At 38.0% G+C, this 72,089-nt stretch overlaps 1 protein-coding gene, 3 long non-coding RNA genes and 1 other non-coding gene across 7 annotated transcripts; 2 read left to right on the forward strand and 3 right to left on the reverse strand.

The window, feature by feature from the left end:
- Nucleotides 1–8,757: 8,757 nt before the first annotated feature.
- LOC113995651 lies at nucleotides 8,758–11,979 on the reverse strand. 2 transcript variants are annotated; one of them, XR_005565004.1, is made up of 3 exons: nucleotides 11,893–11,979; nucleotides 11,287–11,428; nucleotides 8,758–8,832 (listed from the first exon to the last, which is right to left on the reverse strand). It is a non-coding gene; the product is annotated as an uncharacterized LOC113995651 (long non-coding RNA). The 2 variants fall into 2 exon arrangements; XR_005565003.1 differs by lacking the exon at nucleotides 8,758–8,832 and having other exon boundaries at nucleotides 11,270–11,428.
- Nucleotides 11,980–13,634: 1,655 nt separating this feature from the next.
- USP46 (ubiquitin specific peptidase 46) lies at nucleotides 13,635–50,043 on the reverse strand. 2 transcript variants are annotated; one of them, XM_027735940.2, is made up of 10 exons: nucleotides 49,572–50,043; nucleotides 48,506–48,627; nucleotides 34,729–34,809; nucleotides 33,696–33,909; nucleotides 31,938–32,167; nucleotides 28,387–28,463; nucleotides 22,456–22,539; nucleotides 21,957–22,154; nucleotides 21,048–21,126; nucleotides 13,635–20,087 (listed from the first exon to the last, which is right to left on the reverse strand). In XM_027735940.2, the coding sequence occupies exons 2-10, from the start codon at nucleotides 48,584–48,586 to the stop codon at nucleotides 19,986–19,988; spliced, it is 1,146 nt and encodes a 381-aa protein (XP_027591741.1). In that variant the 5' UTR covers nucleotides 48,587–48,627; nucleotides 49,572–50,043; the 3' UTR covers nucleotides 13,635–19,985. The 2 variants fall into 2 exon arrangements, with proteins under 2 accessions (XP_027591741.1, XP_027591742.1); XM_027735941.2 differs by lacking the exon at nucleotides 48,506–48,627 and having other exon boundaries at nucleotides 49,572–50,042.
- A 3,381-nt stretch (nucleotides 50,044–53,424) lies between these two features.
- Nucleotides 53,425–55,525, reverse strand: LOC113995657. Its single transcript, XR_003543487.2, has 3 exons — nucleotides 55,342–55,525; nucleotides 54,178–54,238; nucleotides 53,425–53,607 (listed from the first exon to the last, which is right to left on the reverse strand). It is a non-coding gene; the product is annotated as an uncharacterized LOC113995657 (long non-coding RNA).
- Nucleotides 55,526–55,869: 344 nt separating this feature from the next.
- LOC113995629 lies at nucleotides 55,870–58,333 on the forward strand. The gene is made up of 4 exons (XR_003543479.2): nucleotides 55,870–56,165; nucleotides 57,009–57,120; nucleotides 57,538–57,618; nucleotides 58,046–58,333. It is a non-coding gene; the product is annotated as an uncharacterized LOC113995629 (long non-coding RNA).
- Nucleotides 57,293–57,411, forward strand: LOC113995673. Its single transcript, XR_003543490.1, has one exon. It is a non-coding gene; the product is annotated as a small nucleolar RNA SNORA26 (small nucleolar RNA).
- Nucleotides 58,334–72,089: the final 13,756 nt, after the last annotated feature.

The raw sequence follows: 72,089 nt of genomic DNA on the forward strand, positions 1-72,089 counted from the left end.
AATCAGTTTGAACACCTGACTTTGAAGCTACAGCGAGCCAGATTCTGCATCTGTTATATGAAATGATCCATCAGCTTTGACTTTGTTTAGACAAGGCACTGCTGAAAGTACCTTTTAACATAGGCAAAGGTAGTGGAAATGATCTACCTCTTCAAACGCATCAGCATGGCTCAGCTTCCCAAAGATATTTCAGTACCTAGTTGCCACTGACACAGCCTCTGAGATAGATGTTATATCAGTCATTTCCCTGAAATGAGACTTGGCAATTTTCTTACAGCTCTTAGTTAAAAAAAAAAAAAAAAAAGAAAAAGGGTTTGGGGAAGATATTTATCAAAATGAGTGAGATTGAACTGGCCCAAGCCAGGTGTATTTGCTCCTGTGGACAGCATAGCATTTGAGGCCATTAGGATCACAGTAGTGTTAATATTTCCTACTTTTAAGACTTTTGAATTGTATTTTAACATAACTGAAATTTTTTAAAATTGGTGTATTGTGCATGATGTTGGAAAATATAGTCTGAAATTTTAATGAAGAATAATTTGTGCTCAAGATAGAAACTAAGTAGAAATCAATGAAATAAGGTGTAATAATGTGCTGAGAAAAAGAGGAGAATGATTTGTAACATTTATTTTAAGCAGAGTTGATGGAATACAGTAAAGATGACAGTGGTATGTCTGGGTGGTTTATTCCTTAGTGGGGGCAGAATGGCAAAGGCAATAAAATCTGAGACTGGTGCAACTCTGGGCCTCCCACAGAGAACCACAGTCCTGCTTTTGAGGAACGAGCAGAAATAAAATCCTGTGAAGCACTATGGCAACCATCACCAGGGAGACCATCACAGATCTCAAACATGTTTATCCAGAAGAATTACAAGTCACGGAGAGATGATAAACTTGGAAATGGCATTTTGGAAGTAAAAACACTGTTACCTGGTAATTGCAGTGGTACGGAAATGTGACACTTTGAGTTCTTAATAAAACAAAACAGTTTTTAAGAGATACTGCAGTATCTCCTAGAAACAGCTAAAGAGTTGTGTTTGCAAAGTGTCTGTACAGAAGAGAACTGGTCCTTTTGCAAGAAGGGAAACCAGACCAAAAACTTCATCAGAGTAGGATTCAGTGGAGATCTTTAAATAAAACAGAAAAAAGAAATTAAATTAATAATAAAAAAATATTTAATTTTTTATAAACACCAACACATACCGATATCCACAGTTAAACTTGTTTGAGGGTGAAGTAAATTCCACTGGGTGTAGCATGGTCCTCATGAATGGTCCTCCGATGAGCTTTGCTCAAATTTGGCAAAGGTGGAAAGCCTGAATAATTCTATGCTCTGTTTTGTTTTAAAGACTGAAGTGGGAATTGTTGCATTCTGTTCCTGGTTATAACACTGATCTATCATACTGGGCAATTCATTTACTTGTTTCAAGTTTTTATCTTTTAAAGGAAGATAAAAGCTTGCTAGACTATTATGATGAGCTACTCACCGTTTATGCGTGTGAAGTGTTGGTTCACAAAATGCTGTATGATGCAATTTGTTGACATTCTTCACAATTGACATTTTTTTCATGTGTCTTGCAAGCTTTTTGCTTCCAGATATGCTGTCCATGGGTCATCCTGTTCCTCCATGAGTTTTTCTGCTTCATGTAGTTCTCGTTGACACTGTTCATTCACATCTTCTGCAGAGGTACATAAAAAGGCAGTGTTATGCATTACTACTGCTGAATTCATGATTGATCCTGTAAGAACAATAACTAATAATAGCAGTCTGTGTTAACGTGTTTCCGAACAAGTGTTTCTTGCTGTCAGGCCTGGTTTGAATGTAAAGTTGAACAGATTTTACTGGTAGTTAGGTGGTTCCTGACTTCTGTTCCATCTCTCTGCGTGTATAAATGTCCACAAATCTTTGCAGATGATTCAGTTAATAAAAAATAATAATAATAAAATAAATAAATAAATAATAAAAAATAATCCAGTTTCCCACAAGTCTCTCTATAGCAGGAACCTCAGCTGATACTACATGGCTCCCTCATGGAGGGTGCTGATGGCCAGGAGCAATACTGGGTTGCCCGGACAGGGCATCTACACGTCTATTTTTACCCTGTGCCATCTGAGACAAAAAATGAGCAGGAGTGCAGTTTGTATCACTGATGATCAGGCAAGTATAAAGCATCTTAAATCAGAGAATTATTTCTGATGTTTGAGATTTGAAAGAAATTAGTAATGTTTTTGTAGCAGGAGCCCAACCCTGATTTTGAATAACAGAAAACTGTTTCTGAATAAAATGAAGGACAAAAGGAAAAGACAAAGAAAACTTACCACAGACACATTCCTTCTTAATCTCAAAAACACTGTCATCTCTGTATTTCCTTATGCACTTTTTGACTCTGATACCGTTAGTGGAATGTTTGCCTCCTAAAATGACATCAGACTATTTCTCAAGGCTCACGTCTTGGTTTATGGCTTAAGAAAGGAGCACTTTGTTCTGCACTGTTCTTTAATATTATTCTTCACTATTATTGACAGAAATATGTTACTGTCACTCTCATGCTGACATAAATTCCATCATCATTTCAGTGGATGTCTTACCCAGAATAAATTGATCAATGTGCATTATATAAAAACACTTCAAGATGAAATGGTTCAAGTCAGTCAAATAAACAAGAAATCCAGTGATTACATTACAGCTGATATCTTTAGCTTTATCAGTATTGCATCTTTATCTTATTTTAAAGGCAATTAATATTTTTGCAGCCTGGATTTTCTTACTGCTAAGCACTGCATAAGTCCTTTATGACTGAATTTGCTTTGAGCAGGGAGCTGTATGATTTTTTTAAAATATAAATTATTTTCCCGAGTTTCAAGGGTGGAAGAATTGTTACTTGATCTGATGCATGCGGTAGCCACTGTGTGGGTCACAAAAGTACCCTGCACGGCACCCACACTCTGATTCCCACAGGGGGAATTGTTTCCCTTCCACTTGGTCAGTGTTCTGCCCACACTTTTCAAACCGAAGGCCAGATCCTTATGAAACAATTTTTCTGGGTGATGAGCCATTTTTGTGTTTTTTCCCCTGGCTTATGAAGACTAAGGAAGATAGCAAAGCCTCTCCTAACGATTCAATTTAATAGTTAAAAAAGCTTATTTCTAGATGGATGTGGTCATAGTTTTCCCTTTATAAGTGCATACACTAACTACAACTCAACTATACTGCCATATGAATCAGAAGTGTCTATATAGAAAGCCTGCTGATGTGGGAGTTTCAAGCATCTTTAGTGAAGTGAAGCTGTGACTCTACCCTAAGTGCATTTTGGAAGTCAATCTCATGTTCTGTTACAAATAGAAGAAACAACTATCTGCACTAGGAACATGGCACAGATACTCTTTTTGTCATCTAATCATGAAGACAGGGGTAAGATGGAATGTTATTTCACTTTTTATGAGTTCCTGTGAGGAAACCACAGAGCTACAGCTTTCGGCTTGGTTGCAAAAGTGTAATTTAGATACTTGGATCTTTCTCTTCTTGATAATTATATAATCCATTTGTATAGCAAAATATATAGGAAGAGGATAAATAAATTTTCCATGGTATTATGTATCAAAAATTCAAAGGGTAACAAAGGTTTTCATGCAGCGGCTACCCCATGCCCCCAAGGCTACACATCTGAAATCAGAACCACTTGGTTGAGAAAAAACTTGGTCAAACAACAGTTAAGGAGGGAGGTTGGTTTCCATATGGTGAGAATCAGTAAATTTTCACAGCTTTCAGTAGAGCTACACAGCCTGTTTCAGCAGGGAACTTGGCCCTCAGATGCCTACATGGCTTTTTGTCAAAGATGACTCTGCTCTTGGAGATGCACGCCAGAGACAGCAAGCTATTGGGAAGCGCCAGAGCAAAAGAGACAAGGATAAAAAAGCTGGACTCAACACATGCCGGTGCTGGGGAAAAATCTCAGGTCTTCCAGTGCCTTCTTCCTTACTCTGAGAACTAGACAGCACTGATGAAATGCCTCAATGGAAACTTTCCTTAGCAATTTTCAAATACGAATTTGTGAGTGTACTCTGTGTCAGACACTTCTGAATTTAGGGGGTTACAGTGGAATATAAGGGGTATAAATTAGCTTATCTTTTAAAATAGACTTCCAACAGTGCAATCTGTACAGTCTTTTAGCTATATGATTATTTCATCTCGTTAGCTGATTTATTTCCTCTATGAGTCTGTCAGCTAAGATACAATGGGACTGGGCTCTCTAATTTAGTGGCTTTCATTAGATTATGAAGTTTGAACTTGAATGAATAAGGAATTATGAGCAATTTAGTTCATAAAGATCAGCAATAATCATAGGCTGAATTTGAAGTTATGGAGGAGACCATGAAGAGCAAGAAATACTATTAACTTTAAACTGCTGTTAAAATTCTCATAGGATCTATGGTTATAAAAGAAATATAGAATCTGAATATTCTGATTTTTTTAACAATAAATGCTTTTTAACCAATCTGAACATTCTCACACTTAGATATATTAGCTATACTGAAACATTACATAAAGTAACTTTTGGCTACAACCTTAAATTTAGTGTTATTTCCACTGAAATAAACTGAAGTCAGGAGTGGCCATACCATGCAAGATGCATAAGACAAAACGAGCATCTATACCGTTTTCCCATCTCCAGCACTGACCAGGTCCCCATCCCAGATTTATTAATGCAGCTTTAAATTGAATTCAAAGGTAAGATTTCCCTGTGGATTTCAGAAGAAGCAGAAACAAGCCATATAGCTGGAAATTACATATTCTTTGCCTGTTTTCAAGCCAAAAAAATAGAACAGAATATTTTGAATACCCACAAAATAGTTGAAGCATGTTGCATTAATCTAAGTTAATACAAAAAAATAGCCTAAAGTTAAAGAATTAGAATAAAGATATTCTCATTTTTGCTTGTAAAATAATTTACACTTATTACCATAACATCTGTCTTTCCACTGCTGTGCTTAATGGGAGTCACTTTGGTGCTGTAAGTGATCTCAACTAGTGGAGCCCCAGCCTTTCCTCAGGACCAGGTGACTTACTGCTCTTTATTATGATAAGAGCAGATAGTTCACCAGTGAAACAATCAACCTGGGTAAATATCTCAGTGTTGTAGGGGCCAGTGGGCAGGGGAAGAAGGACAAATGATCTGGGGTGCAGATGGGAGTGAGGGGAGCCCTGCGCAGCCTAGGGAGACATAACAACTGGGAGCTCTGGATTTTATTGCCCACGTGTCACTGGAGTGCTGTGTTACTCCAGCCAAGGACTTCACCTGGATGAACACCTGTAAAGGCTTTTGGTTTCTTGCAAAAGAGGATTCTCATGGGTTTCCAGAGGTGACCTCAAGGGTGCTAAGCAGAGGGTGAAAGACTCAAGTTTCCTCAAACTACTTTTGAAGACCATAGGCTTCCTACCGTTTACAGACTTGATCCCTCTCCTGTTCCAAAAGGCATAGCAGCACTTAAAAAAAAAAGTTAATTAAGACATAATTACTATATATATTACATCATATTATGAAATATGTGGGTTTATATCTTATGTACACAGTAAACAAAAAAGTTTTGCTTCTTAATGTGTTGCAATAGCGAATCATACAAAGGATCTTTGTAGGAGAGATTTCAGGTAGTATAAATGCAAATGGTTTATGTGAAAAGAATCATAAAATAATTAAAGTATAGATACAGTTTTCGATTTAACTTCTGTTTGCTGTGATACTGGAAACTGGAAATTTACTTCTACAGAGACAAAATACATACTGATGAGAGACTCAGGTAGCAAAGAATTATTGAGGTGGGACTCTTTTATCAAAAGAAAGGTAGTATGAGAATATTTTTGAATATTTTTTAAGGTTTAGTAAGTGCCTGTTCTAAATCCTTTTTGCTCCCAACACTAAAGAGAGCCCTCCATCAAACAGCTTGAAAGCAGTTTTTATTCAAACTCTTTGTTTAAAAGTTGGTCTTATGCAAGTCTGTAGATTACAGCCAGGTACTAAAAGGAAGGAGAAAAAAACCCCTGACCTTCAAACCCTGCTATTTCATAATGAGCCACTCTCCTGGAGCTGATATTTCGTCTAGAAACCTGACTATTTTTCATTTTTTTCAGACTCGAGTTGTTTGGAAATTGTCCTGGAAAGCACAGGCAAAATTGTCAGAGAGCTTATAACATCAGGAAATTCATCCTGGGCCTGCCAAGGTCCAACATCCCTACACTACATTTTGAAGTGCAGTAGCATGGACCTAGTTACAAGCATTATATGTGTACTTTCAATTAACAGGTTACTGGCTACACTAGCCAGTTTTCCAACACGACACGATAAAAACTGCTCACATTCACTTCAGTGAATGCCCCAAATCACATGGAATTGTAGCATGCGAAAGGCAGGATTTCTTTCCCATCTGTTCATGGGTATCAAATATTGCATGAATGTAGATGATGACAATTCATGCCAGTTGAGGGTTTCTTGAACAAGGTGCTCTGCTTTGAGCTCATCTTTTGTCAGACCATGTTAATCAGTGCCTTTAGTCTGTTTCACCCACTGGCAGTTTGAATTTTTTGAGGCACAGGGGGGTTGCTTTTTCTGCCTGTTTATTAAATTCCTATTATGGAAGGATGGCAGGTAGGATTTGGGAGAAAGAAAAGCAGTAGTTTTTCACAGAAGGAGGAAACACAGTTCCAGTGTGAATGAGATCAGTGTAAAAAGGCATCTGCTGCTAAGGAAATGAACTATATTAGAGAAATAAGATCCCAGTTTTCCCCTACTGCATTTTCTGTATGTGAATCAAGATCTGTGTTACAGTTCAGAGGAAATAGCAACAGGAGAAGTGTCCAAACAATTGGGCACACATGGTATTAAGAATAATATTTTTTAAAAGTAGCAGTAGGATGGCATTTGGTGCTCTCATTAGCATTGCAGGACACCATGGAGCGTAAGGATGCCCATGCCCTGAGGCTCATGCCTGAGGCAGTCATCCATCACTTCTCCCATCACTCTCTCAGATGGTTTTCCAATCTGAGAGCACAATGTTCTTTGTGTGTGAAATTGTGTATTAACTGAGAAGCAAGTAAAAGGGGATGTTTTAACTGTTTAGAAAAAATCCTTGCCACTTACAAGTTCCTGTGTTACACACTTGCATTAGTTATCTAATCTGCTGTATCATCCAGCAGGAGGCTGGGCACAAGCTATCCAGCCTTCACCACTTGTAAATGAATTAGGACCACATGACTCGTAAACCCATAGCAGTCCTAATATGGGGTTACTTAGATACCATGTGCTGCTTCCAAAAACAAATATTACTTGTGCTTTTACATCAAACTCATAAAACTTGGAATTGGTTTTAGGTCTGGATTTGACCTTTCCCAAAGTCTGAGAATGCTGAGATGATTATTGGAAAACTGTGAAGAGAAAGAGTAAAGGCAAAACTTGATAAATGTCCGCGAAGGAAAGCTCTAAGAAGCACAAAACATTTTCATTTCTCATAGCTGATGTGACCAAAACTAAAGGGCAGCGCCCTTCTGGTATAATGTCCTTGACTGCTCTGATTTGTTCTGTGAAGTCTCTCTCCTTTAAGCAGAAAACCCACCTAGAGACACAGTTTTGCTTAGTTTGCTCAAAGGAGCTGAGAAGGTTCAGTAGAGTCCTTTCCTGACTATGTGCGTGCTGGTTGTGGGGAGGAAGCAAAAGCAAACTACTCTGCTGTAGCTGGACAGCATTGTAAAATTAACATTCATCTAAACGCAAATTTTCTTCTACCTAAGATCTTACCAGCTTTTGGAAGAGAATAACTCTTTTCTTTGTTTGGCGACCACTTAAAAGGGATGGATAAAAATGGACAGTGGAAATGAGCAGCAGCTCTTTAAACAACCAGTCTGTCACAGTGACAGCTGAGGATGGTTCACTTCTGCATATTGCATATTGTTTGTTCCAGACTCAAAATGTGGGTTATTTGGAAACCTGATCCATATGAGCTCCAAATACCCATGTGGGTGAGAAATTGCCCTTTATAAAAAGAACATAGCATTTCTTATTCCTCTTCATGGATATTAACCATTTCCTTTCCAGAATATTGCCATGATTTAGTTGGTTTCTCTGCTTTGCAGAAATGAAAAACAAGATTAAAATGAAGAGTACAAAACCCAAGACTAAAATAATTTAAGGACAGAGTTCTGGAAAAAAATGTTTCCATTAAAGTGTTTGGCTTTTTGCTATTTAAATTTATAAAAGCATTGAGGGGTTCTTTCTTTGTTTGGTTTCGTTTGTTTGGGTTTTTTTGGGTGGCTGGTTTTTTTGGTATTATCATTGTTAGGTCAGGTTTTTTTATGATCTCATAGTGATTGTAAAATCCCTCCAAGGGCCAAAGATAAGTAATAATAAGTAATAATAATAATAAAATAATATAATATAATAATAATATCTGTAAAAACCAGCAAAAATAATCTGAGTAAACTTGCAAAGAAAGTTTCTTTCCCTTGGCAACTTTCCTTTCTTTGTAAGGAAATGATCTTCTTTAATGGGTCATTTGTTTCATAAACTGTGTGCGATAGCGTTTTCCCCTTTTCCTTTGAAATCTCTGGATATAGTCATGGTGAGAGACAGTTAGCTGAAAGAAACATGCAGCAACTCCCTTGTTAGATCACTCTGGGCCTGATCTTTGCACACGGACTTTGATTGGGGTTATAATGGGATATGTTACTTGGAAATAAAATTCAGTAATACTGACCTTTCAGGACAAACTCGGAGCATATTTGTATCACTGAATTAATTCCTACCACCTCTGAACAGTTGTTTGATGTCTTTGCAGAGATTTTTTCCTGTGAAATAACAGTCAGCTAGTCTTACTGCCTGCAAATCTGCCCCCTTGAAGGGAGAGCTGCAGTTATTAACAGATGACTGCCTGAAAATATAGTGAAAAAAAAATACAGTGTGACAGCCTAATTCTTGTGCATGTAAGAGTAATTTAGGTTGCAGACTCTACTTCACTAACCTAAGCTCCATAGTTCTCTGAGATACATAAATATTGACATACTCATTTTCTAGTTGGGAAATAGAGGAAGAGAGAGGTTACATTATTTGCCCCATGTAAAACAACGATGGATGAGAATGGAAAGCACAGACTTTCCTGTTCAATCTATAACCCTTACTGCTTTTCTGAACATCCTCTCCCAAAGGATGAGTCCTGTTAATGTGCCTTATAGTACTGGATATGAAATTGTTGCAAAATTCACTGAACCTGGTGGACTGATATTGCAATCCCAGAGAGGTAGAGAGGCTAAGTACTCTTCCGTTCAGTGAGAGATAGAATGGTAGATGATACTGTCCAAAATCACAGGAGTAATATGAAGAATAAAAAAGTCCATACATAATGGCTTATCGGAAAAACTAAACAAAACAAACCCACAAAATGCCAGGGGACAAAATGCCACTGGAGGAGGACCTACATATTGGGGTTTTCTTCATTAAGAAATGGTATCATGAATTCAGCTTTAACACAGTTTCAAGATAAAAAATATTTTGCCCAGGAGATACAACTCATTTTCATATTACGGTGACTTTGAGTAAAATACCTTTGTATAAATAAAGTTTAGTTGTATATAGAGCATGATGAATGAAGTGGTTTGTTTTCAGTTCAGTATCTGGAGGTGATCTGGGGATTTGCTGCACAAGAGTGAGAGCAAGAGATTCACTATATTAAGGAAACACATTAAATTCTCCAGGTACATTTCTTTTACAAGTGTCATGACAACTAAACAGACCTACTAAACAGTGAGCCTTTATTCACTGCTGTTACCACACCAAACACTGGCTATTCACAGTCCGTGCTCTGCAGTACCCTTTATTTTATAATAAACTGATTGTCTTTCCTCATCCTCTGTAACTATATTTGGGAACATTAAATGAGTAGGAATGCGTAACATTGCCATAAAGTAAAGCTTTTAGATTTCATGTACCATCTTCTCTAAGCCATGGCAAAAATACAATTTAATATACATATTGAATACTACTCTGAAGCATGTTAATGCAAAAGTTTAGTTAGTTCAATGTTGGTTGAAACCACATGACCGGATAGTAATGCGCTATGGCCAGAAATATCCCCATAAATATAAATAGTAGAATTAGCAACCTGAGCTCGAGCATTTAAAAATGTTGTAGTTGTAAAGGTTGGGGGAAGAATTTGGGTTTTATGTTGTCCTCAAGGCCATATTCTGAGGGGCAACAGAATGCCATGATGATGTCTTAGCCAACACTGTCTGAACTACTCATCTTGCAGAATTAAAACAGTCAGTGACCTCACCTCAAAATACTTTCATTCATTGGAAAATGTAAATGGAAATATCCAGAATCAAGAAAGAGAAATAAACCATATAAATTACATCATCCTTGCTTTGCCCAATATTTACCTATATAATATTTACCTAACATTTTTTAATTATTACTAGGGTGCAAAAAAAGTCTAATCCACTTCTTGGAAATGGATTAGTAACCTCAGTAACCTCAGCTGCCCCAGTGCATTCCAGGCAAGATGCGCTGTTTCAGAAACAACAAGGGATTGGGTTGCACTGGAACAATGTGCGACAAGATCTGCGCTTTGAACTGCATCCAAGAGTGAATAGGTCATCAAGGTAGCTGCTGAGGAGTTGGTGAAAATGTTCCTACCAGTTCAACTAGCTGAGGGGAGGCCAGATTCAGCTCAAGTTGAAGTTAGCTATAATACACAGGGATTTTGGTACACATTACCCAATTTCTACCATTTTCACCAAATTAAGAGTTGGAAAGGTATTACATTATCTAGTAAACTACCTTGAGGATGAAAAATGCTTCATAAATGACAGCGAGAATTATATGATTAATTACTAAATAAAATTTAATATTTTATTTGTGTTTCCGAACCCTGTTTTCAAAGAGCATGGATAACCACACTTGTTGTTCTTCTCCAGGGCTCACATATAACCATGTCTTACATCTCTGCACACCAGAATTTTATGAGGGTGCTGTAAGAACCTTTGTTCCAGATTCTGCTGCTACTAATCCCACTGTAAAGCTGAAAACCTGCCTAGAGCTTCTTTACAGCTACACTGAAATGACTGATGGTAAAATTTGCTCCCTAAGCATTTGTGATGTCTAGTTTGCAACATTGGGTGATATCTGTATCTTCTGTATCTTTGCTGATATGGAACATGACTAGAATATTTTCTCTCATATGTGTGTCAAATGAAATCCAAAGGATATTTCACTCTGTCTTATTCCAAATTTCATTCAGCACTGACCTCTTTATTTTACTCTTGCAGTGCTTTGGCAAAAAGTGTCAATCAGTCTCTATTTCTTGAATTCTGCTTGAGCCTGATAGGTCTCTCCATGCATCCTGGGACAAACGGTAAACTTCATGTTGTTGTCTCCTCTGCTGTTTCTCTATTCACAGTGAGATTAAATGCACTGTTAGCATTTAAGTAACATGAACTGCAGTTCAGATGAAACATTTGTGACTGGTTTAACTGAATTGATATTGTTCACTTTGATAATGACCAGTCTTCACAGTGGTGAATGCCACCAGTGGGCTCCTTCCCTTGCAAGCCCATCCATCACACCCAAACTCTAACCATAACTCAGTAATAGACAACTGCTGTGACATAGAGGATTGAGAGTGCCTCCCACCCAACCATGTAAGAATATGGGGAAGGTAGCCATAGGGGAGAAAAAGGGAAGAGTTTTTAGTTATTGGATTAATTACTTAAAGGAATCTTCCCTACGTTTACCACATGAAAAAACTGAAGCAGACTACATATGATTGTTTATCTTTTTTTCCTAGATCTGCTAATGTATCTTCCTATGTATGGTAAAGTTATTCTGTACTGGAAATGATACAAAACTCATACACCATGTGTTCTTGGAAAGATGAGCTTGGGGAAAATACATATTGAAGCTGCTATGGTGAGAAGTGAAGAGAGCTCTCATTGGCCTGGTATGCACTCAGAGATAGGATCCAGGAAGATCCAGATCTTCAGAGGGCTGCTGGTCCCACAGACTGTGCCACAAGCATCTCCCAGAGAGAACAAGGACACATAGCTACAATCTCATTAGACTGAGGAATGCTTGAAGCTCTTATGTCACAGTGGAGCAACCAAATGCGTCATGCAGTGAGGGTGAGTGAACTTAAGGTGATGGAGTAATCTTCTACTGTTTGTTAAAAAATCAATGATAGGAACATTTTATCAGAACAGATAATTAAAATGTTGTTGCCATATATATATATATATGTATTGAAAATGGTTGTCTTATTTTTCCTCTTTCAAAATTTTTACTTGATTTTTATATTACACACAAATATTCGAGGAAATTAACATCTCCAGATACACGGTCTTCCATGTCACATGTTTAATCATGTCTAATAAATGTTGTTTGAAGTCTGATGAGTGTATTTAAATGCGGAATTTTACAATTTTCTCCTCTCATATCTGAATTTTCAATTGAGATTAAATTATATTTTTAGCATTTCTCTGTTTATCTGGCACACAGAACATAACCTGTAAATGTAAAATGACTAATCTAACTCATAAAAAAGATTAAAGAACAGACACATAGGTAAACATCATACAGCTTCTTGGAAAATGCATTTCTGAAGTGAGAAAAATTCTAGTGGAGCCCATGTATAGTGATCGTGAACCCTGATCTTGGAAACCTTTTCTTAGTTTCTTTATATGTACACTATAAATTCTATTTCTTTAAAATGTTTTAAAAGAACAGTTTTGTGGTTTATTTATTTCAGTCATCTCCATGTTTTAAATTTCTGTCTCCATCCTGCAGTTAAAATCTAATGTTCTAATAACCCAGGAATAGATTTGAAGATGCTTTGAATGTTTTTAATTTGAGAGGAAACACAGACTATAACATGTGAAGTGTTTTTCAACCTAGTCCTTTGATAGTCTGATGTGCCATAAATCTTACATTATGTTAGCTACAAAAATGCAGTTTGACAGCCACGTTTGATTTTGGTTCCCTGAATGATTCTGAAGGAATAACAAAAATCCATTTAGACAGGAGCAAGAGCATCCATTCTCACTTTTAAGAATGCAAATTGTGTTTGCTAATGAATAACTTCAGGAAAATCAGCAGACAGTGGGACCCATTCAATCCTCTGACAGAATTTTAGATCTCACTAGCAAAATCCTTTCCCACTCCAGTAGTCATATGTAAAATCCCAGGCTAAAGAGTTCATTGTTTTCTGATGCAAAAGGTAGTTCAATTCTGACTGATTTTTCTTCTGTTCAGTTTCAGCTGTTCTCAAAAACATTGACGAGGTCAGTGGTGTGCTTTAACTAGGTATAGCTCAGTCACGCAATTGTATGTATATTCCACCAAGACAACTCACCATCTGCATGCAAAATTTGTTCTCTTAAGACACTTCAGAAGCAGTCAGCCCAGGTGGTGAAACATTCTCTGAAGTCACTTAAAATGCAGTGACTCCATTAAATGAAATGAAAAGCAAGCATCAGCAGTCTTGTCATCTGTAAGAATACAGGTACCTGACATTCAGAAGCATGTTCTGTAACAATCAACATCAATGCTCAGCCTTAGTCTGGCTCCAGCTGAAGTCAAAGCAAGTTGAATGGAAGCAAGATCAGCTAGGGAGTTTTATTTTTTGTAAAATATAAACATATTAACAGGAGAAAATACTGTTTTCTTATGTTACAACCTTAATAACCAACATGAGTTTTTTCTCACAGTTCTGCAGGTAACGCAGGGTTTAATTACACGTACATCATGATTAAAAAGAGCAGATATTCAACTGTACACATACACTGTGTATTGTATGCTTTACTAGAAATTCAGTATTTTTATATGTCCCCAATTGTATGCCTAGTAATTTTACTATCTTATTTCATTTAAAAAACTAGCACAAAATATTTAAGTAGTTTTATTATGACTGTATCATTTTGACAAGATAGAGAGGGACTATACATTTACGAACAGATACACACATTCAAAGCCTCTGACAAAACAGCCCTTTCCATACTTCTTCCTCTTCATATAGTATGTGGTGACTTTACTCCTAAAGCATCATGATAAGTTATGGAGCTAGTGTTAAGTCTTCTTTAACAAAAGCCACTGAAGCTAGAAAATTGTGTCCAGGAAATTCACTGGAACCTGTAATATGGCTACCCTGATATTGCTCTTGCTGTTAGAATGATAACTGAGAGAGGACTAGGGAACAATTTTAATTACATAAACACAATCTGTCTTGGGACATTTGCAAACATGAACATGATTGCAAATACAAAGCTGATGTTTAAGCTCAGACTCTTTAAGGAATGTATATCTGTTAAAGAGGTTTTGGGGAGTGGGAACAGCAGGGTTGCAAATATTCATTAATTATCCGCTGCAGCAGGCAAGATGTTTTGGTGAACTGCAAGGTGTCTTCACAATGGTTTTGCTCCTGCCACCTTCGAACCCCTGGGAGAAGGGTTAGGATTATCTAGAGAATGGAGCACCAACTTCAGCTGACTACAAGCTGAGAATTAGGAAGCTGCATGCTAGTCTAGCTTCTCCTACAGACCTATTGTGCTAGGACAGAAAAGTCACTTACTCTTTCATATTCATACATACAGTAAAGTTGCAATCTGCAACAGCCTTCATCAGAAGCATTAGGCTGTTAAATTGACTGCTGTGAATGGCACACGCAAGTTAATTTATTTTACATTGTACAATAGTCCCAGTCTTGATAATCAAATGAAGCAGAATTTATTAAAGAACTATAGCAACACTGAGATCATGAATAAAGGGAGTTATTTGCAGTTTCATATTAAATCATTCAGGCAAAGCCAGCAAGCAAACCTCCAAGGGGTAGTAAAGAATCATTAGTATGTAAAATGATGTGGGTTTAGCCCACATGGTCCCGCCAGGTGGGCACATACTGGCTGATAGGTGTTATTTGACTCGGTATGCAAAAGGAGCGTGTTATTGAAATAAATCTTATAGAAAGGTTCAAGCAATCTCTTTGAAGTAATGCGTGTTAACTGAAAAGAAATTAAAAGGGTGTCTGTTGAGGCTTGCCAAAGGCTATTTACATAGTAAGTGCCATTGTAAATTGAGAATAAACACCTCAGTATCAGAACTGATGCAACAGCAAAAAGCCCTGGTCTTTTCATTGAACAAAGGAAATACAACTCCTAAAGCACTAAGAATTACCCTTGTATTAACAACACAGAAAATCAGTGACCTTCTCATATGGACACTACAGAAGTTTTCCTCTAAAAAACATTATTTTACCATAATGAGCACTTATCTTACTTCCTTATCTCTTTGCTTTATATGGGCCCAAGTGGAGAGAAGAAAGACGCAAAAGATTGCTCTCCTTGTCAGAACTCACACAAGGGCCAGGAATAAATGTGGCCTTTAAGATTATTCCTACTTGAGATTGTAGAGACCACTGACAAAATAGCAAAGAGAGCAATACCTGTATCATCAGCGGACCGACAGCTAACTCTGTGTTTGGTAAATGACAATTCTCCTGTGAGAATTTGAGCTTTTCTAAATTCTAGTCATTGATTAAAGTACTACAGTCATTATCAGATGGGTTAGCAGGCAGAATGCAAAAAAGGCTGTAAAAAGTGCACTGTGAGTGCAACTCATCAGGTACATACTGCTCTGTGTAGCACACACATAGTAAATACTGCGTCCTTGTTAAGTATGAATGAATATGTATGAAAATACTTAGGCTTCTCAAATTTACAATGCAACTCACACTACAAACCTAAAAATGGAAATTGGGTTGTAACTAGAGACATTGGATCACAAACAAACAGCTGCAAAAACAATTTGACAAAGGCAAAATATTAAGCTGATTGGAATTTCACAAGATTGACGTTGCTTAAAGTGCTTGGGTTGATTACATTTTAAAAAACTAAAGTACATAAAAATTTAAACAAAACAGATAATATTAACCACAGAAGTTACTGTACAAATACAATAACAGACCAAAAAAAAAGAAAAATAAATTAAAACAAACACTGGTAAAAGGTACTAGCAAAGAATAGGTACACAGCCAAAACTTGTTAAAATTTCTAATATTCATTCAGCTGTAAGATACTGCTAAGACCTGTCAGCCACATGCAGCAAAAAAGAGACAAAACAAGATGGGATCTGCTGCTGAGAGGCATCAAACTTTTCAAACCTGTCAGCTGCAAGTCATCAGCTCAGATGCCAAGTACATGATGCTGTAATAGATGAGTGAATGAAATGTAATGTCTGAAGATAAAAGACAACTTGTGGTAGCAGTTTAGAACCCATCATGTTATGTGAATTTCAGTTTCATTTTGTTAGGTCTTTAATAGCTTTATTAAATCTGATATGAAGGAAACTCCTACTGCTTTATTTTCTCTTCTCCAACTGCTAGAGGGACAAGACTTTCAATACATAATCTAGTACTCTGAGATAAGTAAATTATTAAAATAAATTAAGAGGAGTAATTTTGGGACTTAATTTCAAAAAGGTGTTCTGTTTCATTGGTATATCTTTTCCATCACTCCCTTCTTCTGCCTCCTTCTGCTATGTCCCCAAAGCAGAAATTACATAAAATCCTGGCAGCCTGTTCTGGGAAACATAAAAGTTGAGTTCTGAGCTCATCTTCTAAGATAACTGATCAGCACCGCAGTGGTTCACTGGGTTCAGTGGAAAAACTGCACAAGACAAAAATGTTCTTTTTTCTAAGTAAGAACATACTAATAAGATTTATAAATGGACAATGCATCTTAGCAACAGCACGTGAAACAAGTGGAAAACTTCAATTGTTGTTAGGCCTAAAATACTTAGAATCTGACACCATAAAATATAGTAATTTTAGGGAAGCACAGAATACTATTAGACATCTGTGCTAGCATTTTGTTTCCTGGCTGCTAGCTGCGAGCTGAAAAGCTTTTATTGTCTTAGGTATTTTTCCATTCCTTCATAAGGGACTGGAAATCTATGCATAATCATAAGAGAAAAAGGATTATAATTTATTTAATCAACTAAAGTACTTTAAATCATATGATTATTCCTGTGGGGATCCCAATCCTGCAAAACTTGTGTGAATGTACTTAATTTGACAGAGAAGTGTTCCTCTGCCTAGACTGGCACTATTCATACAGCTGTGATGGACAGCTTTTGCTGGACTGAAGTCAAAACATTCAGCACACTGTAGATTGGAACCAATTTAGAGAATTGTGACTGCAATTTTTTAAAAATCCAAATAAAATGCTCCTTTGTTTAGCTAGTGTTAGCATAAAGCATGTATTCCATAATTTTTCAGAGCTAATGTCAGACTGATGTGATAGCATTGCTGCGATCTTCTCAAGAGCTAGCAGGAATTTAAAATGCTTACTCTAGTAATTTTACTCTCAATAATGTACTGCAATGATCTGTATGTTTTACAGTCTAAAGCTGTCTTGCAGCTGAAGAAACTCAAAGATTATTATTCTGTACTTTAGCATTTAAATATTAATTCATACTATTAACATTTAAAAATCGATTTTCACTTAAGTCAATTGAAATACGGAAAATGTTTCCTAAAATTGAACCGCTTTAAAAATTATTTTTAAGAAAAATTACTTTTCATATAAACATGAGCCCTGAAGATTCAAATGATACCCTAAGAATATCTGTTTTGTTGCTTGTTTTAAAACTAAAGAATGCCTTAAGAAAGTTTAGCAGTAAACTGCGAAGTACAGATCTTTGGACCAGCACTGGTTAGTGCTGATCTAGAAAGTGACTTCATTTACAGTGAGGAAACCTTATCCATTTTAAAAGGCAAGTGATAATTATATTTTTATATGGAAATTCTAAGTGCTTATAAATAAATCCATGAAAGAGGGACTTGCAGGTTTAGCTTTTCAGTGGAAAAGCTCCTGGGCATCAGTTGAAGTCTCCTGTAAGAGGTCTGTCTTCTGTGTTAGAGACAGAACATTTCATTCTAACATCAAGGAAAGAACAAGAGCTGCATCCAAACTATGCTTGTCTTGAGCCTGCATGCAAGCCTTCATTCATGTGAGTGATCTCTGTAGACCACTACTATTATTCACCAAAGTACTCCAAGGTTACGTTCTATGTCTGTTTTCTTACATCAATATAAAAACATGATAAATCACAAATAATGTTAGCTGAAAAGTCCACTTCTGTTTCTCACTGCGTAAAGTGCTACATTGCCTTAGTTTACAAAATGTCCATTGGTAAATCCAACTGAACTTCCAATGATGTTACTGTAGAAACTATTACTTCATTTTCACCATTATTTAACAAAAGATATTTCACATTCACAGTAGAGTACAATGAAAAAAGTTATTCTCTTTCCTGCAGAACACTAAAATATGAGATGTAGCTGCACTTCAAAAGCCATTTCTTGAAATGGAGTGTCAGCCATAAAGTGGCAGGCAGGCTTCTTAAAGAAAAGGACCAAAAGCAAAATTGTCTAATAAATACATAATGACTGAATGAAATATAACAGGTAGAAATAAGTTTTGTGAGATGAGAATATTTTCCTATAAATATTAGAACCAACTGTCATTCCCCATGAAGACAAGAAGAGTGTTTTTGCTGTTGACATCATTGGAATAGGACTTTGGCTACTGAAGTTCAAGAATTGTATAATGGAATGAAAGTGCCAGAGTGAGCAAGGTAGTTACCCAGTGTTACCACTGACTAAAGCCATTATTGATCCCTTCTCATACCCTACTGATACTTTCTTCTACATTCCTTCTTTGCCGAATTCCAGTATACGAGTTCCGAAATTTTATTAGCCAGTGCATGACTAGTGCCAGCCAAATTCACCCAGTAAAATCACAAACCAAGCCTTTTGTACTAAGCCTTCTGATGTTTTTGAAATCAACATGCCAGAGCCCTATCTGTTTCTGTGGTGATAAAATGTTGTCAAACATGACCAAAATGTTAGAGATGATATATACATGATAGTATGTAAACTAGTAGTTGTTATGTAATATGTTTCTAAGAAATGGACTCTGTCTTGAGATATGAAAATGGGACCTACAGATGTTCAGAAAATTGCGGGATAAAGCTGTGTCTTATGTACAAACAAGTGCTTATTTAAATGGACTGTGTGATTTCAATCCTGATGGATATTTTACAGCGTGAGCAGTGTTGCAATCTTTGCAAACTCAATTAAGTAAACAACCTATGGTATAATTTTAACAAAAAAGGTAAGCTCAATCTCTATAAATGTAATTTGTCTCTGTATCATGTATGTCATCTCACTCCCTTTATTCCAATACTCTGTAAGTTCTGAATGTCACCTCATCTGTACTATCTCACAATAAACAAAGTGACTGAACATAGAGAATTACTTAGTTCCAGTGTAATTTAAATCCCTCTATGTGAATTTTAGGCCTGAGGTTACACACTGAAAGTTTAAACAACCGAAAGTTTAAATGATTTTGGAAGAATAGCTTTTCTGCAGCAGAGTAACATGTAAAAAAATCCCCTTACAATTACAACTCCAATCATCGTGAAATAGATATTTTTCCTTACACTTAAAATGGATAAGTATATGTCAGGAAGTATTTCAAGGAATGTTTTGTAAATCAACACACCCCAAAACCATTTAGAAAGTTTTAAATAATTTTGCTCTAAATGTAATGAACACTTCCATATAAAATACTACTCTAGCTGGATTGGGTTTAACAGTTGACATCCAAATCTTATTATCTGTAAATGTTAGTCCATATAAATTCCACTAAAATCTGACTGCAATTAGCTCTTCAATCAGACTTAAAAACTACAAACAGCCCCCCCCCCTTTAAACAAAGTTCTGCATGTCAAAAATGGACGGTTATAGTCAATATCACATAGACCATTTAGTAGGAGACAGAGTGTATCATTGTTCAACCATTCCAGATGTGGTCTGTGTAAAAGTCAGTTCAGGGGAGCCATCATCTTCTTTTGTGTGCAGCATCATTGTGCGCAATTATCACAGTTTGCCAAGTCACTCTCTTGACTGATAGAATAAAATATAGCCAGACTCCGAATTTTTTGATATATCAGATGTCAGACCATAGAATTCTTCAATAGCTTGAGCATCTATTTTCTGCAAAATAAATAACTTTTTTAATATGCTATTAGATAAAAGAAATACCAAACACAGATAAAATGACTGTATGAACAGAAAACACAAATTCAGTTACTTGTTTTGGGGTAGCAATTAGCAAATTCTGTTTGCAATTTAAGTAGTGAAAGGTTAATGTTCAGAGTCTGAGCCCTGCCGATATCACTCATGGAAGTCCATGGGCTTGTTTGTCTCACTGCACCTAACTGAATTAGGCTTTTTCCAATAGCAGAGAGACTCCTAGGAATGCCATAGTGAACACTGTTAAAACACGTAAATGTGACCATGTGATCCCATCTTTCTGAAACATAAAGAAAACCTCCTCAAGATATGCCCCATCCAATATTCCAGTGCTTACTTTCCTTACCTCCTGGGAAATCAGACTAAAGACCCTGTTTTTGCCAAGGTGCCACAACGACATGAAGGGTTTGAAGAAGACTGAAATGCAGAATGCTTAGACTAAATCTATAAAGCTGTGGGACAGATACTGCTCTAATTTACATTCAGGCAATCCTAGATCAACTACAGAGCTCAGACTTTCTTATAAACTCCCAATTGTTCAAAATTTAAAATTCTACAGCAATGCTAGCTTTACTTAGTCCAATTTTGCTAAGTGATAGGTTTTTTTAATGAATTAAATTGATTTTATTAGAGGTAGAAAACATTCCAAATTAAACCCTTGAAGTCTGATATTAGAAACATTTGATGTTGCTCTGAAACAAAATGACTCCCTCCGACATTGACAGAGCACAAACTACAGGATTAATAATTTTGTTTACAATCTTGTTTCCTAACAGAGTTGAGCAAAATATCACATTATACAATCAAATTGTGGGTTTGCAGACTAGTAATCTCTACCCAGATCTGGATCAGAATTTTAACCCCAAATAGAGAAGAAAACATAAGTACAAAAGTTGTGCTCATGACCTTCAGCATACTGACCTCTACAATGTCATCATCAAACAAGAGCCAAAATCCATGACTTTTCACAATAGTAATATAATGTCCCCGATTCGGTCCACTAGAAAGCAAAACAAGAACCCAAACCACAAAATATTAGAAAATACTATTGAGTCCATTTGGATAAGTCACATTTCTTTATGCAAGGAGAATTATAACTGTTATGAAAAACATAGTAAACCCACCCCTTGTGGTACAGTAGACACCTCATCTCTACAACTTTTTATTGACTTGTTGCAATTTCATCAGCTGAAAGCTAAGGGTGTTGTTTTCATCTGTGCCGGGACCATTTGCAAAATAATCTATAGAACACTTAACAAGTTGCTCATGGCAGGCATCAACTATTGCAAATATTTTAAAAACATTATGAACCAAATATAAGTAGGAAAATTGTTTGGTGTCAACTGTGAATGTTGAGTTATATGTAATCTTTGAGAAGAGAAAGAAGGTCATATTCCTAGAGCCCCAAGGATTCTTCTGTTTGTTTCATATTTGACAATACCCCATATGTGAGAGGCTTTATTAAAGCTATCATTTTCATTGCCTTGACAGGAGATCAAGGTAATCTGTTGTGGGGTCTACGTGCTAGCAGATTCTGGCCCTCACAGAGTCCTGGCTCACAAGTTATCTAAGTGCACTCATGAGGAAGGAGGTAGTTTCGTTAATTTAAGCCAAACTTGTGACTTGTGGAGACCTGAGACATTATTTCTTAAACAAGTACAGATTTCCTATGAGGGAGGGTGGCTGAAAGTTTCAGCCTGAGACACATGCAAGTCAGCGCAGCCACTAGGTTTAAAGTCTCCCTTCCCCTCCCTCCACATTTTGTCAGGCTTGTCTCTGCCCTTGGCAAATGTCTGGCAATAGTTTGTGATAAACATGAAAGTCTATTACCTTCCGCAGTGAACAACAACAGCTACCAAGTCGTACATCCGATCTAAGTTGACAGCATCACCAGATGTGTTGAAGAGACGTAACTCCAGAGGAAATACTACGCGATAAGACAGCTTAGTATACCTATGCAATTGCTCCATATACTTGAATCTCTTGAGGTGTAAGGCAAGAATCATTGGCAGTTTTTTTACTCTCATCCTGTGAAAACATTGAAGTGCATATGATAAACACCTGACCAGTTCAAAGCCATTCTCTCTTTCCTTAATAAGTTCTTAATAAGCAAATGCGTTATAAAACCACTCTGTAAGTAACAATAGTCAACTAGCAGTAGCTTCTAGACTAAGACACATGCCTTTAAGTCTATCTGCAGGTTCTCTGGCCCACACAGAGAATACAGTTGGGATGTAAGGCTTCTAGGTATCTAAATAAAATAAATATCGAGGAGAAGGTTTGTCAGAACCCAGGAGGGGCATGGTGAAACAGCCAGCTTTTTGCTTACCTCTTCTGTGCCTCTTGTTTACTGCAGCAAGTTTCACAGTAGTATTTCTGTTCACTACATAATGTCTCTGTGTTACTGAAGTCTCTGTAAATAAATACAGTTATCAGTTCTTAAAGGACCTGAATACATTTGCCCCACTTGGGCTGATGAACTGCAACCCTAAAAAGACACACAGGATGAAATCCTCTCTCCACTGAGTTCAGTTTTCTAAAACATCTAATGCAACTGTACTGGGGTTTCCAAAGGGATTTAAGGTATCTGGCTGCTATGATGGGGCTATTTTAGGAGCAGAGACCTTCCATATGATACAAGTGGAGGGTCAGGTATCTCAAAATGGGACTTATATCTGGTCTCTTACACATAAAGGGACTACCTAGACTTGGGTGCAGTAACTCAACTCATCCAGGTCCTTTTTAAATTATTTGCAGAATGGAGAAGCTTCAAGTGCACTTCCATCATCCCCAAATAGCTCACATTTCATGGTGTTCTTCCATAAGATAGGTTTGAATCCTCATACACAGAAGATATAAATTTAACTCAGTTTCCTGCATCCTCTAGCCTCTTGAACAGTCAGCCAGAAATTTTTATATTATACCTTATCATTTTCTAAAAAGGAAAGTAACAGCTAGTATAGAAAATTTTATAAATCCTGATCAAGTAAATACACTTGGAGACATTTTTGGATTGAGCTTTTGAAGGGACAGAGGCAGAGGAAGGTTGGTTTGATAGTATCTCTCAGTTCACGGAAAAGATTTATTGGAAGTCACAGTGCTGTTTTTCTTTGGAGCAGAATTTTAGGTAGCTAAAAACACTTAACTGAAAAAAAAAGTAATTTTTTTTGTCACCTCTGGTATTATGTTGCAGCTAAGGTGTTACATTGCAGGTGTTTTGAGAACTGTAAATGCAGACATAAACACCTATCTTCCATTCTAAGCACATGGGTTTTCTTGTGACTTTGAGCCTTAAATAGATATATCAGTAGAAGTACAGAACTGTCCTATTGATTGCAACTACATTGTACCTAACAGGTTTCTGAACTCCAGGCAATTTCAAACCCATTCAGACCCCAATAAACTCCATTCTACCATTGCAGTTCACATGCATGGAGGCTGAAGCTACACTGTCCACAAGTTCAGTCTGCTTTTACAGTGGGCAGAACCAGAATCATCCTACAAAGGCAAAGGGAGGATTCTGGATGATTATTTCTTCCTGGCATCATCACTACAGGGGTAGGTGGAAGAGCTGAAGACTATATAGTTTGCCAGGGATAGATATTAGAAGTTATTTATGTAACTTCAAAAAGGTGGGGACTTTCCCTTTTCAAGTTTTAAGTTATTTAAGGTTGACAGAGCATGACAAAGAGGCACTTAATATGACTGCATAATATTTTTAATAACTGAGAATACTTCTAGAAGTTTTTTTTCTTTATACGGTCTTAGCACTTTGGTCAGAAAGTGCTGAAGTTTAGGACAAAATACATCTCTTGAAAGACAAGTTAAGCTAAAAAAGATAAGCTTTGATCATAAGTTTACTTTTTTATCTAAAAGAAAAATAAAACATTATCACTGGAAAATATTTGCTTCAGTGGTAAACCCTGATCTCGAATATGTGATTTCGCATTTGAGTTTAAAGACAAAATTAACTGAATTCAGTCAATTCCTCTGAAAAACATGGTAACTTTTCAGGGAATCATAAGGAAAGAGCTGAAACTTTAGAAAATTAGAGGTGGGTTATTTGTGTAGGGAACATAAAGCTGCAAGATTCAGTAGAATGTGCTTGTGAAAGTTTCAGGTCTGCTGTTAGAGTAAGAGTCTGATGTTTATTTCCAAAGCCTAAAGTTGCAATTTAAAAAAAAACCCAAGCCACCAAATTTGTGGAATTTATTAGTTTTCTTCCCACCTCAAAGTGAAACAATGGAAATAATGTTCTTCTAACATAAAGAAACATGAGAGGATGGTAGAAATTTGATAGTATTTTGATAGATATAAGCCTCCCATGAAAATTAATTAACTCAAAGTGTTTCTGAATTCCTTCTAAAATGTACTATTTGTTCTGATGCTATTGTCTATTATTTTTAGAAGTAGTAGCAGTATTTATTAGCAGTATTACAATATCTATTATTAGTATCATTAGAAAAAAAATGTTTCATTGAATGAGTGGTTAGGCACGGAAGTAAGTTGCTTAGGGAGGTGGTGGAGTCACCACCTCTGGAAATGTTCAAGATGTGTCTGGATGTGGCACTTGGGGATATGGTTTGGAGCAATTATACTAGATCAACAGTTGGACTAGATGACCTTGAAGGTCTTTTCTAACCTTGATGATTCTATGAGCTTACATTTTAAATGGTAAATTGACTGCTATGGCAATTATGTCTGTGAAAGCTGGAAAAATATACAAATATTTGATAAGCCAAGGGACATTCCCCTATATGTACCACATTCATTTTGTTCTTTTGTTTCCTTGTCTTCTAATTTCACCTATGACCTTATTCCACCAAAGCAGGTGAGGCACAGTCATGGAATTTAAAGGCACTAATAACTCACTTATACAGCACGTATTAATTTATTTTTTTATACTAGGAACAGAACTGGTGGCATATTTATAAGCAGTAACTCTTTCCTTGGAGGAAGGGAGGTATGCAGGTGAGAATTAGATGCTTTTGTTGCCCTCTGCAACTGCAACTTTGGTAGGTCTTTCATCAGTGGTGAATTTTCAGCATGTCACTTCTAACAGATGTTGAACAGTTAAAAACAACAGGTCATTGACTGGAGTTCATGCAAAGTGCATGTGCAAGAGCCACAGGTTTGCCAAACTCTTCTCCAGATCTGCACAGTTTCAAGGTATGTCTGACTTTCTCCTATTCCGTTAACAGTCCAATCTGCATTCTGTTTATATATTATTTTAACAAGAGAAGGAAATTTTTAAATGCACCTGCTCAAGATATACTAACTTATTCATTGACCATGGGGTTAGGTTTAGGATTGACCTCATGCTTTCACAGTACATGGAAGCCTCGTTGTAGCCTTCCTCTACGGCCTCTATGCTACAGCGTGAAACATACTTTCTAATGTTTATATGCATAAATAATATGAATTTTCTGTTTAAAGAGATGAGAGAATTCTTGGTGTGATATAAATGCACAGTTAAAAGTCAGGATCAAATTGACTGGTAAACTTTGCAACTCCTAGTGAAAATAAAAATAATGGATGTGTGCTATATCTGTAATGGACTTCTGTTGCTTTAGGTTCAGCTGTCTACGCTATGGATTTAGACTACACCAGAGGCTTGTATTCTTCAGACATCTTGAGCACACAAGGGCCTTTCACATTTTGAAAAACTACAGAGATAAAAGAACATTCTGTAGTGGCAAAGAAATTCCTTCTACTTAACTGTTACCTTGTACAGTTTTTCTATATTTTATCTTTTCAATGCAGTAGTACTTAAAGCTGTTAAGACACAGCAAAGCAGTTGTTAAAACAAAACAGGAAGCAGCAGAGTTTCCAAAAAGTGTAATAACTTGGATGTTCCTATTGAAAGGAATGACAAAAGCACTTATATTTTGTTTAATGATGCATAGCACCAGACAACAATGAGAGGAAATCCATATTCTAACTGAATATATGTTTTCTAAGCAGAGGTAGAAATGCTGCTAGTGTAAAACACAATCAGAATACATCATAGGTGATGACTCTCCTCCCGTTCAATCTGTAAATAGCAGCTTGTATCTCCCACCAGAAGAAAAGAAAAACCAAGATTTTGCTTTGCTTTATTTCCAAAGGGAACAATGGGTAAACTTCAAAATGCGTCATGCTGTTGGAGCAAAGGCAGATACTATACTGGGATGCATAAATAAACTTTTAGGGCATCCATTCTTCTCAGGATTGTGCAGATTTATGCTGGAATACTATGCCTAGTTTTAGGCAGCCGCACTTCAAGAAAGATGGAGCTCAAGAGAGAGGTTCGGCTGAAGAGAATGCCAAAGAGTAATGAACATGAGCAGAGATCTAGAGAAGATAGCCTGAGAAGGAAAAGTTAAACGACCTTAGATAGTTTAAATTTAAAAGAAAGTAATTGCATTCTTCCTGCATGTAAAAGGCTACTGCTAAGAGGAAGGGGGGCAAGTCCTGGTTTATTTCCAGATTACAGAGAACAAGTGAAAATAGGATTGAACTAAAACAAGGAAGATTCATTTTACACAGCAGAAAAAACTTTTTAGTAGTAAGGTCAGGAAGGACTCGAGTAGGCAATCACGTTACTACTGCTAAAAAGATCTCCTAGAACAGGTTGGCTAAGCATCCTGTCTGATGTGGAGATAGGGGCTAACCTCTTGGGGTCACTTTCAACTCCACCCTTCACCTCTGGGTTGCAGTAGTGCAGATGCAGTTCTTCCTCATCTTAAGCTACAGCCACTGTCTGTTCAGTAGTAGAAATGCTATTGGTACTTTACTGAAGTATTCTGCCTTTACATAAAATGGTCTTTCCAAACAAAACATTTCCAAGAAGCTTAACAACTAAGAAATAAAATAAAAAAACTGGAGAAAGCTGAAGGATAGATGATAACTTATGTACAGCAGTAGTTTCTAACAAGTTCAACAGACTCAACTGTAAGAAAAAGTCAGAGCTCAGTCTCCAGTAACTGTATAACATAGAACCAAATAAAAACTCAGGATAGAAAGGACTTCAGAAGATGCACACTTCAGCCTCCTTGCATCAGTGTAATTTCAAATTGACTTGGAACACCATAGGGAAAGGTAAGTAATGCTGACAAGTTCAAAGCAGGGACTACAATGAGGAACCGAAGTGTTCAACCAAAAGCCTGTAGTACAATACTAATTCTACTGTTGGTGACTATGAACAGACAAAGAGACTACAGGAGGAAAAGAGAAAATAATGCACTGCTTTCCAAAGCCACTCTTCAGTTTTCTCACTTTTTCAATGCGGCTAGTTAGTGCAGTTTGGATTACTTGAGGGTTGTTGTCTTGAGAGCTACAGAGACCAAATGAGACAGAACAGAAACTGAGAATGTAAAAACTGACTGGACTTAGCATTTTAAAATGTAACAGAAGTTACTTACTACAGTTGCAATATCCACAGAGAAATCACTGCTCTCTAACTCAGGAAATGGTTAGTACCTCACATGATTTCTCTTTCTATAACTCTCAGCTTGGGATGAGATGCCCAGCAATCCTTCCTAGGCATTCCAGAATAACTGATAAATGCAATTTCAACCTTGGTTGCTACTTTGGAGTTCGAAAGAGGTTGATCAATTGATAATCATTACCTTAGAGCAGCAACATATTGTCTTAAATATAGGTGATGGTTTATTCTATCAATGCCAAAATCCTGAATATTTTAAATCCCTCAGAATAATCATCCATGCATGTCTGAAAATTATTTTGATCTCTAAAGTACTTTTTAGTAGACTGTACTAGGAGCAGAACTGAAATTTTAGAATAAAATATTTCTTCACATAATTTTAGGATGAGACACAGAATAATAAATTTATAATAGAAAACTAGAGTTTTGAAATATTTTGCCCTCTATGTACTCTAACACTCATTCTGCAAAGCACTTTTAATATACACATAAATTCTAATCAACAAAGCACTTGAGTAGAACCGTAAAGATAAGCACACTTAAAACTCTTTCTAGACAATATTATTCTGCAGCAATTCTTCTAGATGGCAAGGAAATCATCTATTTTTCCCAAGAGACGATTTTTTTTCTCTTTCAAACACACATATTGAAAGAGAGTAAAACAAAGTACATTAATGTATATTTTGTCATTAGAGGAAACATCCAGTTTAAAGTCTTTTTCTTCTGTTTAAGAAAAGTTTGAACCCAAATGTTATTCTAATTTTCTCTACCAATTACACTTGGAAATTTTAGCAGCTAGACAGAACTACTTGCCAAAAAGATCCATTCATTTACCTTAGACAGTGTGTAATCGATGTGTTCTGCTCCACATCAACAGAAAGGTCAAGAAAATCTTCATCTTTGCTACTAACCTGTTGCAAAAAATATACATGTAAAACAGATGCCATACATTTAAATGTTGTTTATATCTTTGAAAATGCTAAAGGATAGAGCAATTTCTATGAAAATAAATTATGTAAAAATTATTAATTTCAATGCTTTTATTTTTTTTTCCAGTTCCTTGTGACTATATTTATTAGTAATCCTACCAATCCTGTTTTCATATAATTTAACTTCTATCTGTTCCACTTATCCAATCCCACTAACCATGGACCAGTGATGACAGCCTATTGTTCACTAAATGATGGTTGATCATCATCCCCTGTATTAGCTGTGATTGGTGCATTACATATGTTCCTTTGTTATGTAACACAGTCTACTTTCTTATTTTATTGGAATTTTGTTGACCCTTTGTATATTATATTACACTATATAATCACAGTTTATTCCTACCTAATTTTTTCCACTATAAAGGATGTAGTGAAGATATTTTCCAAATATGCATCTGTCAAAAAATGTCATATTTAACTGTGTTATTTTTTCTCTCCAGTGAGCATTCAGAAGGCTGGGTTTATATTTCTGGTTGACACAGCTGCATTTCCCCATTGAACATTGTTTCTGGACAATACTTTTGACTAAAAATATTGAAGATCAAAGGTAAAAATGATGAAGTGATAATAATTTGTGAAATCATTTTGATATTGCCAATCTTTTTTTTTAGATGGAACAAGAGAAGAAAAAGTATAATGAATTTTTATTTAAAAAAAATAGGCCCAAGTATTTTCAGAATGACATACTGATTTTTGCTTTGAAAATTATTTTTTACTAAGAGTGTTTAATCTTGAAGGTGAAGTAACATTAACAAAAAAGTCATGCAAATGGATAATCCTTGTAATACTTAACTGAGTCAAAAGGCCGCAGAGTTACTTACTGCACATGAATTCACTCATATTCACAACAATCAATTTTGTTTATAAAATGTTGCATGAACACTCCATATCTTGCCTCCTATGGCTGCATTTCCTTAGAATAACTAAATCAGATGGTGTGACAGTGAAGTTCAAATCAAGAACTTCCGTGAGGGGTTGAATTCATCATTCTGGCAGAAGTCCCTCGTGCTCAGATTTTTGCAATTCTATGGGTGTCAAAGTTTTTGCAATTCTATGGATGTACTACTTTCAGCTCATATTTGTGTTATATCAGAGATCCTCTAAGCTTGGTGAATGCAGCCCATATCAGACCTGAATCCAGAGGAACACCTTTAGCAGGATGAATTTTGTTATTATCAAACATGTATAGAGGCAGAACGCACACCCAATTGAAATGAACAGCAAATCCTCCTTGAGACATGACTTGACCCACAGGGGACAGGAAGCCACAAAATTGGCAGCAGTCAACTGCAGTATAAATATACAGCTAAAATTTGAAAGATAAAGCAAAAAAGATTCAGAGAATATTGTATCTCTGCAGCTGGAACTAGAGTTCTGTCAGACACACTGCGTATCATGAAACAGGTTAAATACTTGAAAAAGTCTTTGGCAAGTATAGTGTTTCATCTGAATAGGTCAAAGAACCTAGGAATTTTGTTTTTGTTATTGATTTCAGCATATCAAATATTTACTGAAAGGAAAGATGAGTGAATTAGAGCTAGAATAATACAGACTAAAATTAAAGGTAGCTGGAAAACAAGATTCAAACTGCATTCTTTGTAAGCGACAATAAGAATCTGCTGGAATCTGAAGGATCCTTCATGGACTACTTATGAATATTTTAGCAAATAAACATCTTTTAATCTGTTTTACTACTTCCAAAAGATTTCAATAATCCAAGAAAAACAAACCGGAAAAGTATCCTAAGTAATATACAGTATTTCTGCCTTCAGAGAAAGCTACAGACAAGCTTTCCTGCAGCAGCAATACCTAGCATTATATTTTGCATAAACCTTGGTCACTTTGCATCACAAGTAGGGAATTGTGCAGTTTTGCTGTTACCTAAGGACACATCCCCACTTCACTACAGTTTGTCTGAGTAAACACTAGATATTGATTTACAATTAGGTCACAACCATTTAAAGAAGCTTGTTAGTTAAAAAAGAATTCTACTCTTTTATTTACTTTTACTGGCTTTTATTACCTGGATTTTTAAAATTGAAATAGATTAAATAATTAATTTTCAATATATCTCTCATGTTTTTACTTGAACAGGCTTGTTCCAAACTTCTTTCAGCACCTTTTTTCACACTGACTATCACTGCCTTTCTTCTCCCCACTCCCCCCCTCTGACCCAAGCTCCTGGAAGAGTCAAATTTTTTTGGAATACAGAGCTACCCTTTATGATTAGAAATATCAGGATATGTTCTTTTACACATCTGGTAGGACCTGGGTAGAGTTTATCTCACCTAACTTCAGCTGTCTAAAGATACTTAACCTCAGCTTGCTGTCTGAAGATACCTTTTCTGAGCACCTTTTCCCATCTTAACACAGCTAATCTAAAGCTGTGTTTTCTTTAGAGTAAGCCCACAGAAGCAGTACTGATCTGAGTAAAACCACAGAGCTCTTAGGCCAGAACAGTTTGCTGGCCCAGTTCACAGCATTGCTGTACCAATATTTGGTACCAACAGCAGCTTGGTAACGCCATGGAGCCAGGATGACCCGTATGCAGCAAAAGCCTGATGCTGCTAAAAACTTCCTGTTTCATGAAGCAGCCTAGACACAGATGGAGAGAATTTCCTGAAGAAGCTTTATAACCTCCACCATCTACAGAAGGTGTTGAGAAAACTGGTTCATCCTTGATGCCTATCAACTTTGCTTTACCAGGCACAGGTTAGGTGAGGTTAATTCCAACCTTTTCAGAAGGTCAGTGTTGCTGTTCTCCCCAAACCAGATTTTTTTCCTGTCTGTGTTACTCTTTCATATAGCAACACCAAAGGGATAATTTTTAAAAAATATTTCTCTTCTCTTTCTGTAGGAGCATGTGATTGAAAACCACAGAAATCAATAACAGACTTGCAATCAGGTTCCCTAACTAAAACTAATTTTTAGTTATACTTCAAACATAAGAGATTCCAAACTGACATCAACTTCTAGAAAATATTAGGGAGATAAAAGAAAACATATAGTTTGTTAATAATGAACTGTCTGTATACTAGTCGCATTTTAAGATTGAATTCACACAAATTCTTCTTGACGTTTCACTTATTCATTGAATATGATGTTAGTATCTTCCCTCAAAGTTACAGTAATAAGGAAGGGTATTGATTCACTAGCAAGAATTTTAACTGTAGAGATATGTATTACGACAGCAAAACCTGACATATGTTAGCCAAGTAATGCTTAGAAAAACAAATTTTTAGAAAAGAATATACTCACTTCAAGAAGTAAATTCTACAGGAATATCCACAACTCTCAGATGTCTGAAAAGATTCATATATTTATATGTATATAAAATGTATCTATCTATTAATGAACAACAACAACAACAACAACAAAAATCTATCCAATGCTTACGGTTTCACAGTTCAAACATCTAGTTTCGTTAGTCAGTGTTCCCTGAAAAATCTCATGCACCCAGGTGAGTTCTTGTTTATTGTTTTCTTCAGCTTCATTCATGTTGCCATTTTTCAGTTTCCCATTTTGCTTTTCCTGCTTCTTCTCCTCCTGCAAAATGTCTGCAATGGTGTTGAGCAGGTAGTTTAAAAACTCATGTGCATCCTGCTGCATGTAGTTGTCAAAGAGATCTGTGAAGAAGAGAGTCAAGATTTGTACAGCATAATATATCTTTTTCTTCAAGAAAGAAAATTTGCTTCCTCCCATGGAGGGGCTGGGAATCGTCTGCTGACAGGAGGTACAGAACAAATCTCCTTTGGCTTTGCTTTCCTTCCACATGCAATTTTTGCTTTGCTTTTTTTTTTTTTTTTTTTTTTTTTTAATTAAACTGCCTTTATCTCAATTCACAGGTTTTTTTAATATTATCTTCTCCCCCTGCCCTGCCTAGTGTTGAGTGAGAGAGAGGCTTGGTGGGCACCTGGCAGTCAGTCAAGGTTAACGCACTTTAAGTAGTAATAATAATAACACCATCTAACAAAGCTCATTTTTTACACACAAGTCTGATGAGCAGAGACTTGTCCTCTTCAATAAATGCTCACAGGAGAAGAAGGAAATATCCCACTGGTGACTTAGTACAGACTTCTCCAGTGAAGGCTTAACTTGGCCACCATGTCGAAGAAAAAAAGAGTCTGTGTTCCCAGAAATGTGTATTTTTATTCCCCTGCTCCTGAAAAAGCTCACATGGATTTCCTCAGAAAATATTGTACAGGACCTTCAGCTTTGTAGTGTCTAGCCTGGACACATAAACAGGTTAATACACACTGAGTCTGGTCCTAATTTAAAAAAGCTGAAAACATAAGATCCAGTCTCTAAAAGTGATCCCGAACGGTGTGGGGGCATTTATCACTAGATGACTGAGAGTTAACTTTGTCACAATTTCAAAAATCTGCTTTGAAATGAACAGTCTGCCCATTTATATGCTGTCACCAGGAAGCAATTTCTTCCAGGTGTTTGACTCGTACTTTGTCTCTTCATTCAAAGCTCCTCTGTTTCTAAGCATACCACCCACACTGATATGAATCTAGGCCAAAATGGAGCTGTGTGGCAGGCTTCTCTGTCTTAAGATGCTCCTCATATCCCATAGAAAGAACTACTACAAGATTAGGCATATGCTGTTGCCAACCTAATGCTCAAAAGGTGTCTGATGCTTCACAGAGTAAGACTGTGTCCACCACTCCTAACAACAAGAGCAGCAGTTGATGTGCAGTTGACGGAACACCCCCCACACATCCAGTTACTTATCCTCCAAAGTGTTCTGGAGTAGCGGTGCTTGTAGCACTCCTATGCCACACAGTTTCTATACTGCCAACTGCCCTCAATGTTTCTATCTGCCACAAAAAGAAGAATTTAAAAATTAGAGCAGAGTGTCACCCTGTTCCCAATCCCGGCTCACTGTACAGTACAGTCTGTCCCACCATGCTGTGAAAACATTATTAATTCATACACTTCGAGGAACATATAAAACCTGGTATGGTTATTTCAAGCATAATATTGTGTACACAGATACTAAAATATTAATATCGAAACCCCACAAAGTACTAAAAGCAATTTACAAATCTAACTTGCACATCTGATTACTATGATCCCATTGCCCAATATTTTTTTATACATTTCTGATCAATGCCTGAATGTCTTAGAGGATTCCAGTTTTACACTTACCGTTCTCTTTTCGTAACCTTGATATGAACTTTTTTGGTGGAATAACTCCAACTTTTTTCTTCTGAGTAGCAATACTGTGGAAAAGATCTGCCAGACAAGTCAAGAGATTTTCTTTCTTTTTCTGTTGGGCCTTGTACGATAATACATTTTCCCGAAATGGCCGGCAAAAATACAATGCCTGCAGCACGGAGTTACAGTAGCAGGTGTTCCCAAACTGCCAAGTAAAATTAAAAACAAGCTTAATCCCTGTGTGTCACAATAAAATTATTTGCTTCATTTAACTTCTGTGTCCCTGTCACAAACCAGCCATTTTTCCATGCAGTTGCTGCAGAAATATATTTCCACACCCACCCCTGACACTTCACAAAAAAAACTAGGGTGTTCTAAATTAACTAGGATACAAAGTAAAGGTTTCCACCTGCAAGAGATATATTTATTGTAGTGGATCTTGTTAAGTTTGTTTTAATATAATAACATACTCTTCCTAGGCTCTATCTTACTGCTCAGTAGTAGAATGACTAATGTTTCAATGGAAGGAATTACTATATCTATATTATTTATATGGGAATAAACAAGTGATTAAACACCCTTCTCACTCATTCTCTCCTTGGTCACATAAAAAAGCTCCTCCTAAGAGTCCCCAATGCAGAATGCTGTATCTAAGCTTGTACATACTTCCATCACTTCCTCCCTGCCATTTCACAGCTAAAATAGACTTTTAACTGTATTGAAGTGTAAGTTCTAATCTCTGGAAATATTCACAGGACAGTAAACTGTTCTCTCTGGGGGTGTATGAATCTGTCTTCAAACATCTGATACAGTTCTGCAACCTAATTTGCCTAAAATTGGAACCTGGGCAGCTTTTTTTTTTTTTTTTTTTCAAAAAAAAGACAATCCTACCTTAGAATAAGATTGATAAGAGTCAGGGAGAGAGGAAACCAAACCAAACCAAACCAAACCAAACAAAGCAAAGTTCAAGTAACATCAGAGCCATAGTTCTGTATATGGTTTACCTACCGAAAACAGTACTTACATTAACCAGTCCAAAGTAGTGTTCATTGATTGGAAACTGCTCTGGGCCAATGTCTTTTTCCAGAGCAGAGGCATTGGTGCCCTATACAAATAAAAATTAAAAAAAAAAAAAAAAAAAAAAGAAAAAAAAAAGAAAAGGAAATTATTTAGAATAATAAGATTCTAAAATAAAATTATGGACAGTATCAAGATGGAAAATCATTTTTTCTTTTAGCTATGATTAGCCAAGTTAACTCTGTCTTACCAATAGGCAAGCACAACAGCCTCATGAGGCAATAAAAATATTTGCAAATCTAGGTAGCAGAGCTGGCCTGGCATGGACCCTCTAGTAATGGCTGATTAGAAGTGAACAGGTCACAACAACAGCTGTTCTTCCCATACCCAATTCCTTCTTAATTTTACTGTGTACATGGACATCTGGATCCCATTACTCACTTGCCTTATAAAGATACCTGTTGATCTTATGCACAAGCCTAAAAGTTATCTTGGCTAACCAGTTCCTAGATGTAAGGCACGTTTTCTAAGCATTACTGAAACTCCTCTGAATCCCTTTTAATTCATCATCAGCCTGTAACAATATTTGGGCTTCATATTGGTACACAGTAACAACATCACAAATGTTAAAAGCAAGTAATATACCTCTCATTTTTTCCTATCTAACATCAAAGGGCACATAAACTCAAGTACTGTTACATCTCCTAGCCTTGGTGTGGCAAGTTATATTCAGCTTATCTTCAATAGCAAAGTTGTTTAGGTAACTGCTGCTCTATGAAGTACAACCATTAATTTTGTATGTTACCTGTAGTTTTGCTATATTAAAATGACCATTTTTAAACAAGTTGAAAGTATTAAGCAAGCAAAGCGGGTTGCTGCCAAATGTGTCATTACTCCTACCCACTCTGTAAGCCTGGCTCCATCCTTTTGAGATCCTCCCGTCAGATATTTATAGACATGGATGAGTTCCCTTCTCAGTGGTCTCTTCTCCAGACAGAACAGGTCCAGCTCCCTCAGCCTTTCCTCATTAAGAGAGATGTTGCAGTCCTCTTATCATCTTTGTTGCCCTCTGCTGGACCTGCTCCAGGAGCTCCACGTCTCTCTTGTCCTGAGGAACCCAGAACTGGACACAGTACTCTAGATGTGGCCTCACTAGGGCCGAGTAGAAGGGCAGGACCTCTCTTGACCTGCTGGTAAGGCTCTTCCTAGTGCATCCCAGGATACCATTGGCCATCTTGGCCACCAAGGCCACTGCTGGCTCATGGACAGGTTGTTGTCCACCAGGACCCCCAGGTTCTTCTTCACAGAGCTGCTTTCCAGCAGGTCAGCCCCCAGCCTGTATTGGTGCATGGGGTTATTCTTCCTCAGGTGCAGGACCCTGCATTTGCCTTTGCTGAATTTCAGACAGTTCTCTGCCCATTTCTCCTACCTGTCAAGGTCCTTCCGAAGGGCTGCACAGCCCTTTGGGGTATTGGCCACTTCTTCCGGCTTTGTGTCATCAGAAAATTTGCTGAGAAGGCATCTGCCTCTTCATCCAAGTCATTGATGGAGAAGTTAAACAATACTGGGCCCAGTATTGAACCCTGGGGGACACCACTAGTGACAGGCCTGTAACTAGACCCTGTGTCACTGATAATAATTCTCTGGGATCTGCTGATCAGCCAGTTCTTAATCCACCTCACTGTCCACTCATCCAGTCCATCCTGAATTTGCCTATGAGGACATCGTGAGAGATTGTGTGAAAAACCTTGCTGACGTTACGGTAGGCATTTGCTCAGACTTCATCAGCTAAAATCTTCAAAGTAACTGGTAATCAGATTCAAAAATTTGATGACACTTACCCATCTTCTCCCCAAGGCCTGATTTGTGTTTCGTTACTCCACCTACCATCAGCACTGCTTGCTATACTAGATTATTATTTCATGGCAACTCATTAAAAGAAGATTATTTTAGTCAACAGAATCAGCAGTGTGAAACTCAGCACAGGTGCACTTTGAGAATTTACAAGGCTTTAAACTAAAACATCTCCTCTAAGTTGGCAGGTTCCAGAAAAGCTCCAAAGATTTTGTATTTCACATCCCTTTCTCAGATCTTTTTCCATTCTTCCCCTTTCTCCCACATACACAGAGCTCATGGCTCGGATCAAGCGCATGTTATTTCCCAGACAATGCCTTTGAGACTGAAGTGCTTTACAAGCACAAGGCTTCATGCAAAGCTTCATAAGGGGCACACTGTCTTTTCTCACCAGACTCTGCTAAGCCTCAGTGAGAAACTTGGAAAAAAGGAATGATCGATACAAAGCAATTATTGGCTACCTTTCAATAGAGATGACAATGTGATAATTATGTAAGTCCCATATGAAGATTAGTTTTATTGCTAGGAAAGTCAACCTTGTTAAAGATGGACAGATTCAGCAAAGCATCCGACATCCCGAAAGGGAGGAAACTGATAAACATTTGCCTATCTGTTATTAGCAGTAATGGCCAGTCTTCGCGAGAGAAGATTTTGGGAAAGGTCATTAACCCTTCCAGCCTGCGCAGTGGAACTTTTAGGTGAGACACAGCGTGCGCTGAACTGAGCCCACCCTTTAGTCCTGAGGTTCATCTGCCGGGGCCGAGCAAAGCTGGAGCTCGTCAGCCTTGGTAGGCAATCCACCTAAGAGAAGGTCACTCTAAATAAACCTACATCCTGGGGACCTCACTGCCACTGTCCAAGCTTTGCTCGGCCCCGGCAGATGAACCTCCGGACTAAAGGGTGGGCTCAGTTCAGCGCACGCTGTGTCTCACCTAAAAAATCCACTGCGCAGGCTGGAAGGGTTAATGACCTTTCCCAAAATCTTCGCTCGCGAAGACTGGCCATTATTATTTATTATTAGCAGTGAAGCAAACAGCCACTGTTACCCTCAAAACCTTGTCTGATAAAAGAAAAACATGACTACAGAAGATTAATGCAACTTTTGAAGAAAACCATCTTCATATTACTACTCATTGTACAGCATTCAGATCAAAGCAAAGGTTTTCTTTGATTACACTTTTAGCATTACAATCAACTTCCCTAACGTAAGAATGAAGTGGGTGTTTTTCCAGTTTCGTAGGAAGTATTCTCCACACTGAAATAAATTCTCCCTCTACAGTTCATGGAAAATGCTATTTCTAAAAGGTAACCTCCAATTCTTTCATAAACTACAGGTTACTATATGTTGTTAGACAAGTAGAATGCAAGTACTCTGCTAATTAGTTGCTCTTACATTACTCATTTGCTTCTCCTCCAAGACCAGGGTATCTTACTTCAGAGGATGCCAGATGGTTTGACAAATCCTTCCTAGCATCCAAATTTCCTCATAAATATTGTGAGAAAGAGCAAGAATCAGGATTTTTCAAAAAAATTATCACTGAAAACCAAAAAAATTCATGATGTGCACTAACTGATCTTCATATAAAAATTCTATATTGCATGGAAATTTCTGAAATACACACTGTTGAAACAACATATGCTTAGTAACAGCTCATCATGCAGCTTTACCTCTCCAAAACCAGGACTTGGCTGTTGCAAATACAAAACAAAGCACTACGTGCCAGTGTCCCAATAAAACAGAGAGGCTAAATTCAATCTTTGGATGACTTAACTTCCTTAGGACTTAATTAGGATTTGTGTCTTTTTATATCAAGGGCAATTTCAGTCTGGTTTATTTTACGTTCTCCAAAAAGATGCTATTAAATTAATAGAAAAAGAAGTCTATGAAAACCAGTAAGAAGCATAGAGAACTAATACTTCAAAGAAGGATATATTTCTTAAAAGGAGAAAAAGATTTAGGCATACTACTTAGTAAACTCAAACCATGTTCCATTCCATATATATTACACGTTTTGCGTATGAAGTGTCCTCAATAAGCAGTTGATATGATGGCAGAAGAAGGAAATTTTCCAATCAAAGTATACCAGAAACTGTATACCCAAATCAGGTTTAAAGTGGAAGAAATACGTTATTACAGATGGGTTAAAGATAATTCAGAATTCAGTTTAAACCTACCACATCAAAAATAGAAAACATATTAGTCTATTGAGGTTAATCAACAGCAAAAATCAACTATGACTATTTAACACGGTTTTAAGCATACTTGTGCTTGTTTCCACTCCCAGCAAGTCATTTTGGTCACTTCTACAGTGAAAACCTGCTCAGACATTTTAATGCAATTCACTCTCTATGCTTTTATAAATGGTTTTGTGCTTCAGCTAGGAGAAATATCCTACCACAGCTGAATCTGCTGTAGTTCCATAAAAATCAGCAAGAGCGACAGTGTGGCCACAGAGCCTGAAATGAGGAGAGGCTGCATAAGTCAATGAAGTGGTATTTGGAGTATATTAAATAAATTCATAATAAAGGAGACTGGCTCCTTCTTAAAAAAATACACTAATGAAGGAAATGCAATGAAGTGACTGTGGTAGCCAGACCTTTTGAGAATGAGAACTAGGTCAATGTGGAAACTCCTACTATGTATTCTGTGGTGCTGGTGAACCTTGATTTCTCAGAAGTTTTACCACTTAATTAGACAATAAGTATTCAGTCCTTATAAAATGGCAAAGACATACAGCTAGAGACATAGCCAAGCATGGGTCAATTCAGGCAAAACCAAGATTTCTACCATAGCACTGCTCCAAAAATATTCTCACCATACGACCTATATTTTTTCCTCTTGTTATTTTGCTGTAGGCCTTCTAAAGGATAAGACTGCCAGTTCTCTTTTCAGTTGAAATTTCTGACAATGTTGCTAAGAGTTCAATTTGCGTGTTGTATCACACGAAACAGATTAAGTAAAAAAACCAACAAACAAAAAAGCCAACCCTGCCATTCCTTTACACATTAGCAGGTAAACAAAATAACAGTTCAGGGGAAAAAAAGACATCAGATTAGATCATTAAATCACATGTAGCAAAGTAGCCTAAATACAATTATTCTACGAAGTGAGAAATGGAATAGAGCTAATATGAAAGATACTGTCATCAGAAGACAGCAAATCAGGCTAGACATTGTACTGTGACAGAGCTATAAAAAATTGCACTAACTTTCTATAAATATACACATGTTTAATTTAAAGTAAATGAATGCAGTAAAGAAATTAGGACTTCTTATAAGCCACCTATTAAATGGGTATCACTACATAAACAGAAACACAGTAAGAATAAACTTCAAAGAATAAAAGACAAAAGAAAAAATAAGAGGAAATATCTTGTTCACAAGAAAATCTAAAAAATATAAGGAAAAAACCATAAAAAGTTGAATCATGAAAACAGAAAAACAAATATATAAAGAACAAGAGACCAATAAAGAAAGATGGCTGGTCCATGACAAAGGGTTTTGGATCATATACAGCTATGAAGTAGATTTTTTTTTCTTAGTATTCAGGGAAAGTGAGAGCAACATGCTAGAAATAGAGCTGTTTCCTGAAGGGAGAGACTTTAGACAAACTAATGGTGGTGTTTAGGCTGGTAGAGGAGAAATTAAAGTAAAAATAGAAATGGCTTCAGGGCTAGGCAGCCTGAGTTTCAGGATTTTGGAAGGCACAACATTATGGGAGGAAAGGGAAAAAGAAGATGTGAAAGGCCTCATGGCCAACAAATGGCAGCGATGGATAACTCAAAAGAGAGGAAGCAACTCTAAATAAAATCCCAAATTAGCTCCCAGAAGCAACACAAAGAAAGAAGAGTAAGGGAAGAGCAAGCAATATCACAGCATGCAGCATACATGCAGCTGCTTTCAATAGACACGACTTGTCCCCAGTTCTGGACTTTGGCTATCCTCGGGGACAACCTCAGCTTTCAGAGGGATATGTGAGTAACAGAAATAGCTAAACCAGCCTTCTTACGAACTCACTGATATTAGATACCAAACCTGAAATTTTTCTGTATTTTTTAAAGTGTACATCCTACAAGATGGTTGAATTTAACCAGATTAGCTCTCTTTTTGTTCTGTGAAAGAAAGTTTTATTGTTCCTCCAGCAAAGCTATTTTGGGTCTTTGTTGCCACAAGGGAGAAGAGGAAAGAGAGAAAACTTATAGGACTTCATAGCTGAAAAACCACTGTGTATTCATAATTTTGTAGGAAAAATGATTCAAGAAAACGTATCTAAATCAATAATTTTTGTGCATTTCTTCCAAAGAGTTTTATTATCATTAGGCAAATTATAAGAGCTTGAAAAGAGATGTCTAATCTGCTGGTTTTTGTTGTTTGGTTTTTTTTTTTTTCTGGATGCACTAAACTATCTCTAAACACAGATATAAGTGTCATATATACCACAAATAAATTCAGCTATTAACTGTGTGGTTACTAAGAAACATATAAAACCTGACAGCCTTGAAATCCTGAACAACTTAAAATCTTGAACAAAGTGTTTAAGGTACTCAGTCTTACATAGCTTATAAAACAAGTAATTTTTTAAAAACATTGACCGTTAAAGTTTCCAGGATTATGCAACTTTTACCAAACTCAATATTCTCTCATGAGTCTGTCTGCATTCCCAGCTTAATTGGTTTTGGATTAGCAGCACTCAGGCTTTTGCTGGAACAAGTAGCAAAACCATTGGTTTTGGCCAATTTCCTTCTTCAGAACACATAACCTCAGGATGGCCTCACCAGTCAAAAAGAGACTGAGGTTTGCTTACAGGCTATAATTTCTTCAATAACATTTTTTCTGGGTCACCTAGACTGTATATGTGGTGCCTCAGAGCATTCCAAAAGCAAAGCACCTTCTAGACTTAATCACAGCTGCACCAGCTGGAATACTTTTTGATAACCCTGAGACAGAAGTAAGAATATCTTAATTAAATCTCCATAGAACATGAGTTATGAGGGCTGCAGTTATGTTGCAGAACAGGTTTAGAATTCAAAATTATCTTTTGGCAAAAAATTATCTTTTGGCAAATAAAGAGCTGAGACAAATGCAAGATTCTGCATATGAAGAGAAGAATCACCTATACATGCACAGAATGGGAAACAGCTGACTAAGGTAGTAGTCAGCTGAAAAAAAAAAGTCTGAGTGTAGTATAAGATGAATAAGCCACAGCTATGCAGTGTTTTTAAAAAAAATCCCCCAAACCACCACAACAAATATTGACAACATAATGAAATTCTTAGATGGGAGTCTACAGAGGGAGTTCACAAAGTTTCTAAAGTAACTTTCCTGTTTAACTTGTCACTGGTAAGACTTCAGACAGAATCTAAATCCAGGCTTGGTTTAAAGGAAGACAAAAATAACTGGAAAGAAAAAAGGCAGTCAAAATTTAAAACTCAACTCTAGAGAAAAGTGCCATATAAAGAAGGGTTGAATAGGGTTTAGTTGCATAAGACAGAAGAGGCTGAGGCAGGGCCTGACAAAGGTTTTCAGATCATATACAGCTATGAACTAGATTTACTAGATTAGTCTACAGTTTGTTACAGAAGGCAGCTAATCTCTTCTTGATCTCAACGGTGGACAGGATGAGAAGTACTTAGCTCAAATTACTATAATGTAGATTCTGGTAAGACATTAGGAAACATGATGTAATCACCATCACTGGAATCTCCAAGTTTGACTGTTGTACATCAGAAGCAACACAGGTTTATCAAATGGAATTCCAATGGACAGCTGGAGACTTTATTGTCCTAGGAGAGTTTAGATGCACCTCTTACTAGGTCATCAATTGTGAAATCAAAAAATCAAATAACTGCAACACACAATATCCAGTAATGGCTGGTTTGAAACTCTCAGCACAACAGCCTTCTCTGCAAAGGCTGAGCAAATCCAAGAACATGCTTACAATGCAGGCCTGATGGTGGAGATACAAGCTCATTTCTTCCCCAGAAGCATTAATATGCTGTGATGTTGAGTACATAATGTACATAAAATGTGTATAAGTGTATCTACCAAACAGCCAGCTAAGGACATTTTCTGAGGCTAAAGGAAGATCAGCAGAAGAAACTTTCCTGACTGCTTCTCTGATTGGCAGTGACTAACTGTCCTGGGTTACACAAAAAGTCTTTTCTCTCCAAATAAGCTTCTTTGGCTTTTTGGTGGTTCTCTAAAGAGACTGAACTGCTAGTGATTAATGACTCAGACATGTGACCACCTGCAGTGCCTGCCCAAGAGATTGGACTATTGGTGCTCATGGCTCAATCCACAGTGTGCTTTGCTAACAATGTGCAAGTTGGCCACCCAGGCCAGGGGCTGAAGGCATGCACATCCAACACCTCAGGGTATAAGCTGCATGTTGAAGAAGGTAAGGTAAGGAAAGAGGCAAATCCTGTGAGGTGGGGTACTGTTTCTTTTTCTTTACATGGATGACTCAGCTGTGGTAACTTCCTGGAAGATTCAGCCTGAAGGTTTTCCTCTCTTGTTCATGAGCCATAATGGACTCAGCTGCACTGATGTTAGAGACAGGTGCAACATCTTAGAAGACTCACAAAGTATCCTGTTACTCCCAGTGTTACATCATCCAGTGTAAAACTCCCTGCCCCAGGGGAGGTATCAGAGGCATTCCCATGTTCCATGTTCCATGTTCCTGAGCATATATAACTCTGGGCTTCAGGGCTTCCCTCATCATCTGGGGCTTACACCACCACCTCGACTGATCTGGACTGTGGCCACCGCTTTGACCAATGAACATTGAAATTGCAACAACCAAGTCTCATCACTGGATCCAGTGGACGTCTTGTGGGTCCTTCCAATCACCCGGGGGTCTGCAGTCCTGCTTCAGCTGCCCGTACCAGCACCGCAGCCTCACTCCAGGGCCACACAAGCATCTGCCATTTCCTGCCAGCACTGACTCTCCAACCTTTCCTGCCAAATTTTCTGAGTGTGGGGGAGGAAAATCACTTGGAAGGGCAGCCATCTTGTCTCTGTCCTGTGGCCAGGTGTGTTTTCTCTGGGTGGGGGAGGCCGGCTGCCATTTTGATTTGGTCCAGTGGGCAGAGCTTGGAAAGTTTCTCCTCACCGTTTGGTTTAACCCACTTTTATCAGTATAGTTATCAGCATTCTTCTTGGTAAAGAGTTATTTTTTTCACTTACATCTGGGCATATTTGGTCTCTCCATATATATTGGAGAAAACAGGGGTATTGAATTCAAGGGAGGAGACTTCTGTATGAGGTCTCTGCCCCTCCAAATTGTCTCAAACTGAGTCATACTCCAGACAGTGACTCTTCATATCCATCAGAACCTCACCTCCTGCATGGCATTTGCCCACCACACACAGTTAATCAAGGTCCAGAGTCTGCTTTTAATCTGATCTCTTCCACAATTCAGACTCATTCAGCCTTACTTGCCGCTGTTAAAGTCGGGATGGGCAGAGTGACATAGAATCTTCTTCCAAAGCAGGGACAGGATTACAAGAAGGCTGTAATCACTTTATTGTAACAGGTTGCAAACATTTATACTTTTCCCATATCACACATGTCAACTTTCCATTGCTGCCTTCCATGTAAACATACATCAGGTTATACACATGTCATCCTGCTATTGGTACTTTCATGTATACACACACCAGGATTGGTTGCAAACTAGAAAACATAGCTTTTGTCGAGTCATCCTGACTCGCAGAAAGTACAGGAAGTCCATTTCTGTCTTCCATCTTCTTCCTGTCTGAAAGTTGCCCACATTCTTCTGCATGCTGTGTTGTCCTCCTTTCAGGGGTATACTGTAATCTGGTTTATGTCCACTGCTTCGTCGATAAATGCCGGGCTGCTGACAGGCTTGCTGTCAACCCCGACACTTACTGAGCTGTAATTAAGAGGTTCCTTTATTCAGATATTTAGCATAACCTCTGGTTTACTCTTCATTCAGCAACATGAAGCCAAAGACTACATGCATCTAAAAGAAACACATTGTAAAGCACACATTGTATTAATGAACTGCCCTTCTGTGCTTGTCTTATAAACAGCTAGTAAGTGTGTAATAACCACTTTAATCATAACAAAGGTATTCATGGAAGACAAGCTCAGCCGCTATTCCAGGTTATCCATTGAAAATGATGTATTTGCATGTTTCTCATTTTGCACATCCGACTCTATCCAATGAAAAAACATCTTTTGTGGATATCTGTTTAACTTTTGATGGAATGCATATTTTCTGCTTGTCAGTCTAGTACCTGTTTGTCAGCCATACTCTCAAGTTTCTCATTACTTCAGAAAGGTATTACAATAATTAGACTTCATATTCTCTGTACTTTTCATATTTTTTCTATATTTTATATGTATGTCATACTGAAATTGTGCAGTCTTGAGACTGCTTCTAACATTACTTTGCCTGAACTCTTTGTAACTAATTTTTTTACAGATTTAGCAGATTGGTTTTCCTTTATCAATCTAAATATGCCTTCAGATAGCTGTTTTACTGTCTTGTCATGTATTATTTTGCCTTTATCTCTGTTTATGAGAAGATGTAAAAAAATGAAGAAATACACACTGCAGATTGTTCAAATTAATAAATCCAGTTGAAAGTCAAAGTGATCAATTCTATAACCCAATACCATTCTTATTATATGAAGCAGAATGTTACTATTTTCACAGCATTAAAATTGTAAATTTTTTTATGTCAAGCATTTTCCAAATCCATGTCTGTAGACTTGAGTCTTCATTCTGCCAGTGCTCTATATTTAAACAAACTCTGCAATGAGTTTCTAAAATTGTGCTATTAAAAACAAACAAACAAAAAAATCCAACATTTATTCTTATTTGTTTCCAGAATACAGGGACTACTGGGCTTCTCAGATGATACCTTGAATCAAAAGCAATCTGAATGTGTTCAGAATAACCCATTTATTAAATTGACAGAACAGTTTGAAGTGCAGATTGGATTATTTGAAATACTCTTACAAAATTATGAAAGGAGGGGTTAATACCTGTTCTCAACTGAATTCTAAAAGAGAAAAATATGGTTCACAGAGCTTGTTAGCCAGATCTGTAAAAATATATGTCAATACATTCTGAAATGATTAGATGTCCTTCACTGTATGTAACAATAAGATCCCTAGGCCACAGTTGCAGCATGAGCTTAACTCAGAACTCAAGGCTGTACCTAAAGCTCATCAACAGAGAAACATACTGCAGAGTATTTCAGTAAGAAACAGCCTTAAAATGCCAGCATGCCTATCCACCTTTGAACCAGCATTTTATAGTGGAGTTGTCTGGTTACATCACAGAAACAATAACCAAAGAGGATTACAGCATTGTAGGGGCTAAATCACATCCTTATTTGGTGTCTTCAAGCGTTACATGGCACTGGACGTTGGTGTTCCCTCAGATAGGGTTTCTCCAGTGTATCTTATGCTTCTTCCATCTATTGTACCTACCCTACATAAAAGGTGACAATTGCCTATTGTATACATCCCTCTGGTGAACATGGTGTGCAGACAGAGTGAAGAAGCTTTTACAGTGTCTGAAAGGCAGGTAAAAATGAACATCTTGGAGACTAGACCTCCCTTTTCAATGAGCATGGCCACCATGCCCACACAGAGTCCCACCGATTCCTTCAGGCACAGTTGCCTACATCCCCTCCAACCCCAGAACAAGTTTTACCTCTTACGTCTCATTAGGCAAATCAGTGCATAATAACTAGTACTATTGTTATTATTAAAATTCAGGGAATAAAATTGGTAAAAGCCAATAGAGGAATTTTGTTTAATTCTAGAAAGTTGTGCACTTAAATATTTACTACAAGTAAATGCGCTAAGTGGAAATTTGCCCAAAATATTTTTTCCTTCTTGGTTAGCTCCTACTGTGTCTGTCTCAGCATATGAGAGCTTATCCAGTGAATATATAGTACTAAATCTCTTTTGCAAGGAAGTTAAATACCGTCCTTGGCTTCCTTGCTCCACTACACCTGTTTTGATCCTTCCTGAAAAGACTAACCATCTCTACCGTCTTCAGGAGATCAAAATTGCAACCCAAGATACCAAACATCAGGCAGTCAATTAAATAGCAAATGTGTATCTTAAAATGTTGACTAGACAGGTTCTCTTGAGCTAAATTAGTAATTAATTCAGCCAAAATTCAGCTATTTTTTCCCTTAGGACACAAAAGCACTTGGACAAACACACAAGAAGCTCTGTCAAAAGGACTACCATTGAAAACATAATCTATGTTGCATTCAGAGAGGGACAAGTATTTCAGGACCAATTGCTCCCTCTGTCTCTCTTTCCATACTTTCCCCCACCCAATCAGAAAATCAACCAGGCATCATCTTTTTTTTTTTTTTTGCAAAAATTAAGAAAAAAAATCTCTGTGAACACTCTCAAGTGGAATGGGAATGAGAAAAGATAAAGAAGACCTTGACACTTTTTTTCATTATTAAGTTCAATGAGGTTAAAAAACTTACAAACATACTAACAAGCAGCATTATATACAAAAATATATAATATTACATACATATTTTAATTTTATATATATATTATATATATTATATTACCTAAGAATTATACAGCCATTTCTTAGTCCACAAACTGTAATAGCTCAGTTTTTCAAGTACTATATTATAGTGCAGCAACGAGGTCTGGGAATTAAAATCTTTGTATGGTAGATTTCCACAGATGCCCTAAATCAAACTAGCACTGCAAATATTCAGGTTTTATACGGGCAAAAGGTTTAGTTTTATACCTCTAGCCTTCTGGAAGGTGATTGTAGCTCCTCCTACAAACCACTAAGCTCAAGTCCACCACCCGACCCAAGTGGACACATTTTTGGACAAGCCATAATGCAGTGTTGTCAATACTTCCATGAATTTCTATTTCTCTTACAGCCCCGAATTTCTGTAGCTGTCTGAAAAATCTCCACTTTTTGCCTAAAAGAACTTCCAATCCCTCTGGGTTATCCAGAATAGACTAAATGTGACCAACACAACATAGCATCTTTAAAAGCTAAGTACACAGACCCAAAGGAATATGTAGCCTAAAAACATCATTATCATTAGAATAACTTCACCTTCTGTCACAGTACCACGAGCTAGAATTGCCTTGAAGTATGGGTTCTTGTATGCCTTTTCTGCCTGAGGCTCTCATTCTTCCCTTCAGTCTCTCCATTTCTCAGATGCTACTTTTGCAAGATATACTGGCAGTGACAGCTGAGCAGCACACCATTAGAACAACCTCATCAGTTTTGCTATGAATCTGTTCAGTCTTTGAGAGAAGCATACTGCATACAAGTGCATCTGTCTGAAGCACATGAAAAAAACATGGAGTTCCTAGTACTTTATGCCAATGTTAATGTCTTACAACCACCTATGAGTCTCCAGCTCCCCTTCATGTGGTGCTCTTTTATACAGTTTGCAGGGCATCACATTGACCATTAATCAGCAGTAAAAACTGGAGCCTGCCTCAGAAGGAAGGTAAGTGTGCCCAGGTTTTCTCCTCAGTCCTGTACTGTTTCCTAAACCTCTCTTTTCAGTGTCCTCGCCCATTGGACTGGTAATCATTAAGAACAACGAAAAGTTCAAAAAACTACTTACTGTTGGTGAAGAAAGATGAGAATCCAGATTATTTTACCCCAAATCTGGATGTTGTATTAATTTTTTTTTAACCCCAGAACCAACTCTTCCTGTCTGCATTTCAGAGCAGGCATTTCAAAGGGAGGACTGAGGCTTAAGTCAAAACTATGCATGGGATGTCCCAGGCATCTGGTTAGAAATGAAAGAGCAAGCCCATTTAAGTGGAAGTGTGGACACTTGGGAGGGGGAGCAGGCTTACAATCTGCACTCCCTCCCCCAGACCACTGCTGCTGACCCCGCAGGAGCCAGGCCTCTGGGGCTGTGCCTGTTGCCTTACCCTAGAGGTAGGCTCCATTCTCCAGGGCAGATGAATGCTATGTGTGGCATCACCAGCACAAGGCATGCTGGGGCACCACATGGAGGGAAGCTGGCAACTGCGTGTAGCTGCTCTTGAAGAACCTGGAAATAAGGGGGAAAAATACAGACTAAAACAAAAAAATGTACAGAAACAGGCTTCTCTTCTGTTTGCATTGGGGTGCTCGCACACAACCAGTTTTTTCGTGAGTTTGCTACTGTTTTACTGTAGTAATAAACCTTTAACAAAGTTTGAGCTCCTCCACTTCCCATCAAGAATTTTCAAAAACCTAAACCCAACCAGATGCTCAAAGTTTGTTAGGATTAAAATGAAACCCAAGCACAGTGCAGAAAGCATCCTTTCAAGGGATGGAAAGTACAAAAGTCTGAACATAACAAACAAAAATGTTAATGTTTCCTTATTCTTTCCTAATTGCCTAGTCTGCTTTAGAGAAAGCTAAGTGATTGAAGAGTACTTAACAAACAGCAGTCCTCTTTGAGTGGCATGCAGTGCAAGTTAAACCCTGTCAGCTCTTAAGCTAAGACTTTCTAGAATAGATCCAGAGCATTTGGATCCAAAGGGGTGTTATTCGTTTTTTGTGTAACCTGGGGAGCTCTCACCCATGAGACCATAGGGTGCCTGCCTGAGAGTGTTAAACGGGGTCGCTGATTTAATGTGGATTCCCAACCGAACTTGGGTCCTTTCGCAGGATTATTAAGGCAGGAGGAAAGGCAGGAGGAAGTGCAGGAGAAGAGAGGGTGGGCCATAGCTCCGTCTGCAACGCATCCCGCTCCAGGCGACCCCGCACCGGCTCTGCATCTCCGTCCCTCCCCGGCCCACGCCCGGGCTTGCGCCGGGAAAAGTCCTCTGGACATCGTCACTCTCCATCGGCCAACTCCACCCCAGGCACGTCCCGGCGCAGCCTGTCCGGCTCCCCCGCCACGGGGGCAAGGGACAGGGTCCCTCCGTTTGGCTGCGCTCCTGGGGCAGTCGCCCTCGGTCAGCCCCCTCGGGGCTGCCGTGCCGCCCGGCCCCCGCCAGCACTCACCATATTACAGATGGAGGCGATGTTTCTGACAGTCATTAGTCTAAAGGTTGCAGCGATCCCACACCGCCATCTTTATAAGGTGAAAACAGCCCCGCTCATGGTGGGAAGAGCGCAGGAAGGGATAGGGGGCGGCGGCGGCTCCTGCTCCGGGGCTGGGTAAAACCAAGAGGAGGGGACTGCACAGGCACCCTTTGTGCCCGCAGAGCAGTGAGAAGGACGGACCTTCCCGGCCTCCCTCCCCCGGGCGGGTCACCGGGAGCTTCAGCAACGCGGGGAGAGCGGCCGCATGTCCGCTCCTTCCGCCTCTGCCTCTCGCACGGTCCGCAGGGCCCCGGGCTCCCGCTGGAGCGCTCAGCCGCGTCTCTGCGCCAGCCGGCACCGCGCTAATCTCTCCCTTCCTCCTCCTCCTCCTCTTTCTCCCCTCCTGGCGGCCGCCGCTGCCGCTCGCCGCTCCATCGCAGCGCCGCGCCCGCGGATCCGCTCTGACAGCGCCGGGGAAGGAAGGGAAGGGAAGGGAAGGTCAGAGGCAGTGCCCGGCGCGGGGCACCCCCGGCGGGGCGGCCGCCGCCGCAGCCAATGTGCTGCGGGGCCGAGGGGGCGCGGGGGGGGCTGCGCCTGCCGCCCCTCCGCACGGGCGCTCCGAGGGGCTCCTGGTGCCTCAGTCGCCGGGCCTGGAATGGCCACGAGGCTGCAAAACTCGGGCCTCAATGCGTACAAAATAATACCTGCAGGTAGTAGGGCGAAGGACAGGAAGGCAGAGTGCAGGCTGGAGGACATGAATGTGTGGCAGTGACGACAGCATTGTGCTTTGGGACATGCTCTCTCCACCTGATTAGAGTTACACAGGAGCCCAAGCACTTGCAAACCCCAGAACAGTAGGCTGGAATGTAATTTACTGCCCACAGTTGTTGCTTTGTATTGCCATTCATGCAGATAACATTTATCTTCACAAATGCTGCTTTGGGACCGTGTCCACACCACATGTCCTAGTGCTCACTCACAAGTTCACAACATATGGCACCGTTAATGCAATAATCTCAGTTTCCCTTCAAACACAAGCAAGTCGAGGTCCACGTCTTTCTCCAAGGTAGAGCAGTATGAATGTATTAAGTTTACACACAGGATAATAGGCACAAGGTTGTGAAATAGCTAACTTGAGGTCACACAGTAAATCTCTGAGAGAAGCAAGAACGGAGTTCAGCTAGGGGAATCCTCATCTTAGAATTCCCCTTTTCCTTAGCAATTATTGCTGTTTTCAGCAGAAGCTTAAGGCCTGTTTATTGTTCCTCTGCTATGCTGAGGTAATCACTCAGGAAGAGAGAGAACTGCTAATGTTTCTACAGGCATCTCTGCTCTTAACAACACCTGAAGTATGGCATGCTTATGCTTGGCTATACTTTTTACTACATGATGAATATAATAACTTCAGCTTATAAGAGCTTTGCATCACAGGCTTTATTTACAGGAAACCTTCTGGAGTCAGTAATTTTATTTTTATTTCAAGAGCAGGTCTTACTAATTAGAAGATTGCTAATAAAAATCTGGCATCAGCAGTAGCATCTAAAGATAAATTCCTGCCCTAGAATAACTTTAGGTAAGTGGCCCCAATCCAGCTCCTTGTAGACAAGTGCCTACTTTATAGAAATGGTATCAAACTTGGCATTAGTTGGTCTCCCGTTGACAGCTTCAGCAAAGAAACCCAAAATGCAGTCAGTTGTCATGGAGAGAGAACTTTCTTTCCTCAGTAAGTTGGATTAGTTACATTAAATCACTACAGACATTTGAAATAGAGAATGGAGAAAGATTTTCAGACTTAATAGAGTGAAGTCATCAGGACCACTAAACTGTTACATAAATCCACAAATCACTACACAAAAGAGCCATCAAATAACATAACACTGAGAAAAAAGCCAATCTTTGGTATAATCTGTTAAATTCATAATTTTACATTATATGTGTGTTTGATCCCAAGTGTTTAATTTGCTTAAAGTCGGAGGGTTGGATTACATGTAATATGACAGGTTTTCTCAGCACAGCTGTGGGAAATGGGAGTTAAGCTGAAGTGTCACTTCAGGACTGGTCACCTTTGGCCTCAGTTCTGAAGGAGTCAAGGCTTGACCAGTCTCCAGTGCATTTCTAAATAACCTGCAGAGATTGGACAGTACTGCACTGTACCTGGTTTTTAAACTGTGATTCCTTTTATTTCTGAAGCCTAATCATGTATTCTTTGCTGCAGCCAATTTATTCCAATTTACTGTAGAGAATCACACTTGCTCTCAGTGGAAAGTTATAGAGCAAATGAATGGGTTCGAAAGGTGATTAAAAATTTAAATGAAACAAAGTGCAGTGTCTAATAAAGCCATTTGTGTCACATATATTTAAAGGTCAAGGATATTATTTCCATAATACGAACACGAGAGAAATCATGAGAAGAAAAAAAAAGTAAGCTAAAGGTGATATTCTTATAATTCTGCTTTCTGACTGATGCCAATTACTTGACTTCAGACTAAATTTTCAGGTCGTTTCTGTTTGTTAAAGCTTTTTTTTTTTTTTAACATGAAATTAAACTGCTACTAGTTAAGCACTTATTGGTTGTTGAAGGAAATATTTGTAAACACACACATCATTCTGTGAAGAATTCAGTATTGTTTTCCTTAATGCTAATATAAATACTTTAATTTAAAGGGGGACACATTTAATGTCTTATTTCTTAGGATTAATAATAAAAATAGGAAATAATATATGAGTGTTTATGTGTCAGTTTGACAAGAGTTTGGGACTGTCTTTTTTGTTCTTCAGTCACAAATCAAACCAGGAAAGAAGAAAGAAACATTCAGGCTTGAAATGGACTGGTGTGTGTTTTTGTTTTCTTCTGCTGTTGTAATTTCCAAAACTAGAAACTTTATTTCTGTAGCTTTTTGAAGATAAAAAAAGTGCTAAGCAATGCAACAAATGGTACTTACAAATGTTATAGGAACTGCATGAATAAAGAACAGTGCACAATTGTTTCCACTTTAAAGCATTGCACTGTATCTTCATAACAAACAACTAACCCTGTGTTTCTTCTGAGTGTTAGACAAAGAGAAGGAAAACAAAGGACTATTTATAACCTAAGAGTGGTTATATAATTTCTGTTGAAAGGTAAAAAAAAATTCTCCTGCATTTAATTTTAGATCCATCTTGGTCTCATCTGGCTATACACTTCAACATTTTTATTTTGCTACATAGAATAAGAATCTACTGTAAATATCCTCTTTGGCTAGCAGAGGCATGGACTGCCATAACATTTTCCATCTGACTTTCTCAGAGTACTTTGCAAGCATTCACTCAAACTTGTTAAAATATTTGATGGCACGTTAATATTAGCTTCTTTTACAAAGCAAAAAAACGGGAAGCAAAAATTTAGTGACTTGTCCAAAGTTACACTGCAAAGTTAGTAACAAATCTGGGACTAGAATATCTGCTCACTCTGTACTACAAAGAGGATATTGCATTTCCTCTCCAAAAATCTTGAAAAATTCCACAGAGGGTTCACTGATGTTTTTCTTGTAGTAAGCTCAGTTCCAGAAATGGGTAATCATCAATTGTTTTGCTGAACAAGTGTTTGGAACAGAATCAAACTTAGGGTATATTTCCAGCCAATTAAAAGACCATTTCAATTGAAAAGGCAGTTAAAACAACACTAAGGTTTTCTGGAAGATTGGAAAATATATAATAAGAATTAAAAGATAATTCAAATATCAGAAATACTTTCACTGCTGACAATGCAGCTTTAGAATTTTACAATTTTTTTAATATATATTTTGTATCTCATTTTAAATTATGTTCTACTAAAAATAGCAATATATCTTTAATAGGATGGCAAATATGTAGACACAAGCATGAGGGAGGATTTTCCATGAAGCTTGGCCCCCACTGCAGAACAGACTGGGAGCTTTAGTACAATGCCAAATGCTAACTTGCAGTCCATGGATTGAGTCTGTAGTGCATGGCTTGTAGCAGGTCCATGGAAAATACTCCATTTGCACCTGAAATTCTAATGGTAAGAGGGAGCTGTAGTCCATGAAAAATTCATGGAAATCCACAGAAGATGTGGGGAGTCTACAACCAAAAAAGCAACATAACTTTGGAATCACTATTCTTCTTTAAGACTGTTATCTTCAAAGCAACCTCTAACCAATATTTTCAAATTATCTGAGAAAATATTGCTCTTAATTGAAAATACTGTAAAGCTTCATATTTTGGTGACAGCATGACTTGTTGGGATTCTAAAGATAAAGCACAGCAAATAAAACTTTGCATTAAATTGATCTCTGAATCTTGCTTATCTTTTTTGCTAGTGAAAACATTATACTAGTTGACAAATCCACATTTGCCTCTTGCTAGGACAGTAATTTACTCTACAGAGAGGGTTTAGAAAAGGACAGACAGGTCAGATAGCCTCCGCATTCCTCCTCTTGAAGTTGTGCCACTATCAGGCACAAAAGCAAGCTTCATGGAACCAGAGAGAAGGCAAACAATGCAAAGTTTGTATAGGGAAGACAGAAGAAAGCTTGTACAGGGCAAGAAAAAGGTGTAGGATTACGTGAATGATTAAAATGCTCACCTGGCATGGATACTGATCACTGGTTTGCTGTGCTAACAGAAGTGTCAGTTTACATTCTGTACTGGAAAAGAAGAAACTAAACTTGACATAAATCCCACTGACACAAGTGGTAAAAATTTAAAGGTTGAATACCATTTTTTTTTTGTTACATTATAAAAAATACTGATCTGATTCAGGTATCTGGTGGTACAAAATGGTCGTTGCAGAGAACCCCACTTAAAATAACCTGGAACTATGTGTCTCACAAATTCATCTCCAGACACTGATTTACCTAGAGTCCTGAGACAACTTTTGCATCCTGACCTCCTGACAATAAAGGGCACAGGGACTACAACTGCAACAATGTTTCTAGTATCAAGAATTAGACAGAAGTAACTAGACGCGGTAAGAAACAATTTCTAGAACCATCCCTTGGTTGCAACTATGTGACTGTTTCAGGATGAATCATGTTGGTTTAGATCTGCTGAGGGTAGTTTAAATGCAGGGTCCTGATTAAAGACAGTGGGCCGTCTGTTACTTTCTTTCCACACACTTAGAGGAGCTGTGCTGATAGGAACTCGGTGTAAGCCAAGACATCTCGGTTTCTCACCAAGACAGGAATCTATGAATTATCATCAATATATACACCTTTTTCAGCAATACATACACTTTTTTGTGAAGCAGGGACTTTCATTCAATTCGGTTTGGACAATGCTCTCAGGCACACAGTGTGATTCTTGGGGTGTCCTGCGCCAGGTCAGGGGTTGGACTTGATGATCCTGATGAGTCCTTTCCAATTCAGTATATTCTATCGTTCTATATGAAGTCTCTGTGTTACAAATTACTAATTCCCAGTTCATGCTCATCTGCTCATGCTCACCCCAAGCCCTCTCAGCAGCATCCCCAGCCAGGCAGCTCATTTTAGCTGGGGCAGAGCAGCAGTGCTCTGCACCCACGCTGAGCGCTGCCTTGCAGGACAGGCCTGGTGCCACCGTGTCACCCGTGACCTGCAGCCCCGGAGAGAGCTGCTTCTGCTCTGCCAGGGGCATTAGCGAGGCTCGAGGCTTTACCTCGCCATCCTCACAGACAGCTCTTAAGCCTCCTAAGCAGGGCTTAGACGGGAGTTTAGACAGAGATCAGCTGTATTTATTGCCTCAAAACCGCTACACAGCTGCTACTTCTCACCGAACACGCTTTTGTTTTCCTGTGCTAGAGACCTCCGAGCACGCAGAGCTCGGCCCGGGCAAGGGCGGACGATCACGTCCCGACGAAAGCCCCGTTATGACCCGTTAGGGCTTCGCCCGACTGAGCGCCGTGGGGAGCGCGGCTGAGCGACCGGAGCGCTCCTCGCAGAGGCGGAAGCGGGCGGCCCCCTCGGGCGGCCCCCTCACCCCGCCCCCGCGGGGCTCTCTGCCCTCGGGGGCTGCGAGCTGCGGCCTTCACCGGCACCGCCCCGCGGCGCGCGGGGTCACGCGCGTCAGCCCCGCCAATAGACAGCGGAGGTGTGCGCCGCGCGGGGTCTCGCGGGAGCGCTGGGTGGTATTTAAGGCCACGTGGGGAGCGGCGGTTTCTCTCTCTCTGCAGGCCTCCGGAGCGGTAAGGCCGCGATGGCCGCTCGCTCCACAAGGACGGGCTGGGGGAGGGGGGGAGGGGAGCAGGGGGATGCGGGACCTGCGGGACCTGCACCACCTTCCATTCACATCTTGCCCTCTCGGAGCTTGGCAGTGCTCCGGCGAGTCAACACAGGGGGATAGAGCAGCTCTCCCTCACAAAAACCCAGTGCGGAGCCCTCCTCTCCGCCCTGCATCCTGTCGTGAGGCACAAGCGGCCCCTCTCTCCCTCTCCGCGGCCCCCTCACTGTCCCAGGCTGACGCTTCTCTCCCTCCGCAGTGTGTCCCGAGGTACCGGCGAGTCCTTACAATGTCCCCGGCGGGCAGGAGGCCGGGCGCGGCGGATCTGGGCCCGGGGAAGCGCTGGAGATGTGTGGCCACGCATTTGGACGCCCATGGGTGAGGGGCACACCGACCTCATCCGCTCTCCTACAGCCTGGGGTTGGTTAGAAAAGGCTTCTGACCTCAATAGGCTTTAAATCCCGACGCTTTTTAAAGACAAACTTATTTATGGGGATGCTGCCCTGTATCTCTGAGACAAGAAAGTGTTTGTGTTCATTTGCACCCTTCTGTTCTTTGAATTGCAGGTATTGAGCTGCACAGACCCTGAATCTGAATTCACTGCAGTGGTTTTGTATTTTTATAGGGTGCATCAAGAATATTACACTTAGACCCTGCAGTGTTTAGAGTATTAAATGCTGTAGGCACTTAGACTCTAATAATAATAGCTTCAAACAAAGAAGTCCCTGATTGCTTGGGCTTTCTTTCCAGTCTTCTAGTACATCTGTAACAGTGTCTTTTGATACCTCTTGGTTGAGCTCTGTGTATAACTTGTTACAAACTGTGTATATATATGTAAGTAGACACAGGGTAGCAATAAATTCACTGGTGAAGACAGTCTACTCTGAACATTTATAGCCTCGGGGTAGCGTCAGCACAAAAAGGAATTTGGGCTTAATAAATTTTCCATTGTTTCTGATTAGTAGTATATTTTAAAAGTTATTAAAAATACATTTTATGTATTTTAAACAGGCTAATGAAAACAACTTGACAGATTAAAAAACTGATTACTTTTGATTTGATAATAAGCTTCATGTAAACAACCCCTGCAACTTTGTAGAAAATTACTGTAACAGTATAACCCAACATAGTAGCAACTCCGTATAATATGGCTTTGAGAAAGTCTAATTAAACACTAATAATTTTACTATAATCTTATTGATTGTTTTGTGTGTTGTTTAGAGGCCCGACTTAGCAACGTCATGCAAGAAATATTCTAGACATGGATAATCAGACCTAAATGTGAAGTAATGCTCAGGGCTTCTTAGGAATAAATAATACCTTCTACTGGAAGGTAAGTGTGCTCTAGTTTAATGACAATTGCAGATAATTTTAAATCTTGCTCTTTGATAATTCACAAATTTCAAGCAAATTGTAATATCTCTTTTGAGTAAATGGTAAATTCAGATCATCTTAGTTAATAAGAAACCAATATAATATAGTGTAATCTACTCCCCTTTTATGCTTTGCCCTCTTAAGTCTGGCAGTGTCTTAAGTGGCCAACACAGAGGGGTATAAGAGTTCTCCTGCAAACCCAGAGGTGAGGTTGAAACCCTTCTTTGGATTGTGCTTGGGAGGAACACATTTATGAAACTACTAAACTTCATGAAGCTACTAAATCAACTTTATTAATAGCTTGTAGGAAGATTTTGAAATGTATTTGGTTATATTATCTGAGTCTTAATATCAATTTTGTGTAAATCTTTTTCAGGTTTCTCAAATCTGGTTCTTTGTGAACCTATGCAATGAATGTCTTGAATGAAGAGTTTCTTGTAAATTGTTTGGTCTCCAGGTATGTAATGTGAAAAGGATTATCAGATGTTAGTGAATGCATTGCCTTCTATATCTAAAGGAGTTTTAATTTATTCCTCACTGGAAAACAAAACAAAATAGTTTGAACTAATGGAAAACCTGTGTGGTAGCTGTTAAAACTTTATATAGATTTAGCCAATCTAAATAGCAAAAAAATCTAAGGAAAGCTTTGGGTAGTTATTGGATGTATTTATTCTAATAAGGCTGGTCCTCTGGAATGGAATCCATACTAATGGTATGAGAAAAGAAAATCCCTTCCTGTACAAAGGAAGTAATTTGTATTGAAAAATGCCTCTGACTTGAAAGTTAGTGTCATGTAGAAGGTTCATATAGCTCAACCTTAGGGCAGTCACCCCTTTCCTGTGTGCATGATGCCGACTGCAAATTAAATAGAACTTCTTTTACAGGGAGGAAACTAGAATGTACCAGGGACTTGAACTGATATTAAACTTCAGCTTATGATTTTCTGAGTGGCTGATTTCTGACTTCATATGAGATGACTCCACTTATCACCTTCAATGTATCGTCTTGGAAGTGGAATTGAGATAAGCAATGTCTAAAACTACATGTCTTCAATGATCATATTTAAACAGGAACTTTACCATTTGTCAAAACAGATTTCTTAACAAAAACTTTTGTAATTTATTACTGTCTTTGTGGAACAATTGAAATAAAATGTGAGTATGCTACCAGAATTTTGTGTGTTCTGAAGGTTTTCTTGTTGAGGTACTTCCTGTGTGAAGGCTTTGTTTCATGGATGTAAACACTTTTGTGCTGCCACACAGAAATAACCTCTTGCTGTGTGCAAACTTGATAAAATTAATCTTAAATTTACAAATCCATTGAAAATGGCCCACAATATTTTATTCTTAATGTCTGGATTTTCTGAATTATTTTATAACACAAAAGCACTAAGATCAACCAGCTAACTCCTGAGTTATTTCATTAGGCTGGATGTGTTGCATGTTCTTTACAAAAGGATTATCTCAAGCTGTAAAGAACAAGTTAGCAAGAATCCCATTACTTGCATATTTTAAATGAGCAAAAAGGAAAATGTTGCAGTATTCCATGTAAAGCACAATCAGCGGGAAAGTCCTTGAAGAACAAGTTCAATACTGTTGACCAATTGGAAGCTTGTATGTGCTTTTCAGTTGCTTATGCCTCAGTAAACATTAAAAACATTTTCCTCAGTGGTAGGTCTTTACCTAAAATGATTAAATGCTTTGTATTACTAGCCAATTTTCCTTAGAATGCACAAGCAAGAATACAAAATACAGTCAGAAGTAGCTGTCAGGTGCTCCCCACTGCCTACACAGGAAAGTGAGTTAGTGTGGATTTAGGACCAAACATGTATATGTATACGCACACAGAGTCAGATTTATTCCCCACTGAGTTGTTATCTTTATGTAAACATGCACTGAAGAGTGAGTAGTGATTTCCTCTGTTAGTGGCCTGCTAGGCTTACTTAAGTCTGCTTCTTTTTCTGTGGACTTGCATTTTATTAAAAGACAAAACTGAATTTGAAGGGTATACAGGAGCATTTTCTCTTCATTATATTAAACCTGTCTGACAACTGTCTAGATCCTGCTATGAGAAACAATGAATCATTTTCCTGCGAGTCTTGTGAGTTGTTATATAGACCTGTGTCCCCTGCAGTCATGCTCAAGGACTAGGTTTTAGTCTATTTGGTCTTGCGTTATGTGATTGTGGTTTTATATGTGCCCTGTGCAGGACTTCTAAATATTGCTTCTCTCAGGTTCAACGTTAATTGATAGTATTCAGGATAGACTAATTTTTAAATCCTCATTCTTGTTTTCCTTAACCAGTAAGTTTGTTTACATTTGATAGCTTGGCATGATGAGTAGTGAGCTGTGAGACAGTGAGCTGTCTACACTTCCAGAACTTTCTGAAGGAATCAGAAACTATCTTAAAATTGGGGTTGGAAATCCTTTCCAGATTTATTTGGCATGCATTAAGTGGCATTAAGTTCCATCTTCTGCTCTGTCCACAAGGATCTTGTCAGAATTGAAATCTTTTGGGATCTGCAGCCAGCGTTCTGCTTTTTTTTGATGCTAAAACCAAAAAAAATATGCCCTTGAAGGACCTATCTGAAGCCTGAAAATAATGCTGCTTTGAGTCATGCTCTGTGCTTAGGTACTGACTCCTTCAGGGACTTGTCAAGATTTTTTGAGACATTACTATTCTTCAACTTCATGCTGTGCAGTTGGTGATAAAAAGTACTATTAAATCCTAATGACTTGGTCCTTATTCACAATATTTTTTCTAAAATGTTTCAAGCAAGTCCTTGTTCATTCATTCCTAGTCATTGAAAGCTTTTGGAAAGCTGTGTATCAGAAACAAATAATTAATTTGACTTTTGTGATGCCACCTTCAAATTCTCAAAGGCTCCTTTCATACTTGTTTTTTTTCTCGGACTTGCAAATTCCTTTGCGGACTTCCTGTTTCTGATCAATTTGGAGAGATTTAATGTTCTTTCATCATTATGCTACTTAAGCATTTCTGCTGCTTCAATATCCTACAAATTTAAACTGGGTTATTACTTTTTGGTTTGATTTGGCATGACTTGCAGTGTCTGAAAGACAGCTGCACTGTGGAACACGTTCTTAGTTTGGGAGTGTGAAATACACGTTTTTGTGTGTTATATTTTGCCCATGAGACTGTCTTTAAGCAACATTTTATCTGTTTAGCTAAACTGCACCCTTTTTGGCTGATAGTAGCTGGTAGTTTTAAATAGTTTCATTGCTCACTACTTTCTTTCTCTTTTTTTCCCCCTTTCTTAAAAGGAGGAATGTTTTAGGATCTACTTCTTTCCATCACTGACAGATGAAGTTTTGTTTTGTGTCAGTCTGTCTGATACAGAAGATAAGCTTTTTCACATTAGTGGCTTACGCAGTGTACTGGCAATATGGTGTACAAGTTTTCCAACAGAATTGCTGTGTCAGTGAAGACCTAATTTGCTGCAGCTTTTAATAAAATATCCACATGCCACTAAGTGATGATGTTGCACGTAAGGTCCAGTTTTTGCTGTTCTCTCCTTATGACATACCTCGTCAGAAAGGCTGATGGAGAGAGAGACAATCCATTCCAGACATGATCAACTATTTTGATTTCACACAGCACAAATGGATTAAGTTTAGCGGTTTTAGTACATCTGGAGAGAGATCAAGACTGAAATAAAGTATATTTGGGACTCAATAGTGAGCACTTAATATTTCACTTATCTTGTTCTTCAGGTAACTAGGCAATCTTTAGGCATTATTCATTAAAAACTGAATTGGTTTAATGCAAAATCCAAGCAGAGATTGTATTTTCAATTAAAGAAGTATCAAATTATTTCATGTATTTATAGGTCTTATGATTTTTTACATTTGACTTTGTTATCACTCTGGGCCATTACTCTATGCTGAAGGCTCATTTTGAAGAAACACTGGTTGGAACAATAAATCACTTGAGAGTACTTTGTTCTAAAACTTCTCATGAGTAGTTATAAGAAATCTCACCTCAATTAACTTTGGCTTGTTCCTTTTCCATCTACAGGCTTTTTGAAATATAAATACATCAGTTCAGGCGTCACTCACCTAATTAAATTTATGATATATCGTGTTAAAGTAGTGAAGCAAAACAAAAGGATTAGTATTAGTGTAGGTATTTTAAGTATGTCTAAAACTGATAACTGTTGGTGTGAATTCACCCTGACCACTGCCTTGGGGGACTGTATGCTTGGGGCTGCCCAGTTCACTAAGAAACCTGGTTTGTATCAATGCTATTCTCTAAATAGAGTTATAACATTGCAATTTTCCCTTTTGTTTCTCATTGGAAAAGTGAAGGCTAATAGAAGAAAAAAAGCCAGGTTTGCCTGAGAATAGTCAAGGGCTACCTGGTTGTCTTACAGCATCACAGATTTTTGTCATCTAGCCTTGTTACAGGCTAAATGACATGAACTCAGATCCTGCCATTTTATAAAGTTTTGTATGTATGGTTTGTACAACGGATTATATGAGAGTTTGAGGGGAAATAAAGGTGGACGAGATCTATAATATAGCTTTTAATCTGTACATTTCTGTTTATTCTGGTTACTGACAGCAAATTTAGGAATGCTGCTTTGGCTTTTCATTGACTAAATCTGCAAGAATGTTAAATATTAATCAAGACCAAAGACTGTCAGACAGGAGGGGGGATATTTACATATCTATGGTTTTATTCCATGTTCTAGCAGACAGTTGAAAAGCATGATATCTCCTATTTCACTTCCTTTGGTAAGTAGTTACAGCTGATGAGACTCAGTGATCAAAGGAATGAAAATAAAAAAAAACCTGAAAAATGAAATGTACTTAGGGAGTAACGTGCTTAGCACTATACTGTTTTCGTTACACAGGGCTACATGCAACAACATTGTATTATATTCTGTGCAAAGGTCTGGCAAGACATAAAAATGCTTATTCTTCCCTTTTTTTTTTTTAATTGGGAACGGTTGTTGGGAGACCACCTTGAAAGTCTAGAATACCCTAAGAGTTTTAGTTCTGAGGCGGTTGACAATACCAGAACCTGTGTGATTTCTATTTAGTAACACAGATTTGTGATCTCCGGAGTTTGTATTGCAATGCTTTTAATAATCCAAAGTTTGGATGCAGATATTAATTTATATTAGAGTTTATGACTTTATGATTCTTTATGTCCTTACATTAATAAGTCATACTTACTGATCTTCAGTAGGAAGGGTGGAGATAGTAATAATGGCTGCTTGTTGTCTGAGCTAATCTTTTGAGTTTATGGTTAGTTACCTGCATCTTCCTTATTTTTACTCATGCTTTCCCATAATGTTACAGCCATATCTGACATTCTAGAGCTCTTGGAAAGAGCAAAATAGGGTGAGAATACAGGCTGAATGCACTTGTACCTAAGAAACAATGTGTGTGCATCTTGAGTATTTTGGTTTAGATCAATGCAGGCAGATGTTTCCTACCAAACTACAGTTTATGAGGTGGAAAAATCCTATATTTATGGTTGTGATGTGTCAGCTCTAAATAAGCCACAATTTTTTAAACTTTCTACTTTTGATTTCAAATACAACTCTCACTGGATTTTTCTACACATCGGTACTTTTACTCACCTCGGTAAAGGTGAACTGACATTCATTGCTGCAAAGATGACCTTTTCTGTTCAGTGGATTTTGATGCAAGGCTCAGAGATTTCCTCCTATGCCCTGATAATTAAGTTCTACAGCTTTGACTCAATGCATAAATAATGAACACTACAGTACTGAAAATACTCATACTTTTTCAGATCAGGAAAGTATAGAAGCTGTCAACAATGACTTGCCATGTTCAGATTGTAGTGTATGTGTTTACTGTAAGACACAAAGTTATTTAACTGAGAACTCTAGTATATGTATTTCAACTTAAATATACTTTATTAAAATCACGAGCAGGAGTAACTGGAAATAGGCAGAGGTCTAGGAAGAGCAGTGTGCGTAAGACCAGGGGATGAAAAAGATGCTAGGATTTTCTGCTTTTAGCACTGCCTGGATTTGGAGACAATAGGTCATGCAGATCTCTAGTTTATTTAGTGTGGTAGCAAGTGAGGTCGTTTTATTTCCTTCTCAGTGGTATATTGCACACCAAAGCAGAGGTGGTATGTGGCCTATGATTCAGAGTGCTTTTCAGACTTTCTTCTGCTAAGTGAAGACTCATGCAATTTGGAAAGTGAAAGAAAATCAGTAGCAGTTCTGCAGGAAGAAAATCTCTGCAAGCTACTCAAAAAGGCTGCTAACTGTAATGTTCTCAGGATTTTAGTAATGGATCCTATTAGGCTCGTCATTTCAGGGTTTTTTTCTTCTGAAGTGTAAACATAAAATATGCACAACATACTTTACTGGTAAAGTAACCAGGACGAAATAAAGCCAAGTACACCACAGAGATGGATGCAGTGTTTCCAGAAATAATGTATTCTCTTCCACATACCCAGACCAAAGGTACTGATTTCAGGTCCAGTATAGCACAAGGTTTTTAGAGTTGCTGGTGTGCTGTGACATACCATGATTTTTTTTTCCATATATCCATATGTTTCCTCAAAAAACCTGCTGTAGACCTTGCTGTTTAAATTTGGAGATAGCTTATGGCCTCTCCGTCCTCTGTTGTGTGGCACAAAAGAAAAAAAAAAGACAAAAAGAAATAAGCAGAAGATAATAGTAAAAAACCTCTTTTGCTGCTGTACAAGAAATCTGGGATTTTCATCTAGTCATACTCCTGCTATCAAGAAAAGCTGGAAAGAGAAAAAAGGTATAATAATAGAACTCATATGTGTGCAATAAAGTTTTAACTCCGTCATGTGTTTTTATAATAATAGGTGAAAATTATTAAAGAGTATCCCCAATAACTATAAGATGACATTAAGTCCCTCTCAGATTCAAGCTGCTTCTTACACTGCATAATGAGTACAATTATTAGAAGGCATATCAGCCACATTCCTTTCAGTTGTTCTCCATCCCTGGAGATTTTTAAACGCAGATTGGACGTGGCACTGAGTGCCATGATCTAGTAAATGGACTGGATTTGGACCAAGGGTTGGACTCGATGATCTCGGAGGTCTTTTCCAACCCAATCGATTCTATGATTCTATGATTCTATAACTCCCTGTTCATGTATCATTGATGGCAGGGCTTAAATGATTCTTGGCCTTATGCAAAAAGTTGCTACCAGGTCAGTGTTTTCATATTATCTCATTGTAGGGAGAGCAACCCAGGTTTGGGTACCTTAACTGTAGGTCATCTTTTCTTTACAGTGTTGCAGATGTAATAATGTGGTCTGATTCCCACCTGTGTCATATTAAGGCTGAGAAGTCTCACTGATCTGAGCTAGGTCTCATCTGCCCTCTTGGTCTGAGATGGAAAATGATGGTTCCAACTGCTGGGGCTCCTCTCCAGCACTGTTTTACCACGTGTTAGTTAAAGGAAGCTAATTACACAAATAAGTAACAGGGTGACTTTTTTACTGCTACTGGGATGCTGTTCCTCTGGTTTTTCTCCCTAACTTATGTTTTATTGCTGTATCTGTTTTGATTCACAGTATTTCACCTGCTCTCACCAAACTTGACATGAGACCTTTCAGTGTGTCAATTTACTGTGAGTCAAAGCAGAACGAACATCACAAGGTACTTCTGTAGGTTGGTCCTTCTAAGCTCTATGTCAGATTCCTCAGGTTGCCATGTTCTTTCCAGGCTCCTCAGGCTCCCTCTGCAGGAGCCACAATTTTCACTTCTTGTGGAGCTTCCTCCCTTCAACTAATTTGTGAACACTCAATGGATTTATTATACTATTAAAATTTTTTTGTTACTGTGTCTCAGAAATTCTGAACAAAAAAACCACCCTCTTAAATAGACAGAGTATGGAGACGCAACTGCTTTTAATAAATGCTATGTGATATGTGTGTGTGATTGGAAAGAATTACAAAATTAGACAAGTTAAACAAAGCAAACACAAGTTAAAGATATGGAAAAATATTAGTTCTGCCTTTTAGCTATCTCTATAACAGATTAATACTTACAATTACAGAGTATTAAGCTGATATTTAAAAATCACAAAAATTTCTGTTTTTCTTTCTTGCATGTCTACAGGCAGCATATTTTAGTGGTGAGCAGGAAGAGAAAAATTTCTGCCATTGTCGTATCTCTGTAATACTTTGCCATATTTTAGAAGTGAGCAGGAATGAAAAATTACTGCCATTGTCATACTTCTGTAATTAAGTTAGCTTATCACTATATACTGTGTAGTCCACAACTTTTATAAACTCTTTTCTTGAACTTCTTGTTCACTTCTTTGGAAATTGCTAGGGAAAAGAAAGCATGCCAAGAACTCATCATAAAGCCTTGACAATCTGAGTATTTGTATTTGTGCTATTAGAGAGGGACTTCATGACTAGAATTATGACAACTGAATGCATTTTTGGTTATCAGATGAGACCTCTCTCTACATATTTGAATATAGGGTTTAGATACGAAATTAAAAGGTAAAGAAAAATAGTGAATGTATTACATACCCTCTTAAATATCCCATGTATCTGAAACTGCTTCACAACACTGTAAGTTACTGTGTTGCTGTTCACTTCAAGAACCGTAAGCAGAAGCAGCATTTCTTACTTAGTTAGTAACAGATCCCGTGTAATCCTTGGACAGGACTTGATTTTATGAGGAAGAAAATATAGATAGGGTACTACCACTGTTTATTGTTGTGGGGTATTTTAGAAAATTGTTGCATTTTTATATTAACTAAGTGAAGATGTCATTCCATGTAAACTGTAGAATGATGGAAGAGCTGCTCTCCTGGTTCTCTCTTGCTTAAGACTATCAATTATAATTTGAAAAGGCTGCTCGAATCTAATTTTAAAACTTCCAAAAATTAGGTGTGCACACTTAGTTGGAGATCACTAGGACCTGTAAGAGTACTAACGCAAGTGTGGAGTAGGTCTTCAGTCAATTTCACCAAAATTCAATTAAAACATGCTTGTTTACTTCAGCAGAGACTCAGGCCTCCCCTCCTCTCTATGAGCCTTAGTTATCTTTCTGAAGTTAACCTAATGTCTAAAATTATTTGAGGTACTGTCCTCACTCTTGCCTTTTTCTTATTTCAGTAGCTCACCTCACCATTCCTGCTCTGTGCTGTGCTACCAGGTACCTAGGTCTAAAGTTATATAAAGTCAAGTTATTTATACCATTTTTCACTAATCCTCATGCTGTTAACCTGAACTCATCTTTGATCTTCTTCAGCAGGGTGTCACAAGTTTCTAGCTTGACTCATACAGTTTCTCATGTTCTAACTTTTTTTTACTTTATTCTTCCATGTGAGTGATCTGTCCTTCCATTCTGACTTCTGCACTTTAATTGTAAATTATTTCCATTTCATCACTTTTTGTTTTTTTTTTCAGAGTAATTGTATTATTACTGCATCTACCTTAAGAAGGTTATTTAGCATCTTCCCAATATTTTGTCCATGTTTGTGTGAGCACAGAGAGAAAAAATGCCTTGCAATTTGTAATTAGAGTCTTTAAAGTAATTACAGGCTGTGACTTGTTTTTATTCAGTTGGATTTTTATATAGTTTATATATGTTTTTATTGCCTTGACTTTTGAGTACAAGTTGGACTGCTTATGAGTGTCTCACATAAAATTCACTAGTGCAAAATGCTGTTGCCATTTTCTTGTGGAAAGATAAATCAGAACTGAATGTTTCTTGTATTAAAATGGGGTGGAGAGGAATTGTTTTTCCTTCCAAGTAACTTATTTTCAGTTGTCAGATTTCAAAGCTCTAAGTAAGAATATCATATGGATCATTTCTTTGCTTGTATTTCCAGCTGTCTTTCAGAAACAGTCTGGCAGAATTTCTTATGGTGGAGTCTATAAATTGCATGTTTTGCAATAATTAAAAGTAAAGATTTTTAGGGTAGGGTTTTTCAGAAGTATTCAGAACTGGATTCTTTCCAGTCTTTCTGAAGAGTTTTACTGTTGATGTCAATAGAGCAAAATTTGGCCAGTGCTGCATAGTTTGAAAATCCCTCTGCTTGTACTAAAATAAAAATCTTTGGTATTCCTTAATCTCTTCAGGTGGCAGGGTGTGTTTTCTTTGGCCAGGTAATTTGGATTGGCCACACAGAAACCCTTGTAGTGTGATTCTGTACTTATATCATGAAGTCAAGAGCAAAAAACAATTTATTACCCTGTAGGCGCTGAAGGAAATATAGAATCCATAGACATAGTTGCAGACTGTCTTTCTAGAAGTCTTAGTTCATGTCCTATGTATCACGAAATACATTAGAAAACGTAAATAGTCTCACAAATATGAACTATTTTAAAAGGCAGAAGCTTGATTTGAGGAAATTTTGTTACTTGCAAGGCAGTTCTTTTAAGAACCTGAGCTAGTCCTGTGTAATAATTAAATGCTTGATTGAATACAGCTCTAAAGGTAGAGTTATTATTGACAGTTCATACCCATAGTCTGTAACACACTATAGGGCCAACCTGTAAATCAAAACAATCACTTAGATAAAGATTTTTAGGAAAAAAATAGTTTCATACAGAGAATGCTATGGAAGGCTCAGTCTAGAATACAAGGACAGACTCGGATTTTCGTGTGCATGCTTTAGTGTCATTGTGGTAGCGTTACTGGGGCAAAAGAAAATCCTATTTAAACAACATATAATGAATTGCAATCAGAAGCTAGATAGAGCATAGAGTTAAAATTATGAAACAAATCTACTTAGAAAATAATAGGTTGAAGAAGGACCATGAGACGAGTGACAAAGAGTTTATGGCCATCACATACAACAGTGTTGTAATTTGTATTTTAGTTTGAAACTGGAAAGCTTCTACAAATTTGATTTAAGTTTTTTGGCTTGGACTGAAGACAGTGTAGATATGGTTGTGTGAATGGTTCCAAAAAAACAAAAGCAGAAAGGGAAGATGAAGTGGTTTGTGTTTCATACGTTGTTCAGAAACTTTGAGAGTTCAGTTTGGTTGCTCTGATTTGGATCAATTCAATAAATGCTATTAGGAGTAGTTCAATAAACTCTATTAAATGAATGTCTCTAGTATGGGAAATGCATTTAATCAGTCCCTTAAAAACACTAACTAAAGGGGGAAAAAAATCAAAACCCCCGCTAAAGAGATGTTAAATATTGTTTGTGACAACATAAGCTTAGTGGTCTTTCCACCAACAAAGTGTTGATGTATAATGACTTACAAAATCTAAGTCAAAATGAGAATTAGTTGATGTTTAAAGCTTATCTAGAGCTGATATAAATTTGGCAAGAACAGAACAAAACATAGAACAAAATATAGACATTTTGTGAAATTGAGTACGTCTAGTCTGCATTGGAGCTAAATTAATTTTTCTTCTTGTTTGATAATTTTTATAGCAAAACCAGAAACATTTCACAAACCTCTCACATTTCTGGTCTATAACGTAGCAAGAGGTAGGATATTCAGTACAAGTCATTGGCTATCAGTGTCTTTAGATTGATAGTTTATGAGTCTGAAATATACTTTTTTCACAATCATGATCTACTAAAATGTCTAAAACACAAACTATATGATTAAGTGTATTACATAACAACTCAGTAATGTTGCTCTAAAAGCTCACTTGACCTTTTTAATCCTGTATAATTTTTCCCCCCAAAACTGTTTGCAGGCAGCTTGTTCAGAAAATGAGTTATTCATTTAGGTAATTGTTGCTAATAGAGCTGAAAAAAACAAGGGTAATCACCTCTGCTTCCTAGAAAAGCAGTGTGCAAATTCAGCAAAATTATCTTTGAGTTTTCAAAAGCAATCTGTTGTATTGGCTGTGTTATTTCTGTGCTTACCTGACTAGAAACAGAGCCATTTGAGATCAGAGGCTCTTGGCTCCTTGTTCAGCTATAGCTCTACTGAACCCAGTGCTTGGAGGAGGGGTTACCCCATTTGCCTTCTGCTTTTGATTCCAAGCTGTTTGGAGCAGGTTTGCTTATGTAAAGATGCATGTGGAAGGGATCTGCACTCAGTATGGATGGCTACCCAAGAGTAACCCAAAACAAAGTAGAGGACTCAGTCAAGAATGTGGGTCTCAGCAGGCCCAGCTTCTGTGGGGCATTATGTCTTCAAGAAAGAGTCAGGGAGTGAGGAGGGGAGGTAATGGAAATGGATGGGGCCTCATTATAATTGCATACCTGTGAAAGTATGCTCTCAGACACTTGTAGAACAAGAGAAAGGTACAGTTCCCTCACTCAGGAGTTCGGTTTTTGTTCTCTCCCTGTAGATGCAAATCTACAAGTGAGCCAAAAGGGATGTGATCTGTGCAGTGTAAAAAAAATCTACTGTAATTTATATAGAATCAGTCCTTGTTGTGGTAGCAGAGAGGAACATGTTAAAAAAACCTATAAGGAACACCATAAAATTGCATTTCGACTTCTTGCAGTACACAAATTAATCTGCTTAGACCTAATTTTGTGGAGAAGTTTGTGCCATGGAATCTGGATATGTCCTAAAGGACCTGGTTCTCTACAGTGCTGGGCATTCAGCAGAAGTGCAGGATGTATGGTATTAATTATTTTATCACAATGATAATTTTGATCTTCTGCAACCTTTAAACAGCTGGAATTGTGTGTAAAGCAATAGGAGCAAATATGTCTCCCTATTATACTTCTATAAATAACTGATTTTACAGTATTGAGAAAATTAATTCCTTCTTGTGTTATCCATTATCTCATCATACCCTCTGTAGCACAGCCAGACACCTTGGCTACCTGACAACAGTGTCATTTTGTTTAAAGAAGTACGTGTGACCCATTTATTCAGGGCATCTTCACTGTTAGGTTCTCTGTACAGGGCAACAGAGATGCTTTTTCCACAGTGATAGCTTATAGCAGGTTTCTCTTATCCACGGCAACATGAAAGAAGCTTTCTTAAGTCCCAGAAATTATAAAATTCTAGTGAAGTGTTACATACAGACTTCTGAAACTGAATGAATTGTAACAGAAAGGCTTTTTGTCTTGTGAAGGAAGTGTTGGTATGTTAAATCTAGGGTATTTTGTATAATGCAGAGACTTTGCCTTGTTCAATTTCAACACTTAAATCCTGAGTTGGCCTGAAAGAATGAAACCCATAACAAAACAAGTGACAAAATGCTGAACCATACTATTGAAAAACAAAACCACTGCATTGTATTATCAACAAAGTGTGTGTGTGTGTGTGTGGGGAAACCCCAAATTACTCTAAATTATTATGAAATTACTTTTTGAAATCTAGGTTTCACTTTTTGAGTTTTGAAAATCTCACACACAGCAAGGGAACAAGGGAAGAAAATTATCCAGAGGGTTGCATGAAGGTTTCCGTGAGGTCGTGTAGGGTCCAAATCCACTGTTAAAACAACTAAGGTTAATAATCAGCACTGAGGTAATGTGGAGTTGGTAAGACTAGAGTGGAGAAAAACTACTGACTTTCTCCTCTTTGCCTTTATTTTGTAACTCAAAAAAACCTGATAGCTGAGACATTTCCTAAATAGTTGCTAGTAATAACCATATCAATCTCATTTTAGAATTACTGCAGATTTATGCCAGAGCCTGGTGACTCTTTTCTTGTTGAGACAGGCAGCCCATGCAGTGTTTTGTACTCATCTAATCTCTCAGCATACTGGGAAAAAGCATACAGGTATGTTTTGTTCTCAGAATAATTTTTGAAGAGGTTTCAAAACCATCAGGGTATAATCTTTCACCATTGGTGTTCAGCACTGTACTAGCCTACCCTATTATTCTTTTCTACACATATAAGATTTAGCAAGAAAATGGAAAGAGCACCACTGACCTCTCCTTCTTGTTCCAGCATGAGGGCAGGGAACTTACTGTCACCATACTGTAACATTTAAGATAATTTTCAGCTGATACTGAAACACAGAGAGACAAAAATAACTGTATGTTAAGTGTCATAAAACCACACCTTCAAGACCTTTTGTTACTAGAAAATAGGCCCATTTGTGCTATTTTTAAGGATGTTTGTGACCTTTCTGGTAACTCTCTTGTTGGCTTGGTGATATTCAAATTATGATTCTATTTTAAAAACAACACTTGGGTGCATTTGCTGTTAGAATACCTAGATGGAGGACAAAAGTCTAAATGAACTCTTAACTGAGTGTAATTAATACGGTTATCTGCATTTGTGTTCCTGGTGATCGATTGTTCTGGTTTAGCAGCTCCTACAGTTGCATACAAATTCAGGGTACCAGAGGCCCTTTTTAAGAATCCTGCCAATTCAGTTAAGCTGCCTAAACTTCTTGTACCATTTCAATGTTCTTAATTTAAATTGGCAGTGCTTGTGAATGGTATCAGGTTGTCAGCACTAGAATAAAAGAACTGTTCCTTTTGTTCCCAGAACTAGTACAGTGTGAGCTTTCTTGACTGATGTCACAGGATGACTGGGATGAAGAGGAGGGAAATATTCTGATCCTTCATCTGAAGCAATAGTCACAAAGGACAACTGCTTTTGTAACTCAGCACTAGACTTAACAGAGGAATTACTGCTGAATTTTATGAATACCAGTTTACGCTGGTAAACTTTTTTTTGGTTTGGTTTGGTTTGGTTTGGTTTGGTTTGGGATTTTGTTGTTGTTGTTGTTTTGGTTTTTTGTTTGTTTTGTTTGTTTGTTTTGTTTTGTTGTTTTTTTGTTTTGGGAGGACAGTGCAGAGTAACTAAATCCCTTCTACCACAGAGCAAAGGTCAATACAACGTTTACCTTGCTTGCTTATATGTAGATAACTCTTTCCCTAGAGGAAGTAGGAACACCTCCTCTAGCGAGGACATGCTACCTCTAGGGAGTATCTTCCTGTACTCATGTGCCTTTTTTATGAACCAAGTGATTTATTTTATATATTTATTGAAAATACGTAATATATCCCACAGTAAATATACTTTATTC

Source organism: Pipra filicauda, unplaced genomic scaffold (genome assembly GCF_003945595.2).
Source record: "Pipra filicauda isolate LSUMZ 115617 unplaced genomic scaffold, ASM394559v2 scaffold116_size3395265_pilon, whole genome shotgun sequence".
In the NCBI taxonomy this organism is placed as follows: domain Eukaryota; kingdom Metazoa; phylum Chordata; class Aves; order Passeriformes; family Pipridae; genus Pipra; species Pipra filicauda.

Bases quoted from the DNA above. Each gene is read 5' to 3' on its own strand.
- USP46 (XM_027735940.2), bottom strand. From the start codon at position 48,586: ATGTGGTGCCCCAGCATGCCTTGTGCTGGTGATGCCACACATAGCATT. The intron at 34,810-48,505 runs GTAAGGCAACAG...TTATTTGTATAG, and splicing joins GAATGGAGCCTACCTCTAGG to GGCACCAATGCCTCTGCTCT. The intron at 32,168-33,695 runs GTAAGTGTAAAA...TCTTCTTCACAG, and splicing joins AAGGTTACGAAAAGAGAACG to ATCTCTTTGACAACTACATG.